The sequence below is a fragment of the Bombyx mandarina genome, chromosome 09, assembly GCF_030267445.1.
Source record: "Bombyx mandarina strain Sakado chromosome 09, ASM3026744v2".
Lineage (NCBI taxonomy): Eukaryota > Metazoa > Arthropoda > Insecta > Lepidoptera > Bombycidae > Bombyx > Bombyx mandarina.
The window spans coordinates 399983-472071 of NC_143216.1; the positions used below are offsets into that span (position 1 = coordinate 399983).

The 72089-nt window shown below is 39.8% G+C and overlaps 1 protein-coding gene across 1 annotated transcript; it reads right to left on the minus strand.

Moving 5' to 3' along the window:
- Positions 1–24049: 24049 nt before the first annotated feature.
- Positions 24050–48953, minus strand: LOC114253402 (sodium- and chloride-dependent glycine transporter 1). Its single transcript, XM_028188271.2, has 12 exons — positions 48800–48953; positions 42843–43005; positions 41944–42222; positions 39016–39232; positions 35188–35302; positions 33712–33891; positions 33150–33339; positions 28059–28258; positions 27469–27600; positions 27021–27155; positions 26474–26626; positions 24050–24701 (listed from the first exon to the last, which is right to left on the minus strand). Exons 1-12 carry the CDS (start codon positions 48827–48829, stop codon positions 24588–24590), a joined length of 1908 nt encoding a protein of 635 aa, XP_028044072.2. The 5' UTR covers positions 48830–48953; the 3' UTR covers positions 24050–24587.
- Between the last annotated feature and the right edge of the window lie 23136 nt (positions 48954–72089).

The window sequence follows — 72089 nt, forward strand, 5'->3', positions numbered from 1 at the left end:
ATTCGAGTGACCAGTAATCCCTTCATCCCAAAAAAATATGGTGCACGTGAAAGAAGTGAAACTTCTTTTGCGGTGTGTTTATAGTTTGCTTCATTTTTCATCCTTAAATCATTTTTTTCTTGTAATAGGGAATGCTATGTATAAGTGAAACGACCAAGCTTGCTTTGTCCTTTCCTACTCTCCACAGTCGAATGGTTCGCAAGACGGTCTGTCTATTTTCTCACTTTCGTTCTTCCTAAATTGTAGTTTTTCTCTCTAGCCGTAAGGAATCTGTTATTTTATTCCGTAATTTTACTCTCAACGGGCCTAAAGAAGTTTCTCTTTAAAACATATTTATAATTTAGGTCTCAAAATATAAGTTATAGAAATTAATTATTATACAGGACGATATATACTTCTAAGGTGTAGTAAAAACTATTTTTAAGCAGGACCTAAAGAAGAATCTAAAGAAAGCTTCAAACTCAAAGTTTCAATTATCAAAACTTAGTAGTTCTAGTTCTGCTGACAGTACTTTGATGCGGTATGATTAAGCTGATACCGAAACGGGGAAAGTAGACAGTGATACTCTTGGATGTGCTATCATGAAGCCGTTTGATATAGGCATTCAGTTTGATAATTGTGTGATTATCGTTATCAACGCTAAGTCAATTTCGATCTTCGGATAATTTTAAAGAAGACAAAAGGCTTATAGGATTATTAGGCTGATCCTTAAATTTCAAAATCCATTTTTTCCCCATTTATGTAATGCACGATAAGCCATTTTTAATTATGGTGCAATTTTTTAACAAGGAACATAAAATAATTTCAATAAATTCAAAATAGTCCTTTGTAATGTTTGGCAAAAAGTTGAAGATGTCTTGTTTCCAAATTAACACGTACGACCTTTCAGTTTCCAATCTTCTGAATTATTAATGATCTCTTTATCCTTTTGAGATGTGGAGTGTCAGATATAGTAATTCGGTTTTAGTCCGTATTGCTTGTTGTTGTTAACGAGTTCAAGATAATCGTGACTGAAGTAATTACGCCATAAAGTTCTTGTTTTGAAAAGACACTTTTATTCGATAAAATTTGAGGTTGATGCCAATTTTACTATATACTGTAGCGCGGCTGCCACTATTCACTTTTGAAATGAAGTTCTACCTATCAGAATATTGTAAAATCCAACCTTCAATTCATGACTATTTCACAGCGAAAATAGGAAGGATGCATCTGACCTACTCATGCGTATTAATAATTCGCCTTCCACTATTAAAAAATCATAAAGAAGAAAAAACAAATAATAAAATCTAGTTAAATCTGGGCTGTTTTATAAATAGGCAATGTGAGCTTGTCCAATATACAAATTGCGGCAATTCTGTACACCAGTGCACGAAAAATGTAAACGGGGATGGCTGACGGATCGTCGAGGACATACGAGGAGTAATAATGACTTGACACGCTGCGTTCAGTTCACGCCGGCTCAGATTACTGATACTAGTCTGTGCGCTTGTTGATCGAGGGGTACGAGAACACGACCCCGGCAACTGTCAGATACTGCTTGGATACTGTAAAATATAATAATTTAATTCATTCGGTTCGGTACCACCATTCTATCAATATAGCACATGTGGCATTAGTGGATGTCTATTTTTTTGAATGGAGAGTTTACTGGTGGCCCCGGCGATTCTCGATTGTGATATGCACGGAATAGATAACCTTAATTATCTATTCCGTGTATGGGTCTGGCGGCTCCATATCAGAAGTATCGTCAGCTGGTTCGTTCCAAATTTGAGCAATTCCAATAATCTCCAAACACATAGATATAACACATGGACTCCACATATTTAATAGGGTTCAATTTTCTGCTACAATCCGAATAGCCATACGGAACCATGAACATATGAAATCGTTGCCTGATGTCATACAGTTTTCTATGAAAAATGACTACGTATATTTCGGAAAAACAACGAAAAAGGCTTCACATCGTGGAACAAACGAATTACAATCAACTAATTTCGTACATTCGTGCAAATGAAATCCGTTCCTAAATCATTGTTAGAACTGAAGGGATATAGCCCTTGTTTTATTGCGCTGAGCTTTTCGGACCCAGAATTTTAATCTGTCGATAAGGTGACGAGTCCTGCTCGGCGAGAAATTTAATAAACGCTTGTTGTTTGTTTTGGAAATTTTCTTGCGGGCCGAGGGAACGTTTCTCGTTAATTAAAATTGTGATTGTCGTTTCAGAAAGAAGCGGGACTGCTTCTTGAAGCGCTTTCGGATTATTAAGGATTTTCTAGACCTAATTTTTTAAGCTTGTTTGGAAAAGAAATTCCATCGACCTTTGTATTATTTTGACCTTGATTTGACCATTAGTAAATATTCCTTCAAACATTTTTTCTGACAAGTTTCTTCTTTTCCTTCTTTTTTGTTGACTTTTTATTTTATACAATTAAGATCTAATTACATAATTTTTCGCGTCGCCAGACCGTGTGTGTTTTCCAACACTGTATTTTACGGTAGGCAAGTTTGTGACCAGACGTAGATAACCATGACCGACAGTGGCCACAAGCTGATCTGCCATTGAATGCGTAAATAGGCCAGTATGGTGATGGCTTCTCTATTAGTGTACTACTTGGTGAATCCCAAAAAGAATCTAGTTATTTTAAACACCTTACCATCCAATAACGTCATTATTATGGTAAAGACGTACATACAAGTTCAATGTAGAAAATCAGCGACAATCTCAGCATAGACGCAGCAGATTTAGAATTAGATGTGATAGTCGAGTCACGTCTGGAGTCGAAGAGTGTTGCTGATGGTTACAAAAACACAGCCCGCCATCAGCACTCACGTACTGTTGATACACTGCAGTTTGTTCAAAGATTTGTAGCACTGAATTCCTATCAAATAAAGAACGTTTAGACGAGATCTTTTGAGAAAATTTAAAATCCAATGCTCTTAAGTATATTAGATATCTTATACCAGATACGAGCGTTACGCCTATCAAGTCTATTGAGGGTGACGCAACGCGGATGGTAATGGGGGGGTAATCTTGATTATAAAAAGAGTCAGAAACTTTTGTGGTTACCATATCATTCACTTAATTTACGGGAACACTTCAACAACAATTAATGAAGTTTAATTCGAGTTCACATCACAGTTGGCCATATCATTGGCCCAGAGAAAACATTGTACATCGAAATTAGTTCAAAAATCTTACGACATCAGTACCGACACTCCATGCTGCGCTTATACATAGTTGGGCGGTGCATTCTAATAGAAGTCTTCTCAGATAATCAGACGCAGCCAGTTTTAGCTCAGACTCTTAGAAACTGGTGGTAGGACACTCTAGTGAGTCCGCGCGGGTAGGTACCACCACACTGCCTATTTCTGCCGTGAAGCAGTAATGCGTTTCGGTTTGAAGGGTGGGGCAGTCCGTTGTAACTATACTTGAGACCTTAAAACTTATATCTCAAGGGGTGGCGCATTTACGTTGTAGATGTCCATGGGCTCCACTAACCACTTAACACCAGGTGGGCTGTGAGCTCGTCCCATCTTCTAAGCAATAAAAAAAAAAGATTCTCTCATTAATGTCAGAAAGTATTGACTACAAATCGACCTCGGTAATTTAAAGCTCGTCAATATAAAAAAACTCATTTTCTTTTTAAAGTTTTTTTAAAGTTACAAACAATTCACACCCATAAATAATTTGATTTTAATAAAGTAATATCGTGAAAGCTCGTGCTGTAATGCATTATAGTTCATCAGATTATATTAATTTTAAAACAACCGACACGTCATTACACTGAACTGAAGCATTTAAAAATATTTATTGTTTTCATTGCAAAGTGGATTCGTGACCCACCAGTATCTGATGTGTTGTTACATGCCACATGAAGCATATTCACTACAGCTCACAGGCTCCTGGAAACCTCTAGAAAATCCATCAACAACAACATGGACTACAGTTCGGGAAACGTTTTTATTGAATTATGCGACCAATTCCCTGCAATAATTGTGACCTTGCGAAATGAGTTCGAACTCTCAGTACATAGTAGTAGTTTAGTATTTCCAACTGGAAAGGCAAAGGAATCATAATCATACCATACAGCCTAATCTTTTATGTATATTTTTTATATGAAAATGAAATGAAGCGAAATGAAATGAGATGATATGATATGGGATGAAATATAATCTCAATTCGTATTTTTTAACAACTATCATTGTCATTCAAAATCAAAGTATTGTTTACATAAAAAGGCCTTAGTAGGAAGGCTTAAAGCGTCGTGACTAGCGTCGATTCTGAATTCAGTTTCAGCAATTAGAAAAATCGGCAATATACTCAGCTTAATCTTCCAAATGTGTTAATCTATACATCACAGTAAATGAGGAAAACGTTATTTTTCTCCTACCTACGCCGAAAGTTCGGTTTTCCTCCTGCTGTACAGGGAAGAAAGTGTAACTTTTCCTTCCTGGGTACTGCCAAGTGCGCATGCGCGTTAGTGTCTACGTCTGCTCTCACGCACCTAAAATTCTCCGCCATTGTTGTGCTCGGGTAATTTGCAATATTGTGTTTAGTGTAAAAGTGAAATAAACAAAATGCAATAAAATTTAATAGTATTAAACAAAGATGAGTTCATCAGACAGTTCTTATTCAATTAGTAGTAGTTTATTTAAAAATTAAAAAACAATTAAATTGTTTTTTTATGAGTGACAAAACATTTATACAGATTGCTAATAACACATTAATAATAATAGATACTAATTAGAATTGATAATGTATAATATTGTGTATAATATTAGTCAGATCGCTTAAATTCATTAATTTTATTGTATATAAGATTTAAAAAAGGTTCTATTAATTTAGCGTGCAGGTATGCAAGCACCCTTCTTGTGTGAGGGTGAAAGCCTAATCCAGACTTTTTCCTTTATATTTGGCAATTTTACTGTCTTCCAGTTCTTACCAGCTTTTAAGTGAACATAACATCGTATTAAAAACAATACACGTAGAATCTAGGGTAGCACAAATATAGATGTTTCCTTAAATAAGAAATGTATTACAAACACGGCGTGTGGATATTAAAGAAAACATCCTGAAAACTGGTTGACGAGTACCGTGAAGGGAATAATTTGATGTGGGAAGGGAAAATATCTAAATTACGCAAAAGACAACGTTGTGTATTTCAAAGGAACGCGACGTTACGTGACTCGCACGGTGAATGTGCCAACGTAATGAAGAAACGACCAGAAATTTCATTGTCTTTACGAGAATTTTTTGTTGACTTAATTATTTTAATGTGTATCACGTTTTATTCTCTACGTTGATTGGTAAGGATCATATTCAGCCTATAGGTATTGTTGGGGCTTCATTTTCCTTATTCCTTACATAATTCACTATCCACGCTGTCTATTGACACCCAAAGTAAAACTAAGTGTACCCTGTGCACCAAGAAAAAAAAGAAGGAAGAAAAAATGGCGGCAAAAAACTAAAACACGGTGTTGATGCTAACAACGAAAATTTGTGAATATTATTAACCTGCTTATAAAACTTTTGAGATTGAGGATCAAACGTGCATCAAGGAGCTTCGGAGTTAGTTAATATCTTATCCTTCTCTCAGTTCCAATAATATTTAGCACAAATATATGCCCACCTTAAAACGTGGCTTCAAAGTCTCAATTGTGCGCACAGCTGTCAGGCTATATACATGTATGTAGATATGTATATGTTATATATACCTAATATATGTCCATACATATGTTTACGAACGATTTCCAGGATAAAGCAATAACAAGTGTAGTATATATCAAAAGTCGAAAAATGTATGGAATCCAATAGTGGTAGCGCGTTTAGTGAGATCGTGCGAGTAATGACTGCCATTTCTGCCACAAAATCAACTGTAAGTCCGACCTCACGCATCAACGTGCTCACGTTTATAAGCGATACTCACGAACGGCCAGGTTGTATGTTCATCACAGAAATGACCAAAAATCTTCTAAAATCATATAAAAAAAAGTTGAATCGTTCAGAAATAGATCATTCTGATTCTAATGATCTATTTCTGAACGATTAAACTAACTTAATAAGGATCATTACCAAGATATCAGATGCTACTCACTCTTCATGCTTACGTTTTACGGAAGCACAACAGTCGTTCAATCGACTTGCTCTGTGCTGTTTCTTCAGTAGCACACGACAGCCTGTGAGTGACTAATATAATTGCTGGTATTGTTATGCTGTAGTAGAGAGTTTTATGTTCACTGTGTAGAGCCATCCTGTTTTTTTGGATATACGGGTCGTCTTACGACAAGAACTTCAGAGATTTGAAAGTTATGAACAGACAACCCAATAAAATACAGCGTCAAGCTGCGCCTAACTTTTGTCATTACGGTTCCAAATTAAGAAGTCGACGCCCTATGTAAATCAAAAAATATACGCGATAAGTATCCAACTTACCAACCAACAGTCTTTTTTTTCTACTGCCCTTGTAGGAAGACGAACACACGGAAAACCTGATGTTGAGTGGTTGCTATCGTCCATGGACTTCGGCAATGTTAGGGGCAGAGCCAAGCCTACCGTTAAGTACTCTCCGCAAGCCTCGTTTGAAGAAAGACATGTCATAGCGCTCGGGTACGTGGCAAAGAAGACCTCTGGAAACGCACTGTGACCGCAGTATGACCGCAGTAACTCCAGGTAGTATGGATGAACTTTACTCCGGTGGCGGGCGGTGCGATGGTAAAAACGAGTCTAATTTCTTTCAAAAAGATCCTGACTGCCTCGTGCCCCTAGGGCTCCTAACCACAAGACCAATGTGACGATATTGTATGTAATCTAAAATTACTGATTCTAGAGTTTTTACTAAAAGCTATAATAACATAACGCTATTAAAAGTTGTATAGGTATAATGAAATAACGCTCTTTTATTGTACTTGCCTACCCAGATATAATTGTTTTTACTTAAACACTAGTTAGGTCGCTTCCACGTACCACATCTATGACGCAAGGCATAACAATTTTACATTATATTATTATAGTAGTAATTATAGTACTGAGAAAAATAAAATGCGTAAATTTAGTTGGCAGCACAATAGCTGTCTACTATCTACTAACATCTACAACGTAAATGCGCCACCCACCCTGAAATATAAGTTCTAAGGTCTCAGGTATAGTTACAACGGCTGCCCCACCCTTCAAACCGAAACGCATTACTGCTTCACGGCAGAAATAGGCAAGGTAATGGTACCTACCCGTGCGGACTTAAAGTGGTCCTACCACCAGTAATTACGCAAACTATAATCGTAAATCCTCCTCGTATATCCTTTTCTACGTAATTTTGACTGGAAGCTTTCATAAGTTTTTGGCTGGAGCTGGTAGACAAGAGAATATGGCTGCTAGTTAATGCTGCGGTCATTATCACCGCTGATACCATTAGTGATCGCTTTATTATACGGCTTCTTGATTTAACAGTTTAAAAAATGCAATTCCGACAACTTGATTCAATATCAACACGACTCACCAACGATCGCTTTAAGCAACATTGTGCTTTTACGGCGAGCGACAAAAACACGCAAGGCTTGCGTGATCTCATCGGAAAACAGCTATTTACATAATTGTAGTGCAGGGGTAGGTACAAAGCAAACAGAAATTCGCAAACTAAAGTTAATATGTAATAGCACGAACTGAGTTAGTCGGCTGGAGCCGCGGCGGGTTGTGGTGATAATAAGACACCTCAAGTGATTCAGGTTGGCTGGCCCGTAAAAAACAATCGAATGTAAAAATTTCCCATTTTTAATACTCTTTTATTAGCTTCAGACGCTTTTATGTAGCGTACGCTTTTTTTACAATATAATCATTTATCCTACACTATTTTTAAATTAAATGTATTCAAAAATTTTTTTTTAGTTGGGTTTTGTATAAAAGCGTTTTTGTTAGTTTTTTTAAACTATTATTTTTACAAAGACAAACGCGACCACCGGATAACAATGTTAATCTCGTAACGGTCCCACCGATCAGTAGAGGAAGTCTGAATTCTCAGAAATTCTCATATAACAACAATATTTGTAAGTAACGGTGACGTAATCTGATTACTCGTCTAACTCCAATCATTTTTAATTATTATTTGAAGTTGTCGTAGCTTAACTTATTGGGCGTCCAGTGAACTTAACTAAGCACGTGTTACAAACGTACTAGTGGTCCTCCAATTTTCGAAATTCGACTATAATTAATTGTAAATATACGTTTGTATATTGGGTACTTCTATAATCACAGATTTCGCCAAGACGACACTTTAAGTAAATATTAATGAAGACAAACAATATTTAATCTATTCTCAATTTGACTATAGACTATAATCAATAAGAAAAGTTTGACAATAAACAAATAGTAAGCATGCGTGTGTGTGTCAAATTTATGTTAGTGTGTGTAATGTTTTTATTTATTCATTTAATGTATGTTTTATGCATAATTTAAAAAAAATATTTAAATATCTCTATATTCTTCCCACCGCGCAATTTTCGTAAAAAGGGGTGCAAAGTTTTTGCTTCACGTATTAATACATAGATTCTTACCAGGTGTTCAGCAATGACTTCCCCGATGAAGGAATAACGTCGTGTAATAATAATCTATAATTTGCATAACTACTGGTGCCATTAATTAAGCCCGTACGGATAAGTACCACGAACCTACTTGTTTCTGCTGTGACACAGTCATACGTTTCCGTTTCAAAGGCATGACCGTTGAAGAATACAAGTGAACTTCATGTTTTACTCTTTTTTTCTTCCTTAAGTTGATGCTGTACCTATTCGTCTACCTACTATTTCTGAAGTCGTCGTGGCCTAACGGATAAAACGTCCGGTGCATTCGTGTTGAGCGATGCACCGGTGTTCGAATCTCGGGCGGGTGGGTACCTATTTTTCTAATGAAATACGTACTCAACAAATGTTCACGATTGACTTCCACGGTGAAGGAATAACATCGTGTAATAAAAATGAAACTCGCAAAATTATAATTTGCGTAATTACTGGTGGTAGGACCTCTTGTGAGTCCGCGCGGGTAGGTACCACAACCCTGCCTATTTTTGACGTGAAGCAGTAATGCGTTTCGGTTTTAAGAGTGGGGCAGCCGTTGTAACTATACTTGAGACTTTAGAACTTATATCTCAAGGTGGGTGGCGCATTTACGTTGTAGATGTCTATGGGCTCCAGTAATCACTTAGCACCAGATGGGCTGTGAGCTCGTCCACCCATCTAAGCAATAAAAAAAACCAAAAAAATATAAAATATATTGATATTTCAAGCTCATGTTTTAAGGTGAGTGTAAGCTATGCGTATTGCCAATGAGCTCATGTAACCACTTAACATCAGATGGTCCGATAACTGACAGCTTTACCTAAGAAACCACTAGTATTGTTGCTCTACAGACAACAATGAAGCGTTTGCTCACAAAGCACATCCCAACTGTGACCTGATAACATTAAAAATTAAATTAAAAAATATAAATAACCTCTCCTCGGTTTCCGTATCAAGAATTCACACGGCAACGCACCGCCTCTCTCCTGCGGCTTCAACGAAATGAAAGTTTAATATTAATTTTATAATGAGAGGGGCGTATCATTGTTTGTGGCTTCTCTGATTTTTGCCTTCTCATTCTAAATCTAAGATGTTTTAATAATAGCCTGATGAGCCAGATACTGCCCACTCGATGCTAAGCGTTTTTTTTTTTTTTGCTAACGTAATTTTGCCACCCACCTTGAGATATAAAGTATAGTTACAACAGCTGCCCCACCCTTCAAACCGAAACGCATTACTGCTTCACGGCAGAAATAGGCAGGGCGGTGGTACCTACCCGCGCGGACTCGCAAGAGGTCCTACCACCAGTAATTATGCATATTTAAGCCCACGGACTACGCAATGAAGTCAACGCTTCCATTGCTTTGTACTAACCGACTACAGTGACTTCAGAAGTGGCCAATACCGACACCGACTCGCGCGGTCCCAAAACACGCTCTACCCACAATGAAATTAACCCTTTGACTGCGATGTAGGTCACCGATGCCCTGCGTGGCGCGCTGAAGTAATTTTGTCGATTTCTCTCTTCGATCTTCTTGCTAAGCCGCCGGAATATCTAGTAGAGTCTGGAAAAGATGAATCTGAAGATACTGAGAATGAAGCTATCTCTAAGAAGCCTAAAAGACTAAAATATACATTATCAAACAAAATAAGGCAAAGTTAGGTTATCAAAGCGCCTTAGAACCAGAAATAGAAAAAAATTATTTCAGTCTAACATGTTAACGAATTTTGTAATTTTGGCAGACTTCGTAGTGCCTCAATCGATAAATAAAAGACCTAAACGTTTGTATAAAATAAACTTAAAACAAGGAAAGGAATCCGTCCTACGAGGGATACATGAAAGGAAAAACAAAATTATTATTTTTATTTAATTCCGAACATTTTCATATTAATCTACCTTTTAAATATTCTCTGGACTTCCACAAATCATTCAAGACCAAAATTAGCCAAATCGGTACAGCCGTTCTCGAGTTTTAGCGAGACTAACGAACGACAATTCATTTATATATACACTAGCTGACCCGGCAGACTTCGTAGGGCCTCAATTGATAAATAAAAGATAAATATAAGATTTGTCTACCTTTTAAACCTTCTCTGGACTTCCACAAAAAATTCAAGACCAAAATTAGCCAAATCAGTCCAGCCGTTCTCGAGTTTTAGCGAGACTAACGAACGACAATTCATTTATATATACACTAGCTGACCCGGCAGACTTCGTAGGACCTCAATTGATAAATAAAAGATAAATATAAGATTTGTCTACCTTTTAAACCTTCTCTGGACTTCCACAAAAAATTCAAGACCAAAATTAGCCAAATCAGTCCAGCCGTTCTCGAGTTTTAGCGAGACTAACGAACGACAATTCATTTATATATACACTAGCTGACCCGGCAGACTTCGTAGGGCCTCAATTGATAAATAAAAGATAAATATAAGATTTGTCTACCTTTTAAACCTTCTCTGGACTTCCACAAAAAATTCAAGACCAAAATTAGCCAAATCAGTCCAGCCGTTCTCGAGTTTTAGCGAGACTAACGAACGACAATTCATTTATATATACACTAGCTGACCCGGCAGACTTCGTAGGGCCTCAATTGATAAATAAAAGATAAATATAAGATTTGTCTACCTTTTAAACCTTCTCTGGACTTCCACAAAAAATTCAAGACCAAAATTAGCCAAATCAGTCCAGCCGTTCTCGAGTTTTAGCGAGACTAACGAACAGCAATTTATTTGTATATATATATATATATATATAGATTATAAGCTGTTACTTATTTCCTGAGCACGATTCACGGACATACAAAAGAGGTACAATTCATTGACAGGGATCTAGCCAGTTAGGTTGAATCCGGCATCTCATATTATCTTCCTTGCCTGTCTACTCACAGATATAAACGTAAGTGATATTCATAGCGACGCTTACAGTGATCCTGATACCCTGTTAATTGCTTTCATACAATTGATTGACACATTCCCTGTTGCCTCTACCATTACTCGTTAACAACTGACAGGTTGTTAGCCATGTCATTACTGTTTGATGCAAAAAGCAAAGCGCTTGACAGGTGACAGTTCATATAATTGGATTAATGGGTAGATTAATATAATATGATAAACAATTGTGTAGATCTGGCATGATGAATGTCTCCCCGGGAATGAACCAGCAGATATGACATTATGAGCTACTTACTACTTATCATGCCCCAATAATGTAATCCATATTCACTATTCACTATTCATGTTCTAAATTTATAATTCCAGTAATACATGACCTTTTGATGTGATACATCTATAGCCGCACGTAAAACCGATTTATATATGATGGTATATATATACAGTCTATATGCAGTAGTGTGTACGGTGTGGCGACGCGTCGCCATGCGCAATCGACTGTGCGATTCTCTCTGTGTTTTACTTGAAAACAAATTATTTTTTCGTAATATTTTATTTTATCATTATGACATATTTAGTTCCTATCACAATCTGTTCTTTTCTGCATATTACTTTTACAAAATAATGTCGATGTTTCACAAATGCCAGGCGTCCCGTGACGGCTCACATTTTTTTTTCATCAGGTAAACACTGTGGAGAACGGTAGATATCTCTGCTAGGCCTATTTCTGTTGCGAAGCAGTCATAAAAGGTGGACCATTAGTATATAATGATTACTCATAATGATGTTACACAAATCCTTTAATGGATGTCTATTAGCTTTATCGAAGTCGTCGTGGCCTAAAGGATAGACGCCCGGTGCATTCGTATCAAGAGATCCAATAATGTTCGAATCAATCAGGTATAAATTTTTTTAATGTGGTACGTACTTAAAAAATGTTCACGATTGACTTCCACGGTGAAGGAATAACATCGTGTAATATTTTTTTACTAGTGGTACGACATCTTGTGAGTTCCCACTGGTAAGTACCACCCCCCTTCCTATTTCTGCCGTGAAGCAGTAATGCGTTTCGGTTTGAAGGACGAGGCGGCCGTTGTACCGTTATTTTTTTTTTTTTTTTTTTATTGCTTAGATGGGTTAGATGGGTGGACGAGCTCACAGCCCACCTGATGTTAAGTGATTACTAGAGCCCATAGACATCTACAACGTAAATGCGCCACCCACCTTGAGATACAAGTTCTAAGGTCTCAAGTATAGTTACAACGGCTGCCCCACTCTTCAAACCGAAACGCATTACAGCTTCACGGCAGAAATAGGCAGGGCGGTGGTACCCACCCGCGCGGACTCACAAGAGGTCCTACCACCAAACTGAAAACTAAAACTAAAAACTGAGATCTTAGAACTCATATCTCGAAGTGGGTGGCGGTATTTACGCTGTAAATATCTATGGGCTTCGGTAACCACCTAACACCAGATGGGCTGTGAACTCGTCCACCCATCTAAACAATAAAAAATAAAATCTAATGTATTAGAAAAAAAAACAATAACAATAGGATGACAATTGCAAATAATATTGTATTTAAAAAAACCGTAAGGGTAATAAATAATATGAATAATGCTAAAATCTACGAAAAACTACTGCGAAGTGTAGCGCAGTTTCACTGTATAATATGAGATTTGACGGAGTCGTCTGAATGGTCTGAAATCGACCCGCGGCTCAGCGGGATCAGAGATTCATACCGAGATATTGTTTGAAATCAATCAATAGCTACGAGCGATACACGATACGAACAAGCCTTCTTGTTGTCACATCAATCACAACTTTCAATTTCGAAAGAGATCGAAGTTAAATATGAATTATTATGATAACTATAATAAAACCATAAAGAAAAAGAAAAAAAAGTTATTTAAATAGGCAAACGGAACCTCTGATAATGTGATGTGAAGTTTTTTTTATTGCTTAGATGAGTGGACGAGCTAGCAGCCCACCTAATGTTAAGTGGATACTGGAGCCCATAGACATCTACAACATAAATGCGCCACCCACCTTAAGATATAAGTTCTAAAGTCTCAAGTATAGTTAAAACGGCTGCCTCACCCTTCAAGCCAAAACGCATTACTGCTTCACGGCAAACAGACAATAGACAGGGTGTTGGTACCGACCCGCGCGGACTCACAAGAGGTCCTACCACCACTAAAAAAGAAGTTAAGTGTAGATAGATAGCTATAGCACGTATGCGGATGGTTCAAAATTATGCGATGCGATGCACATGCGTTAGGGATATTTTGCCGGTACGGTGAAGTTGGGAAAACACGTCGTTAATCAAAGAATACAAAACTTGTGATTCATCTGATGCTCTCCAAGTCCTCGTCCTCTCCAGCGGAAGGGTTCCTTGATGATTTTTCAGCAGCGAACAGGAGGTGAGCACTTAACAATATTAATTGTGATATGATTATATAGCAATGAAAAAAGGAAGTTTAATTTAGATTTCAATCATCTAAGTTAATGTTGCATTTTTCGTGTCGGGACTCCGAATGGGACGTGCGGGAGTACCAAAATTTTTTTTCTTTTGTAATCAAAGTACAAAATTTCTCTGCCTTTATGGAGGATTCGTTAGATCCCAAAGAGGCGGTGCATAAACTCTGTGTTTAAGATAAAAAGGCACTTATCCAAACCTCTATATGTAATTTACGAGCTTTCTCACTAACATATTTTTACTCTGCAGTAACGCCATTTATCGCCGAATAACCGAACGAATATCGAAGGATCTAGTAACATCTAGAACGCTCGAGGAGTACAACGCCATCTATTGTTAGATAGCGGAAACACACCGTACTCGACTTTTGTGGAATATTCTCGACGACTCTAGGGATTTCGTCTCGACTATTAAAGCGTTGCAGAAATGGCACGCAGTCAGTTAGTAATAGGAACTACTCGAAGCGAAACAGCGAACGAATCACCTGAAGCGAAGCGGAAAAAGCGAATTGGGAATTTTAAAGTGTTTGTGAAGTGTTTTAAGTGTTCTAAGTACTAATACAGTGTTAACTTGTAATTCGGTAGGATTTTTATTTATCCCGTACCCCAGCGCGTAACAATCTGAAGATTTTCTTTTAATTGTTACTATCTGGTACTAAGGCATTGTCACTCCAGCCCTGACTCGCAACAGGGGTCGGTGTAATAATATGAAGTTGTAATTCACTTCACACTGCTCGCTTTTATAAGCGTTCAAATAAACGACACATAAATATAGGTGTCAATGCAACAGTTACAACCGCACGTTATATTTTCCGCGTTTGACTTTGTACGCCTTTCTTACACTATCAATTTTGAATTGAATGTTGTTGGACATAAGGTTGAATACCTTCTGCACTTGTAGATTAGTTATGTCGTTTATTCAGTAGGCCACTTTTTACGTCTCTTTTGATGATATATGCGTGTGTTTGATACACATTACCAGTAAGAACGACAAGATAATTCAATGAATAATGAAACTTGTAATGTAAGTCTTTGAATAAAAATTAAAACTGTGTAATATTTGTCTGTTGGTAAGTGATCATCGTTTATAGACACACGTAAACGGTGATTTAAGATGCAAGTTTTTTTTTTTATTTATTGCCTTTGTAGGCAGACGAGCATACGGCCCACCTGATGGTGAGTGGTTACCGTCGCCCATGGACTTCAGCAATGCAAACGCAAGTAACAAAATATGAGTACTTAAGCATGTGTTTGTAACTTTCAACAAAAACACACACAAAAGCGCAAAGTAAATCTTTCTTTTGGATTTTTTTTTAAGTTAGATATATTTGTGTAAACGATTTATAGTTGATAGTTAACATTATGATTTACGTTCAGTGGATTTGCTTGCTTGAAAGTCATTTAAGTTGGTTTTTGTGTAAAATCAAGTAGCATATCGAGAAGTGAAAAGCTATTTAGTTTAAGCGCCACTTTTGCAACTTCACAGAAGAGCCATTTATATCATAACAAAAAAACTTCTTCAGATATTTAAACGGAGTAAACTTAATTGAAGTTCAATTAAGAACATCGAACTGTTGATGTAATACCGAATAAAACTCTTTTTTTATTGCTTATATGGTGGATGAGCTCACAGCCCGCCTGGTGTTAAGTGGTTACTGGAGCCCATGGACATCTACAACGTAAATGCGCCACCCACCTTAAGATATACGTTCTAAGGTCTCAGTATAGTTACAACGGCCGCCCCACCCTTCAAACCGAAACGCATTATTGCTTCACGACAGAAATAAGCTGGGTGGTGGTACCTACCCGCGCGGACCCACAAGAGGTCCTACCACCGGTAAGAAAAATTTAATTACAAAAATAAATGTCGCGTATTAGGCGAAGTGTCGCTCAAACCAAATTTTTATTTTTTATTTTTTTTATTTCCCTTGTATGCAGACGAGCGTACGGCCCACCTGATGGTGAGTGGTTACCGACGCCAGCAATGCCAGGGGCAGAGCCAAGCCGCTGCCTACTGCTTAATACTCTGCACAAGCCTCGTTTAAAGAAGGATATGTCATAGCATAGGACATGTCAATACCCTTTCACCCCTCGGTATGCATTTACGTAATACTATCGGCGACTAGTATGACGTGACGTGCCACCAGAAGCCGCAGAAGCTATGGTCGTGGCTCAAATTAACATCCGGATAGCACTAGGAACGTAAGCTGGTCTGGCGTTCTACGCCAATGTTTGAGAGACTTAACTAAACCAGTCGTATGTAACTATACTTGAGACCTTAGAACTTATATCTCAAGATGGGTGGCGCATTTACGTTGTAGATGTCTATGAGCTCCAGTAACCACTTAACACCAGGTGAGCTGTGAGCTCGTCCACCCATCTAAGCAATAAATAAAAAGGCGTATCGTCATGTTTATGATGATCGGAGATCAGACAAGTCCAGGCTATTCAAGACCTCGGATTCAACATAATTTAAGTCGAGTCTTTGTTCAAACGGTTGTCAATCCCCAAGAGTTTTATGTCGCGTAGCTTATCGCAATAACCTTAGCTTAATGTGCTTTGATATTAAAGCTCACCGCTTTAATAGCACTCGCAGATGCTGTTCTCTTTTTGATTAAATCCTTTCCAAGAAATGAGAATAATAATCGGGTTTAATCGTGACTCGGCTCATAAATTAATTGACTTAAAATAATATATATGTACCTACTAAAGGTCGTTCTCGTTAACTTATAGACATTCTGTCCAAAGAAAGTTGTTATCTTATCTGATTGCTTAACACTGTTTTGCGCAAACTAACCTTAAAATAAAGTATCAGGTTCCATGGGCTTCGGTCGTAATTCCCAATTTAATTGAAATTTTCTACATTTGTCTTAATATTACTTTCAACAGATGACCGTATTTTTCAAATTACGTGGCAGTTTTATTAGGTACCCGTGCGAACTCACAAGAGGTCCTACCACCAGTGATTACGCAAATTATAATTTTGCGGGTTTGATTTTTATTACACGATGTTATTCCTTCACCGTGGAAGTAAATCGTGGACATTTGTTAAGTACGTATTTCATTAGAAAAATTGGTACCCGCCTGCGAAATTCGAACACCGGTGCATAGCTACATACGAATGCACCGGACGTCTTATCCTTTAGACCACGACGACTCCGTTAGGCGACGACAAAAAATGTGTGGTGTCATGGGACACCGGATAGGAACGAAGTTCCTTAGTATAAAAATATTAATTTTAAATTCTATTTGAGGTATAAACAAAATAATTATTCGGGTATACATTTTTTATTGTGATTTTTTTTATTGATAAAAAAACTACTTTACAAAGTTATCAACTTTATTTTATTCACAATGATTTATAAAAAATATATAATAAAAAGATGTTATTTTCTGTACGTTATTACAAAGTTAAGTCGTACTCTGTGTGCATTACTAATAAAAACCTTACGTTACGGACGTTTTTTCCCGGTTAGGGTACCCCCCCGCTTCGTCCTGTAAGGAACTTCGTTCCAAAAAAAAAAAACAATAACGTTTGAATTATGAACTTGTCGTTCTCATATATTTAATCATTTTATTTCAATTTTTCAAACTCATCATTCGCCTGGTATTAATTGAATGTTTGTTATTTTGTGTTTGTATAAGAAATAATTAAGAATTGTATAAGATGGGAAAAATAAGAACAGTACAATACATACGAGTAAACTGGGCGTCATAACCATAAGACCAAGACGCCTTCATATTGCCGAACTGAAGTATCTCGTAAATATGTAGAAGGTTTTGTTTGGAAGAAAATAAATTCGATTCTACCAATGAGCCAAGTAAAACAGAAACACTTTGTTCGAAACACCATCTTTAATTAAACTTAAAGCCATCGGATCTTACAGGAGTCTATTGGCAGCATCGTTCATTGACTAACAAAATAATTGGACACGGCTTTTTTGGGATATAATTATTGAAAATTTTACTTAATTTATTTATGTCTCCTGAATTTATTTTCATATATTATATATCAAAATTCGTACAAGTGTGCAAAGTAAATAACTCGTTCGATTTCTAATATGAGTTTATTCACTTGTTTGTGTGAATAAAAAATATTGCTTAAAGTGATATGACCACCCGACCGACCTTGTGCTCTCAACGTGTTAAGTGTAGGTCACGGAACTATTAAAGTATCGTCACATTTAATTAATTCTTCGCCGTCTATCATAGACATCAGCTACGCCAGGAGTACAGGCGTGTACAGTCCGATGGTTGTATAAAGCTGAAAGACAGTGTCAAGCGGATCGAGAAACGCCAAATATATTATCAAATCGAATCAAAAAAAAAAATTCAACATAAATGAGTATTATAACGTAATAATTATTGCAATATTAAAATGCCCGGAGTGAGCAACTCATTCCCACTTAGTGCAATATTCACGAGTGGTTCATGCTGCTTAGCTTTGTATTCGCTATCTTAATTACATGAGCGAGGCTTGCGAGGCAAATACGTAAGCTAATTAAAGTTGTCAATACTAAAATGCCGTATCGAAATTTTCGACGTGGCAGACGTCATTTCCAGATAAAGTCAGCATCCCGGACTCATTTTAAGTTGCCACTGCCAGCGATTGACGGCATTCGTTTCATTTCCCGATTCATATCATTTCATTTCTCTTTGTTCTTTTTATCTTTATTCAATGAATGAATACTTCAACTTTATCTTTGCTTGCTCGAACGGAAATGTCGGAGAATAGCACTTCTTAATCTTGAGTGGCTAATTCGAGCTTGTATATGCATTAGGTGGTATTAAGGAGAGCACTCCTTAAAAATTTTAGCTTATTTTAGACGGATAAACTGGAATGTTTAGACAATGTAGACATTACAGCGTCAATGTCCTCAAGAGGTAATAACTTAACACTCAATAAGTATAGAACACTTTTGATCTATTTAAAGAACAAACAGTTCTACTCTAATTCTAACAGCAAACGTGGTCCAGCGGGATACTGACACCGACCATGGCACGACGGAGGCGGCCGAGGGTCGTACAAATGGTGGACTGGAACAGAACATAGGCCCTGTCACATAGCCAAGTCACTAGCAACTCGATCAAGGAAGCGATCACGGCTCAAATAGCAGAAATGCCTAGCAGCCTGGGTCATCAAATACAATCAATACTGTTGATCTCCAATAATGCTATAATTAATTGGTTTACCGTGTTAAATAAGTTGAGAAGCTCAAAAGTTTCGTTGAGTTTTATTGAGAAGTAATCTTAATAAAGCTTCGAAAAGTACATTATTCTATGATTGGTTGTCGATCTGTTCGAATGCAAACAGCTTGTCGTTTGTTTGGAAGACTTCTATTTGGTGTAGGGATATAGTAGGATTACAGTGCACTGAACTTTGATACTCGGGGGAATGACATAACCTGATGTTTCCAAAACAATCAACTTTTAAATTTGAGATGTGACAATTTGATTGCGATGTTATTTCAGCATTGAGTTGAAATTCTACAAATTACTATATAATAAAGTAATTTTCCAGAGAATGATGAATGAAATTACATCAAAGCTGCATTGAAAAGCTTACAGATATTTTTTCTACCTCCTCCTCGTAACTCCTTGACTCGGAAAGATGAAATCACGTATATTATTAATAATCATGTATCAATGCGTCTAATGTAAAGTACATATATAGTAATTTAACAAACATGTGAATATTAAACATTTTCCCGAATACACACCGTTTATATACATCATATATGTTTAACTGGTGGTAGGACCTCTTGTGAGTCCGCACGAGTAGGTACCACCGCCCCGCCTATTTCTGCCGTGAAGCAGTAATGCGTTTCGGTTTGAAGGGTGAGGCAGCCGTTGTAACTATACTTGAGACCTTAGAACTTATCTCCAGGTTGCAGATGTCTCCGGCTCCGGTAACCACTTAACACCAGGTGAGCTGTGAGCTCGTCCACCCATCCAATAAAAAATAAAATAAAAACATCGAGAGATGTCGATGAAACCCTAACAGAAGATAAGATTTATTTAATTTAACAAGATTTTAGTAACAATACCTAATAATTAATTTAAATTTATTAAGATGAAACCAATCAAGGCCATTTAAGCTTTTGAATAAGAGAATGAATATTATTGTTAAATCGAATTAAACACGTCTAGTGGACTGACTGATAATTAATTCTATCGCTAGGTTTCATCTGCTTTCTTCAGTTCAGTGAGGGTTCAACCACATTTTAAATAGTATTTTTGTTTTAAAGTGCCCGTCACTTAATTAACTCAATTCGAGTATACTAACATCAGATATTATATATTTTATAGTAATACAATTATAAGCAGATATAAATCTAAGAGCATAGTCAGTTAATTGATTGTGAATTGATTCAAACCTTTTTTTTTACGCTGGTAACAGACCGGGATATGTCAGACTCCGGCGCCTCAAAGAAGAAGAGGGAGAAGAGGAAGACCGGGTTCTCCTCTTCTTCCAATTCCTGCCGGGAGATTACGCCTTGAAAAAGGCGTGCGAGGCACTGCACGGCGTCAGCCACGCAAGAGCTACCCCGCAAAACCGACTACCGACTAAATCCCATCGAGCCCCACCACTCCGACTCCTCTCTCGCGGTTTCTCCTCTCTCGGAATTACTAGTGGTATTGTGACATATAATTCTTTCCCGCCGCCGGATGTTGTTATGGGGTATTGGGTACCGCACTATTCGCTGACCTTATCGAGTGTGGCTACGAATACTAACAGCCATGAAAAGTCAATTGCTCAAGCTCCGCCATGCTGTGCTATGCATGGCTACCTTGCGCTATATTTTTCTCTTCAACTCTCTTCTTTTTCTCCACCTTATTCCACTAGGTGGGGTCGGCACAAGTAATTTTTCTCTTCCATTCTCTTCTATCAGCCGTCATATCAACACTTCCTCCTCTCTCTCTCTCATATCGTCATTCACGCACTCCATCCATGTCTTCTTCGGTCGACTTCTTCCCCCCTCTACTCCTTCTCCCCCCCTCTCTATCCCCCTCTATTTTTCTCTTCAACTGTCATTAATAAACTACCAAAATTTACCTTTTGTGGCTAAACTACAAAATTAAATATCTTGTTCTTTGAATGCTTTTAAGCGAAATTAGCTATATTTTCATAGTATACTTAAAAAATATCTCTTGTAAAATATAAAATATAGAGCAAAACTTTTATTCAATTAACGAATATAATACTGTAGATGTCTGAAAAGCCCCTAATGGATAAAAGCTCAAACAGCTTTCGAGCTTCAAATCGAATCCAAAGTCTTTTAACTCTTTAATTATACATCGCTCAAGATGAATGCCTTAAAGTCTCATTTAGATGAAATGTTTGTATCAAGTACTATTTATGACGTTTACCTACACAAATTGGTTAAAAAATAGCCTACACGTGTAGACATTCATTTATGACGCGAAGCAGTAATGTGTCCCGGTTTGAAGACTGCATCCGACATGGTGCAACACAATCGACTCGACCTCACACCTCAAGCTGGGCTGTGCAAATATTATATGTGTCCATTCTGTGGTTGTGACAGCCACATAACACATGGGACTTCATAAACAAGTTAACATTTTAAAATAAAAATGCACCCACAGCAGCAGATATCAATTCATCCGGAGCAGAGTTCATCCATATTGTCTGGAACCGTTGCGTTCATCGACAGTGCTTTTCCAAAGATCTTTTCTGCCACGTACCATCCGGCTTAGTAATGAGATTTTTCCCGAGCACTATGACATGTCCTTCTTCAAAGCGAAGCTTACGGAGAGTATTCAATGATAGACAGCGACCTTGGCTCTGCCCCTGGCATTGCTGACGTCTATGAGCAACGGTAAGCACTTACCATCAGGTGGGCCGTACGATCATCTGCCCGCAAAGGTAATAAAAAGAATAACACAAACACACCAATGTAAGTTTATTTGATTACTATATAATATTAAATTAAATACTAGAAAATTTTACACAACGGAAATCGTCTTAAATGTATTATTAAATTATACCTTATTTAATTACTAACAATAAGCGTAAAAACTTAATAAATTAAATAATTAAGTAAATACAGTAACATGAACAACTTCATTAGGCCTGTAGACCACAGTAAGCTGCGTCCTTCAGTTCGACAATCATGAAACAAAAACACTAACCAATACAATAATATGTCATTAAAATAGTCTTCATTATTACAACCTAAGTATTATAATACATTACCGTTGTATCGTAGAACTAGAAATTAATAAGGTAAATTAATAAGATAACAAGTATTTTTACAAAACAAAAGCCTAAATTGCACGAAAACATTGGTAACAAAATAAACTGTCATTCAAATGAAAAAGTAGACATTTTGGACCCGCATGGATGTCTTAAATCAATATCTTGTTCCATACGGATCTGAACAGCAAGATCGCGATATTACAATACAACTGAGACTTCTATGTATATCTCAAGGCGAGTTCCGGTAGACCCTTTAACGTCAAATGAGCCGTAAGCTTCAGTCTCAGGCAAAACATGGCTATGGAAAGAGCTCCCCTCCAGGGTGTTTCCCGAGCGCTATATGTCCTTCTTCAAAAGAGGCTTGTGGAGAGTACTAAGCGGTAGGCAGCGGCTTGGCTCTGCCACAGGCATTGCTGAAGTCCACGGGCGACGGTAAACAATCACCATCAGGTGGGCCGTATGCACGTCCGTCTACAAGGGCAATAAAAAAAAACAAATCATCGTTTTTGTGCATGCGAGTGCGGATATCAAGTGTGACTATCCTGTGTGACTTTAGTTTAGCGCTATCGAGAGTAAAATTATTGCTAAAGCAATGTGATAGCAAAATGGTTGTGGACTGATGGTAAACTGTGACTGTGATTCTAACTGTTCTAAACGAGCGTCGCTACTGAAGCGCGAAGTCCATAACCCCGTACAGTTCACATTTAAACCTTTTTAAGAAGCTTTTATTAGCTTCAGACGTATGTATGTTAGTATGTAACGGAATCTTTGAACATGATTTTGACCCCCTTCAAAACGTCGTATTAACTCGAAATTTGGTATATTTATTAAAGACCGATGACAACTCAATATTTAAAAAAAAATTGAAAAAATTAAAATTCAACTAAAAAATGAAAAATAAATAATAGTTTAAAAAAACTAATAAAATACGCTTTTATAGAAAATCCAACTAAATAATAGAAAATAAACTTGAATTAAAAATAGTGTAAGATAAAATGCGTGGGGTGCTTTTCAGGATATTATCAAAATAACCCTTCTACTCATGTCTGTTCATAAAATATTTCTAACTACTTATATCATGCACCCCACGCTTTTTTACAATAAAATCATTTTTTCTTACACTATTTTTAATTCAAATTTATTAAAATTTATTTTCTATTTTTTGGTTGCATTTTCTATAAAAGCGTATTTTGTTAGTTTTTTTAAACTATTATTATTCATAGGTTGTAAATAAACACGCGCTTGCGATGTTAGCAGCAAAAAAAAAAAACTATTATTTATGTTTTGAAGTTGCTTAGAAATTTAATTGACGGATCAAAATCCAACACAAGTGTGTTACGTTATGCACATTGCCCGCTGGGTTTCTCGCCGGAACTTCCCACTGGAACGCGACTCCAATCCGGTTGAAGATTCAGCGAAGCATTCTTGCTGGGATCAGTGTTAGCAATTCTCTCAAATTGAGTCCGTGAGCTTACCTACCAGTCGGCGCGTAAGTAGAATTAGGCTACCTTAGGCTACCAACAATTAGGCAGAAAAAAAGGTCATGCACATTGACAACCAGACGTGCCTACTTCTGTTCATAATTAGTTTTAATTACTTTTTATTTCGTATTTGCTTTTATTCTCCCTGGGTATTTTTGATACAGTGGTAGCATTCAGAGTAGGAATGGGAAAAGATACGCGATCTCGATGCCGACTCTCTGTATGATATATAGCCAGGACAGGAAAAACGATACGGCAGTCGCATCAAAACGATAAAGGTAAATAGATAACTAACTATGCTACTGTATCATTTTTTCACACCAAAAAACATATTTAACAGAAAATAGTAGAAATTCATTTTATTTGCGAACCTTATTCATACATATCTTCCAAAACTGTGAAATAGAATCAGAGTTGAAAAGAAACAGAACAAAAGATTGTATTATGTGTTTTTTAGATAAAATAAATACAACAAATTTGCGAAACTATCCCGAAAATGAAGTCCACAGAATTAGCAGGATAACGGCTCTACGGCTATTTATAAGAAACCATTTGTGACTGGAGCCTCCTCGGTTACTGGTACTCTTTCACCGTCTTTCTTCTGTAGCGGCACAATGCTCACCCCTCATTTTTGCTTACGCACCAAATTTCTCAGTCCCCCACTCCTATCTTAAATAATGATGATAGGATATATTGGAAGTCCACGATTGCACTCTTATTCCGACCTTTCCTTGACGAAAACTTTATGAGCTTCGAAAATAATCAGCACATTTAATTTTCCAAATAGTTTGGATTCTTTAACTACAAAACAAATGATCACTGATTATCAAGTCGGGTGTGAACTATCAAATGAACCAATTCAAAATTTTACTTTATGAGCGGATGAGAAATGTAGTTTATAAATAATGACCACATAAACTCTGTGTTGAAACTAATAATTTTGACTAGATTAGCATCAGTGTTCTATAGTGGTTCACATTACGTAGCCCCCATTGTCGTGAGGCCCTCCAAACTGCGTTGATTCTACTGGAGCTGCTTTCACAGCCGGTCCCCACTCTGGAGTTGGAGTAAACAACTGCTTGCCTCTCTGGAAAAGGGAAAGAATTTTCTTTATCTGGTGGTAGGACGCCTCGTGAGCCCGCACGGGTAGGTACCACCATCCTGCCTATTTCTGCCGTGAAGCAATAATGCGCTTCGGTTTGAAGGGTAGGACAGCCGTCGTACTGTAAAACTTGAGACTTTAGAATTCATATCTCAAGGTATTTATGTTGTAGATGTTTATGGGCTCCGGTAACCACTTAACACCAAGTTAGCCGTGAGCTCGGTCACCTAACTAGCCAATAAAAATAAAATACTCTGCATCTTATGAGCTGCAGGATTTTATTCATATTTACTGCTGATTCATGCTGAGCATTCGGAATTCAGAATCATTGTACGTAATGTTTATATACAGTGTCGAACCAGAGGTTGAGATTACAAAAACCGTATGACATTGCTGAATGATTAGCTTGTTTACAATAAATAAGACGCAATTTAATGAAATGTACAATGTTCATAAAACACTTTCGTTTATTATGTTGATATTATAGCCTCTACTAGATAAAGCTTCTATCAAAATGTACCAAGATAAGATTGACATGATTTGACAAGCTATTAGGCAACAGCTACCGTGTTAATCACCAATATCAGCAAAACAAGTTAGTTCCTTTGAAATATACAATACCTTATGTTTCGATATTTTTGGCCAGGAAACTAAAATCCGATAAGAGACATCGGAGGACGGGCAATTATATAGTTTTCATCAAAAATGTACCGAAGTACCGTATCTTATTGTAGACCTATAGTAGAGTCCTCAGTCTATCTGGTACAAAGCACTATATTATTTTAAGTTCGCTATACCTCGGATGGCAACGCATACAGCAATTTGAAGTTTAACATTGCTCATTCTTTTTGAATTAGTTAAGTACAAAGCTCACACGCCATTTTCGGGTAATAATGATTTTGGTTTATGAACATGAGGTAGAGGGGCCCGATTAGACCGCTAGAAAACTCCGATCAGAATATAAGATAGGAGTAAATTAATAATATAAAATTTGTAATGAGCATATCGAGTGAGAATTAAATAATCGATTTTATCTTTAACTAACGACCCGCCCTCGCTTCGCTTCGGAAACATTAAAACACAATGAAAAAAAAAAAAAAAAAAAAAAAAAGAATAAGTAGCCTATGTTCATCAGGGACAATGTCGGCTTCTAATGGAAAAAGAATTTTTCAAATCGGTCCAGTAGTTTCAGAGCATATTCGAAACAAACAAACAAACAAATCTTTCCTCTTTATAATATTAGTATATATATTGCTCCTTCAACATTCAAATTGTAATTTGAGACATTCTTGCCAAAGAGTAATTGTTCCACCGTTTGCTTAATTTTATTCAAATTTGTTACCACTTTACGAAACACTATAAGCTTTGTGTTTCGTGAAAGAACCAGTTGAATTTCTCACTTTAAAGAAAAAAGTGGGAATTTCAACTTACTAGCTATTAACTAACTAGCATTATATTCTATATTATTTGTACCAGTAAAACAAACAGGATAAGATGACTGCACTTAGAGCCTGAATATGAAATGTCTTTAAAAAAAGATGCTAACTCTGACCAAACATCGAAATCAGATCCCGAGGTGCGGTAGTCAGAATCTCTAACTACAAAACCAGCATTACATTCAAATAAAAAAGCCAGTAACGATCACATAATTATACATAATATATTGTACCTATATTCTGTGAAGGTAACATATTTTTTATAAAATATGCCCCTTTGAAATTAATATTTATGTAGTATTAGGATATAACACTACTTACGTATCCATGGTAGATAGCCCAGGCAACTCCTACAGGGAATAATACCAGTGTGGACAGCCCAACCGCCCAGCCCAGCAAATCAGCGAATAACGGGAAAACATAGTCTTCGTAAGCTGGAGCTGTCCAGTCCGAAAATATGAAAGCTAGAATACCCTGAAAAACGTAGAAATACTTATTGGATTGATTTCAAACTGATAAAGTTATTAAACATTAGGTAGCAAATTTCTTTCAGGCCAAATTACCTCTAATTCTAATTATCTCCAATCCAAATAGTGATTGCCAAAAAACTTATCTTTGCTCACGAAAAGAGGATTGGAACCTCCAAATGCACATTTTTCGTACGTTAAGATCATTCAACCATGGGATATTTGTTGGGATTATTCTTTAATAACATTTATAATAAATGTTTTTTTTTTACTTAAAGGGAACTTATTCATAACCCGTTCATTCACACAAAGGCACAACCATCTTGCTTATAAATAATGCTCGGTCTTCTGTATTGAAGAGAGAGTAAGAGTAGCACAATAGTGTAGTAATAAATACTCACAATACTACCAAATGGTACGATGACAGTCCAAACGGCCCTCCAGTAGAATCGAAGAAACTTATTTAGGGTCATGCCCATCGTGGCCAAATCTTTAATTGCTCGATTGATGCCGTAACTCCAAGATACTGCCACACACTGAACAAAAAATACCCAAGTTTTAATAGACCGTCACTTTTTGCATTTTTATCCATTCAATTTAAATCTTTAAAATGAGTTCAAAATCATAACGAACTTAACAAACAAACAGATAGACTATGCTAAATATTTACAAAAACCGTGTTATGGAATCATTCCAACCTTTCGCCTAATTTATTTTACTCTGTATTCATTATTTTGCTATCCCAACACGCTAAAAGCGTGGGCTTACAATATATAAGACTAAGCGATGGCTTCGTTATTTGTATTCAGAAAGTTTGTAGCAAAAAGTGAAGTACATTTTGAACTTTACCTCGGCCATACCGATGAGAAGGATAGCCCAAGAGGCCGTGTTCCAATCGAGGAGAGTCAACAAGTAGACGCCTCCGCTGAAGCACATCGGGATCCCCAATATGAAGCACATCATACACGTAAACGCTGTTACCTGTTGATTTTGAATCATTGTAGGACGAATATTAAAAATATAGTATCTTAAATATCGCTCATCAATCTCGTCCAGCTGTGAGTGTCATTTATGAAGTTATTACAATCCATGAGCCTACGTAAACTAATGATGCAATTCAAAACGGAATAGTTGCTGCTAAGTGTAGTTAGAAACGGAAGCCCACAATTCATCCTATTACTTTAGCTATGTTATGTATACGACAGAATAGATAGGATGAAACTTGATAAACTAGCTAAAAAACTAGCTAAAGATAAACAAGTACTACAAGCTAAAGAAGAAGGCGCCAAAGGTGGAGACGATACTTCAACCATCTTCAGGTAGAAGCTTGTCCCTATCCCTGTCATTGCCGAAGTGAGCACAAAAGTTACATGGAGTAAGCTATCAACTCATCTGTTGAACTATAGCCATAACAAAGCTGTTTTATTTCAAAGACTTACCCTCCAGTAGTTCTTCCTAAGATGCGGCCACTGGTCTACTATAGCAGTGTTGATCGCTTCAATACCAGCGAACTGACTGCCAAGACCCAAAATGAACAGCATGAAGAAGAATAATATTGACCACAGCTGAGGTACTGGCATCTGCAGTATAGCTTCTGGATATGCCACGAATGCCAGGCCAGGACCCTGTTCTGCTACGTCTATCGATAAAATGCCATAGTAAATTCTTTTTTTAATTTTTTATCTATTAATTGCTTCCGTTTAATGAGCACAGTTGAGTAAACGAGCTTGCAGGCCAGTTCGTAATAAATGGTTCCTGTCATACTTACATACATGTTATATCATTTAGTTTGGATTATCAAGTTATTAAAGAAGTTAACTGTACGTCTAAGCTGTCCAGTGACTTCTATCTTAATATGTCCGGCTGCTTATAAGAAGTGTAGTGATAAACACATGATCATCTATATCTATATCTATATCTATACTAATATTATAAAGAGGAAAGATTTGTTTGTTTGTTTGTTTCGAGTAGGCTCCGAAACTACTGGACCGATTTGAAAAATTATTTTTCCATTAGAAGCCGACATTGTCCCTGATGAACATAGGCTACTTTTTTTTTTTTTTTTTTTATTTTTTTTTTTTGGTTTCATGTGTGTTTTAATGTTTCCGAAGCGAAGCGAGGGCGGGTCGCTAGTAAGCTATAAAGAGATGATCACATTTTTAGTGTTGCATTATTAAAAACAGGATTATACTGAGCGTTATCCAATTTTCTCGAGCTGTGGACAAGATTAACAATATTAAACATCACCAACCCCTGCCCGACCGATATAAGTTAGTAAAGGAGACGTTTAGTTTGGTTTCTGTATAAGATATGTGACAAATAATATTAAAGACAAAAAATATTAATATATTCTCAATTTGACCACAGATTTTATACAATAACCAAAGTTTGACAATAAACAAAGAGTATATAGTAAGTTTTGTATCAAATACATGGTAATGTGTGTACATAATGTTTTTTTTTAATTGGTTTAATGTATTTTTTATCCATAATTTTAAAAAAATATTAAAGTTCTGCCCTCCTTCTCTATATTATCTATAAGTGTGGCAAATTTCCTACTCCTCCGTCCGCGCAATTTTCGTAAATAGAGTGTACAAAGTTTTTTCTTCACGTATTAATTAATATATTATAGATGTTACTGCCCATGCCTACAAACTTAGTTCCGCGTGCACATAGCAGACATGTGTAAACATATCCTCGATGCCTATATTTGACGTGAAATACGTTAATAATTCGGACATTTCAAGAGCTCTGTCAATACAAATTTATCAAGAGATAAACATAATAATAAAGTTTTCGCTGATGGCGTTGTTATCAAGTCGAGTAATTATTTGATAGGTGAATATAACGATGTCTGGTGAGCCGATTCGGAAGGCCGGTGGACTTTTGGTTCTGTTTATGGCACGTGTTTTATATTAATGTCGACGTTTTATCTGTGTCTGTTCAAAGATTTACGCAATGCCAATAAAATATTTTCAATTGCGTGGAGTGACGTTTACAGGCATTTTCAGACCTCATCGAGGCAGTGACGCCAATGAACCCAATCTCCTCAAAACAGCTCTGACAATAAACTATGTCACTCCAGTTGCGCTTTGATGAAAGAACACACTTTTTTTAGTATTATATTATTCTTTTAGAGTATACAGCTATATGGTCAGAAACAGTGCGCGGATAATTTCGTCCTGTGTACCCATATATCTCAATCGTGTTATACGGAGATTATCTGCACTAGATAAATGAAATTTGTCATCCATCAACCACATTAGAGAAGTGTATCGAAATCATGCCAATATTATCTTTGATCAAAAGTTAGTAAGCAATAATATAAAGTATCAGTTACGAAACAAGATTAAAATATACCTATTGAGTGCAACTCAAATTGTGAAGAAAGAAGAAACTTTTGAAAGAAACGTAAGCGGTTTCGACATTAGTTCCTTTTTATTAAAGTTAATAATTAGAAACAGGTGCGCTTCGATGCCCTTACAAACCCTGTGTTTGCCTTAATTTCAACAAATGTGTGGGAAATTCCGAAAAATGTTGATGCTGAAGTACTGAAAATAGTTTTAGAGCCAGATGCTTTATAAAGTTTTTGCGCTATAGGATATTTTTAGTTAGAACCATTCATTTATTTAACTTTTTTTGCCTATCTAGTGTAAGTAACCTCAAGGAGTTATTCTAGCTTCACCAATCATGCAGGTGAGCTCATGGGGCTTAGCTTAGGACATTTTACTGGCAACTGTCCCGACAAGAGCAGTGCTTCGCTGAATCTACCACCGGATTATTTAGCAGTGCGACAACGCAGTTTTCATGCGATTCCCTAACAATCGCGTATCTATTTGAAAATCACATAAAGGAATGATCAAATCTAATATTCAGTATTTAATCAAAGAGTTACCTCGTGAATGGAACTCTAATATTTATGAAGCGGTGTAGCGCAGTAAAGAACTCTCTTTTCAATAATCAAGAACTGATCAAGTCAAAAGAATTGTTATTTCCATCGGAACACTCATTACATGTTTAACAAGAACGGTGTCGACACTAGTAGGTGAAGGGTATTCTCTAACGGATCTGCTTCGCGTTCCAACATTGCTTATCATTAAGGGATCAACAAATATGAACCTGAGAAAACGATAAGTACTTGTGCTTCGCTTGTACTTGAATACAGTTGTCCGTGACATTAACGTTGTTATCGAGCTACCGAGATTTCTGGTACATGTTGTAAAATCATCGTAATCGCGGACGATCGATTATATAAGTCGTTGTGGCCTAAAAGGAAGGCGTCGTGGCCTAAAAGGATAAGACGTCCGATGCATTCGTATGTACCGATGCACTAGTGTTCGAATCCCGCAGGCGGGTACCAATTTTTCTAATGAAATACGTACTTAACAAATGTTCACGATTGACTTCCACGGTGAAGGAATAACATCGTGCAATAAAAATCAAACCCGCAAAATTATAATCTGCGTAATTACTGGTGGTATTTTTTTTTTTGTCAGGAGGAAATCGCCGTACTTCCGCCCTTCACTGGGGATGGAGGGCGGGGCATGTCGGAGTCGAAACGACTAAAACCTCCTGTTTCTCAACAACCAACTTATTACTATTATTTAATTACTGGTGGTAGGACCTCTTGTGAGTCCGCACGGGTAGGTACCACCGCCCCGCCTATTTCTGCCGTGAAGCAGCAATGCGTTTTGGTTTGAAGGGTGGGGTAGCCGTTGTGCTATACTGAGACCTTACAACTATATCTCAAGGTGTGTGGCGCATTTACGTTGTAGATGTCTATGGGCTCCAGTAACCACTTAACACCAGGTAGGCTGTGAGCTCGTCGACACATCTAAGCAATAAAAAAAATAAAAAAAAAATTCTTCCGGGGTAGCATTTTAATTACACACACGTTACACATCTCTGAGTTGAATTTCTGCTGCTGCGTTCAACTGTGAGTGTCATGGGAATGTGGTGATTTCGTATGAATCGAACACTTGATTCGGGAAAATCACAATCCTATAGAGGTAAGGAATTTATTTGCCATTCGTCGGTTTATTTTTCCGCATAGAAATATATCTCGTTTACTTGTAGCCGGATGGTATTTGGTCCGTTAGTGATAAGAAACGCTTTACCGTGGTTTTTGTATTCAAAAATCATGGATCAATTGGTTTCTGTCATTGTAAATACATTTAGAATATAAGGGTTGCTGTTCATCCGGTTGAATATTCGCCACCCACTTCCACCAGTATCTGGTGGAACGGGTTTACCACAGGATGGAAATCACAACTCTTTAAGAAGATCTAAAGATAAATTCATTTATTGAAAATTGGTGCAGTACGTACTTAGCACGTATTCATGATCAACTTTCACGGTGAAACAATAATCACAAGAATAACAACTCAATCCCAAAATAATCAATCACGTTATAACCGGTGGTTAATTAATGTGTCTATATGTGGCCATTCTGACAATTTCACGCATGGAACAGTAATACGTTCCAATCTGAAGGGTGAGACAGCCGTAATACTATTAATTAGAGACTTTGATTTCACGTCTCAGGATAAGTGGCACTGATTCTGTTATGTCGTGGGTATCCACTCAACACCAGGTGGGCCGTGAGATTATTGACCTTAAGTGGTAAAAATTATAACAATTACATACATAAATCTTGATCGAATAAAATTTAATCACATTTTTGTGACATGTTTAATATTTATATTATTCATAAGTTATTCTACTTGGAATCGCTAAACAAAATCTTATAATTCAAGTATTTTTGTACATTAGCTATTCAAGAGCTATGTTTGGTGGGTGCATGGTTAGATGAAATGGCAATTTAAGATTATTCCCGTTTTTTTTTATTGCTTAGATGGGTGGACGACCTCACAGCCCACCTGGTCTTAAGTGGTTACTGGAGCCCATAGACATCCACAACGTAAATGCGCCACCCACCTTGAGATAAAAGTTCTAAGGTCTCAAGTATAGTTACAACGGCTGCCCCACCCTTCAAACCGAAACGCATTACTGCTTCACGGCAGAAATAGGCAGGGTGGTGGTACCCACCCGCGCGGACTCACAGGGGTCCTACCACCAGTAATAAAGTTTTGACAGATTTAAGGTACCGACTTCCTATAGATGCGTAACGACCATCCTGTGGTTCAAATGTAGACGGATGATAACTTCGTAATTGAAACATTACTTAAAATAATTATATTTATATAACCGTGTGAAATAATAACATGCACTATGATTTTTTATGATTTTTTCCAAGAGAGTATCAAAGACACGATAGTGTCTTACTAAAAGGCAATCTAACAGCCGTTTGGGCTTTTAAAATACTTTAAATTAAGTACTTATAAATGATTGTGTAAAAGTTCTAGGTAGTCGATCTAAGTTTTATCGTTTCCGGTCTTCCTCATTTTAGAGTTTTTTGCCGCCTGACAAACCACATTGTGTTTGAAAAGTTCGATTAATCATCACTTACCTACGATGTTTCATTAATATATTTATCGCTAATATCGCTAAATGCCTAAAAAATGCCTTACCATCAACACTGACTCCCATGAGCTGAGCTTGAAATCCAAGGACAGAGAAGATGGCAAAACCAGCATAAATGGAAGTCAAGAAGTTGGCAAATGCGACGAAGACGGCATCGAAGTGGCAGTTGTTATAGAAGTTGTTGTAAGAAGCCAGAGTGACCAGGGAGCCGCAGGCCACACCAAAAGAGTAGAATATCTGTTGGAGCATAAAGTAATTAGGCTACAATTTACGGCCATTGAAGTGTTTGGGCTTGGCGTACATTGGACACTAACGAAAAGAAAAGAGAGATTTTTTTATTTTTTTATCTAAACAAAACAATGATAATACCTTTCAAACTGGAACACGTGATTACTTCGTAATAGAAATATGAGGTGGGGGCAGCGAACACATAATATAGGCTTTTAACATCTTGCAATACTTAGAGATAAATTAGTAAAAAAAGGTATGTTGGTTGTGATAATTTACCACATTTGAGAGAGTCATATTGCATATCTCTGCATCTTTCCGTTCGGTAATGCTAGAAGCTATTATCAAGTAATATTTTAAGGTATAATTTTTAAGACTTACTTGGGATGCAGCGTCACCCCAGACCTTGGCTTCCAGCAAGGTTGACCAAGTCGGCGTCAAGTAAAATAGAACTCCGTCCACAGCTCCTTCTAAAGTCACTCCCCGAATGAGCAGAGCCGTCAACATCACGTAGGGGAACAGTGCGGTAAAGTAGACAACCTTTCCTGCTGACTGGACACCCTTCGAAATACACGTGCTTCTTTGTGTAAAGGCAACTTGAGTATCAGACTGTGGCTGAACTATGCAATCTCAACAAAGTAATGTCCTTATACTAATGATATTTTAAACATAAACATGATGTTTAGAAATTTATTGAACGAGCGCTGACGAAGAAAATAGGGTAAAGAATAACAGATACTTGAGTTTTCATCGATTGGCAATTACATTAGTATTCATGATAAGTAGTTACATTTTTAATAACTACTAATTATCTCATCAAATCCCTTTTTTTTAAATAATTTGTTTTTAATTATAAAATAATAGACAAAATCCTGAATTTCACACATAGCAACAAAATACTTTCAATTCGATTATTTCATAAAAACACAATTCATTTCAATATGACAATTATGAAGTCGTCGTGGCCTAAAGGATAAGTCGTCCGGTGCATTCGTATGTAGCGATGCACCGGTTGTCGAATCCCGCAGACGGGTACCAATTTTTCTAATGAACTACGTACTCAACAAATGTTCACGATTTACTTCCACGGTGAAGGAATAACATCGTGTAATAAAAATCAAACCCGCAAAATTATAATTTGCGTAATCACTCTTGGGAGTCCGCACGGGTAGGTACCACCACCCCGCCTATTTCCGCCGTGAAGCAGTAATGCGTTTCGGTTCGAAGGGTGGGGTAGCCGTTGTAACTATACTGAGACCTTAGAACTTATATCTCGAGGTGGGTGGCGCATTTACGTTGTAGATGTATATGGGCTCCAGTAACCACTTAACACCAGGTGACCTGTGAGCTCGTCCATCCATCTAAGCAATAAAAAAATATATACATATATATATTTTTTAGATGAATGTATAATTACTTTTTGTCGTAATGCATGAAAAGTGTAATGTTCCATAGATATACATAAAAATACAGACAACACAAATTAACTTTAAAATTTTAAATTGCATTCAAATATCCTATCCTTTAAAATATAATTGGATTGCTTCACTGCCAAATTCGACAGGACGCGTTGTTCTAACTTTCACAAAATTTCCAACCGATACTTAAAACCGTCTAAGCTGTGCCTGTTTCATTGGATTATGCTGGACCAAGCCTCCTGTATTACTACAACGAACAAGTATCCGTTGGTCTTGTAGTAGAAGTTCTTTGTAAACACAAAGTAATGATCAAATTTAGTATCAGTCACAGGATCGATACACACAATCACTCAACAGCACCAGATAGCTCCTATTTCGAGATGAATGCTTCAAAAGGTATTCAAACGTTCATAGATTTGTTCAATTAAATAAGGCTCACTTTTATGACGCACAAAAATGCGATGACCCAGGAGAGAAATAGGCATCCCACGAGGTGCCACTGTATAGTGCCCCAATTAGTCCAGGACGCATCGCCGCGACCCAACACACGCTCGCTGCAAAAATAAATAAATGATAGTTAAATAAGTAGCAAATAAATAAAGAGAGAGAAAGAGAGATTTAAACCGCTAAATAAAATTTTAATCAAATACAACATGTGCAATTTAAAAAAAGCTCCGATGGAACTTACGCCTCTAGCCTCTAGGGATCGCCCACATACAAGGGCCGTGCCGAAAGCTTATGCTAGTCCTTGGTATTACCGATACAAATACTAAATATCCTTTGATATAACAAGGTTAGTGCTTCATGTTACAATAAATACGTAGGCTTCAAAAATGAAATTAATTTGTCTATTATACGTAATGAGCTAATTAATTGAGAGTCCTGGTGGCCTTGACTGTAACTGGAATTTTTAGTCTTTTAGTCTACTGTAGGCCCTGATTACTGCCCTTAACGCTTAGATAAACGACTGCCAAATTCCCCCTAATAAAAAAATCCCAGTCAGTTGTTTTTCTTGACTATGAAACCACAAACAAAAAGACCATGAAACAATAATAACATCTTAAAAACCATTGTTATTTTAAATCAAATTAACAACGAAAAACTTTGCTAATCAGTTGATCGTTATGCTAAAACTTATCAAATCAATATGTAAACCTGTATTTATTACTTCTTCAGCAATAACAATATTCGCGCTATCACAGATATAGAGTCACTCGCCGTAACGCTGATAGAGCTTAGTTTCCTACCCTGATTTTTCTTTGGCTCATATGTGGCTATATTATTTGATTTCGATAGATATTTTAACATTTTTAATATTAAACATATTTCTTGATATCTTCATATATAACAGTGTTAACTACGGGTGCCTCGCTCTGTGGTGTCTGTAGCCTCAAAATGACCTAGACCATTCATTTGATTAAGAAAGCACAACGGAGGCCAAACGTTTCTAGCTACTGCCAACAAAAACCATGAAAACCTCATAATCTTTGTCGAAACGTTCTAAGTGATGATGTATTTATTAATTATATTCATTCGTAACGGCCAACCATAATGGTTCGAAATATCCGACTTTAATTATTTGCACAACTTGAGGTTCAATCCTAGAAACTATACAAATAAGTATAAATTAAGTGACGTTAATTAATACGTGCTCCGTGACAAACGCGCTTTTAAATTAACTATCACAATACGAAAAGAAGCATTTCATAAAAACAAAATATGATAATCAATTCTCAAAAACCCTGAATTGATTACGTAATTTTAATCGAAACTTTCGTTTTTAATTTTTTTTAAGAAATTGATATGTTTTATCTAAGCTCGTCACATTCTTCAATGATAAGCGTATGATATACTTAGAGGAGAAACGTAGGTGATACGTGTAAGCTTACGGATTAACAAGAGACTAACGGACTTGGCAACGTCTGAAGTACGTTCGCAGTTTTATGTTTAATGACAATCGTAAACTAATAAAGAAGAAAATATTATTCTTCAGTTTTCGCGAGACGCCGACATATATTATTTAAAATCATTTTTACTGTTTAATCTCGCTTTTATTGTTTCTATAATATTTAATTACTCCGACATTTCGAAGAAATTACAGTTTTGGTGATCGCGGACGACGATGCTATTCGTTGCCTTTTAAATGTTTTTTTTTTTTATGATTGAAGGATCACTGGTGGCCCTGAAGCCTTTCCAGTTTCACTATCATAGGTGGGCGTACAAGGGCTCAACCAAAAGGGGTGGGATTAGCTAGCAGACGCCCGAGCGCCTCCGAAGGAGACCTAGCAACTCGAGGGCAGCTGCTTCGCGGACGAATCTACTACCGGATCGGTATCGCGACCCGCTCAAAAGATCCGGCGAGAAACTCAGCGGGCTGATGCATGGGTTAGGTTATAGCACGAACCCCTTGCCGAGTTCGACGAGTATGGTTAACGGGGTCCCTAAGCCTGCTCCAAGTGTTAGAGCTGAAGGCGTCTAATTCAAGAGCTATTGGATCTGACGGATCCGTAAGGACGTGTCTAGGACGTCAACGGTGACTGGCTCCTGCGTGATCAGGATTCGGGGAGGAGTCAGCGGCAGCAACGATAAGGCGATTATCATAACGCATAGCCTTATCGAAGTACCGTTCCGACGCTGACTTCATGTATTTCCGAATTGATTCGAGGCCCAGGTCGTCATGTAGGTTAACGTTCCTCACGAACCACGGTGCTCCGACGGCTAACCTGCAAAAGCGGGATTGTAGGGATTGGAGGGTGTCTATGTGTGTGCGGGCCGCGTGAGCAAGCACTACACTCGCGTAAGTCATGACGGGTCTTATGCAAGTTTTGTAAAATGTCACCTTGTTCCGAAGGGACATTTTACTTCGCTTACAGATCATGGGGTAGAGTCTGCCGAGAATAAGCGCGGCGCGGTCGCGGACTGATTTTATATGCAGGCAGAATGTCATCGATGCATCCAGGGTGACTCCCAGGTAATTGACCTTCCTGGCCCAGGGTATGGGTTGACCGAAGAGGGTAATCAGCGATGTGAAATCCCTCCTCCTAATCCGGGAGTTAATCCGTGTGGAGTTTCCTCTTTGAAATAGCACCGCAGTTCTTTTCGCTGGATTGACGTTTATGCGCCATTTTCGGAACTACTGTCCTAGCTGCGCTCTGGAGTTTCCTCACGATTAGGGAATTGAAAATAGCTTAAGGATATTATCTGTAGAAATAGTTTGGTAAGTGTTGACAAGTAAGACATAATTGCATTCATGATTCACTTCCATAAATTAAGAATAACATAAAATTAAAATTGATTTTCCATTCATTACGAGATAGCATAGCATAAATAGAAATCAAAAGCATAGCATAAATAGAAATATGAACTGTCATTACGTTTAATATTGAATGAAGGTGTTGCAAACGATCGCCACTCACAGAAATTATTCACGATATTAATACGATTATAAATCAGATTACAGTTCCGATAAGAATTTTTGATAACGAAGCGTCGACCTCAAGACGAAATCCTGAACGTTCACGCCTCCTCACATCAATTCACTATGCAATCTATATCTATGCAATCTTTATGGAGCAATAAACATATCATTGAAATTAATTAAATAATAAATATTGACGAAAATAATATAGTATCGGCATCCATATTTTTTTGTGTTAGTCCGAAGTTGCCAAAGTACATCACGTTACGTTGCATAAGTAAAAATAAACCGAGCATTATTGCTAAATAACTCAGCTATAATGCTAACTTAACAAATCACTAATTTCATAAGTGGTAAATTCCATGTCAATTATCTAGTTATCGAAATCAGGCTACCTTTATCGAATATGCCACTTCATTATTATGTCGAATCGATTTTAAAGCAATGACTCTCCTGTCCGTACTATCAGGAAAATTACCATTTGTTTTACCATTGTTTATATACATATTTATAATCTTGGATTAACTACATACCTACATGACAGTGGGGAATTTACAAAAAAATATTGAAATTCAAAAAAAAAGATAGCAATTTGTAAGATATGAATTATTTTATTGGGCATACTTTGACCAAACATGTAGATACTTGTTTGATTTCTACTGCAAAATAGTATTACTGGTGAGAATAAAATACCCACAAACATTACCACAAACATTGTGACTTTATGTCAAAATTGCCTTCAAATTAGTAAATTGGGAAAATCTATCATCATCTCATGCGTGTGGAGTCGGAGTCCAGAGGAGTCATTCGGTTTTATAATAAGAAAGGGTAAAAAGAGATGAAACTCACTTATAATATTCCTCTGAAGCCAATACTCTTGTGATATTAGAATACCATGGCACTTGATCGATTCCATCTAAGCAATATTTGTCATCAAGAGGCTCAAACCCAGACCTCTCACAAATTTCACCGATGCTCATGCACTGTCTCATAAAAAATGTCAGGTCCGTGTATATCCCTGTGTTGTTCTCACGACAAACCCTATCGTATTCTCCGCTGTAACAAACTAAAACAAAAGAAAATACATTAATGATTTGTATTTACATTCGTCCTAGTACACTAAATTTTCGGAAACTTCATAATCCAGCGTTCGTTAGAAGTTACCGCCCTCATTAGCATTTGAAATTTCAGGAGCACGCCAAGCGCTGAGAACCGACAATGAATCTTTTGAAATTTTAGATGAAAACGAAATATGTCAACGTACTGAGGTAGTTCCGAGGAGAACATGCTGCTACGTTAATTTTATTGTGGCTTCCAAACAGTCAAACGCAACTGATTACTTTTAACAAGCTCATTTTTAAGTATCGTGTTAATGCTAAGCTACGGCGTTATTTATTTTTTTGTACAGGACAAAATCACCGAATCCCCACTTCCCCGGCGGATGGGTATGTGGGATTTGAGCCTCAAAAACTCCTGCCGCTCACAGCCGGCGCCCGACCCCGAACTGAGCCGGAGTCCAGTCGGAGTCCTTGAGACGGCGGAAGCTACGGCCTGTGGCGGGTTTCCTGACCTACCCTGACTTAGACACATTTGACTTTCACAAGAGTCCATCTCAACTATTGTTGGACCATATCTTAAAAGCGCCTCTTAATATCCTCACTATCATTGACCTAATTTGAAATCACTGTGATCAAAAAGTGTTTTTTATTTAATTTGAAAAAATAATTCACTAGCATAGCCTTAAATTTATACACTAGCCCTTCTGTGAACATATTTACATCTGAATCTTTCCTAATTTTCGTATTTCAAACATCATTTGAGCTGTATTTATGATTTGTTCAATAACAAAATTTATAACTGTCCAATAAGTGTTTAAGTAACAAATTTTTGTAGATGTACATAAATGAATCATCGAGCTGTGTGTGCCTCTGTTATACACTCCGCTACTAATCCATACGCACAACATTCATTAACATGATCGATACGCAGATACGTGAGTCGAAACACGTCATAGCTTACAATGATTTAGGAATTCTGATACCTAAATTGTTTTTGCTGCCATTAATATTACAGAAGGTTTTTCTTACCGCACACTCGCATACAACTTACTTGGTGGGTTCGGCAAAATTAGTTATGCCACGACTTTCTTACGTAGCGATAATTATCTTTAGTGAATAAAAGTACAATATTTTTAAGAAAAATGGGTTAAATACTAATAATACATAATTATTATAATGCGATTTTTCTCCTCCAATACTTACACAGCATTTAACATCAACAATGCAAGGACACCCAAACGATATTTATTCCTACATTTTCGTCGGTACCCTAAGGGGATATTCTAGCTACGCGCGGACGGGTAGGTGAAATCACGGACTCAACCTGAGAGAATTTGCTAACACTAGCCTCAACAAGTCCAGTGCTTCGCAGAATCTACCACCGGATAGGAAGATTCGACGAGAAACTCAGTAGGCTGTGTTTATGGGTTAGGAAGCCAAACAACAAAAATATTAATTTGTTAGTTCATTCATTTCATTACATTATTCACAAGCAAGTGACCTGTATAAATTGCCTAAATATCTAAGTCACTTACAATATTTATTTTAAAATAAATATACCTAACCTAATTTTGTATTTGTATATAAGAACGTTTCTCAACACTACCTTCATATTTATACATATTTATTATTTTAAGTTTCAATTTATAAATATACTAGCCGTACTCGCCCGCTTCGCTGCACATTTAAAATTTACATTATTATTTATTGTCATTATTATTAGGGAGTCCAACACTCATATAAATATTATCCTATCTATTAAGTACAATATGTATTTTCTACATGGATACCAAGTTTCAAGTCAATCGGATGCATGATTCAGTAGTTATAACGGAACATCCGCAAAAACCACTGTAGATTTATATATTAGCATATATTATATAAGTCTACACTCGAATGCTAAGTGGCTCTCAAACTTTGTACAACTCGACCAGTCCAGTACTGTATTCAAGAATTTACAGCCTATTAACTGTAACAAGATTCTACGCAGTTCTCAAACATTTCTACTCTTGTTCGTTGTTGTTTTGGCAACTATCTTTGGACGATACAATAACTTAAGGACTTATCTGATAGCTTTAATTCCATAACTCGGGAAATCTTTGTTTTCAATATCGACCTCTTCTCTAAAATTGAAGGTATTAAGCAATTATCGGAAACGATTGACGTTAAAACATAAGCTTTTTTTTATTGCCTTTGTAGGCAGACGAGCATACGGCCCACCTGATGGTGGTGGTTACCGTCGCCCATGGACTTCAACAATGCCAGGGGCAGAGCCAAGCCGCTGCCTACCGTTTTAAGAAATGAAGTCTCAACTCTCCCTTCTAACAGTAACTTGTTTCAAAAATAAACAGACAGAATCTGGTCAGGGTCACTATATGATCAAACACCGTTAATTTAGCTAATTTATTAAGTTTCTGGAATTGGGTTTTCAATACATGGGCTCTGTAGAATTTAATAGATGTACTGTATGCTCGTCACCCGCTCTACTTAGGATAGGTAAGTCTCAGCAATCAGACACGCTTGATACAGCTGGTTTATAATACGAAAATCATATAAATGAAATTATCTTCCTCTACCGGAGGTTTGTGACCATTAGGTTTGTATCCTAAGCCCTGTTTGCTGCTGAGCAGAATCATTCTGAAGCCAGGTCTCCCGTGATCTTGTTAAAAACTGAAGTAGATCTTATTTTACTAATAGAATATTCAATTGGAAAACTTACAATCAGTATTGTAGTCATTATCACAAGATCCCCAGCCCAAGTTTCCTCCAATAGAAACAATCGTGTAAAACAGCGTCCAGGCCACAATGATCATATAGTAAATTGAAATGATGCTGATTACGACCAAGGTACAGTAGCCGAGCCCACTGAAGAATGGAGAGATCGCACTGAATGCCTTTAGAGGACCCAACCCCGTGTACTGCCCTATGTACAGCTCCAAGTAGAAGATTGGCAGACCGATGAAAATCAACATCAAGAAAAATGGAAGTAGGAAAGCACCTGTAACAAACAGACTATTTGTAGCTATCTCTGTAATAGAGGAACCTCATGGAATCTTATAAATTTTAATGTTAAGTCAATATCGCGCCCCGGATCGAATTATAGTACAGTCGTGTGATCAAAGGTCTCATCGTAAATCCTCAAGGTGGACAGTGATATTCAATTATACTGTACAATAGCCACAGCTATTTCTTACACAGTCTCGGCTTTTAGTGGTAGTCGTAGTCTAACAGTAAATCAAAACTTTGGGTGTATTTCAAGAAAAACATCCTCCTACGCACATGTTGAGTATAATCTTATTTAATGGACAAGTCTTACCAGAAAGTAACATAGAAAGAGGTAAACCTTTAAATAGATATATAGCTGAATTTATTAATTTAGCACATTGCGCTCCGAGACATTGCACAATTGGGATTGTTTGCAGTGCATATATAATATGTTACATTTTTTTTTATAAAATCAATCAACGATACTTGCAATTATACCGGGACATATAAATATGAAAGCTTCCAATGTAACTGAGCTTATTAAAAATCGTAAAACGGGATGTGACCACTGTAACCCTATGACCACTAACAGTACACTGTATTACAGTAAGCTAAGAATGTTAATCAACCTACCTCCGCCGTTTTTGTACGACAAGTATGGGAATCTCCAAACGTTTCCGAGGCCAACGGCGTAGCCCAGGCAAGCGAGAATGAACTCCAGAGGTCGGCCCCACTTCGCCCTGTCTGGCGTCACATCTTGGGTTGTTTTTTGTGTTGCCCTGCCATTTGCGTCTCCCTAAACCAAATCAAAGCTTTCATTTTAGATTTTTGAAGTGAAACTTCTATAGGCGCGTTGGGATTAAAATTGAACTCTTTTTTTATTATTGCTTATATGGATGCACAAGCTCACAGCCCACCTGGTGTTAAGTTGTTACTGAAGCCCATAGGAATCTACAACGTAAATGCGCCACCCACCTTGAGATATAAGTTCTAAGGTCTCAAGTATAGTAACAACGGCTGCCTCACCTTTCAAACCGAAACGCATTACTGCTTCACGGCAGAAATAGGCAGGGTGGTGGTACCTACCCGGGCGGACTCATAAGAGGTCCTACCATCAGTATTTACGCAAATTATAATTTTGTGGGTTTGATTTTTATCACACGATGTTATTCCTTCACCGTGGAAGTCAATCATGAACATTTGTTGAGTACGTATTTCATTAGAAAAATGGGTACCCGCCTGGGATTCGAACACCGGTGCATCGCTCAACACGAATGCACCGGACGTCTTATTTTTTTCACTTCTTTCACGCGCATCAAATTACACGCGCACCATTTTTTTTACTGTTTATATAAACAATAAATTTTAAAAAAAAATAAAAAATGGTGCGCGTATACCATATGGGTCGGTAAGATCATGGCCCCCCTAGTGTTGAGTCGTTACCGAAACCCATGGACATCAACAACTTCAATGCCGCGTCCCATCTTGAGACATGAATCCTAAGTATCAGTTTTATAGCATAACGGCTGCCATTGTTGTTTTAATCTCTCTACAGGTGCCTATAAAATAACACAATGCAGCTGCTCGCGATTACCGTATCGCAATATAAAAATCAACTTAATTCATGTTGTAAATGTGAACAATATCGGGATGCCATTATTAAAGTATAATTAGAATTTTGATTACATCACTATGAGTAATCAACGGTATTTGCAAACAATACATTGCTTTGCAACATAGCCTGGGACATTTATATATATACTTTATTTATTTATTGCCTAGTTGGATGGACGAGCTCACAGTACACCTAGTGTTAAGTGGTTACTGGAGCCCATAGACCTCTACAATAACAATGTATCCCACCTCGAGATATACGTTCTAAGGTCTCAGTATAGTTACAACGGATACCCCACCCTTTAAACCGAAACGCAATACTACTTCACGGCAGAAATTGGTGGGGTGGTGGTACCTACCCGTGCGGACTCACAAGAGGTCCTACCATCAGTAATTTTATATAATATATATACTATATAATTTATATACTAGAGACAGGACTTGTTGCCAGCCCGCACTAGTCCTGCATTTTATTACAGGTAAAAATCATGGATTTTGATTTGAAGGGTGAGACGGCCGTTCCTTTTGTTATCGAATACAAATGAAACTTTAATTTATCGCTCAAGGTGGATATTTAGATGACGGTGAGGACTCCAACAGCCGTTGAACGTAGGCCGTGAGCTGATTTGCTCATCGAAGAATATAAGCCAATCAAAAAATTCATTATCATTATGACATCATATTATATATATGATTATGATCTATATGTCGCCTTCCGCTGCCGTCTCCTAACCAAAAAAAAAAACTAATTAATTGAAACTGTAATATGCGATACCATTTTTCGAACGAAATATGCTTCAAAATCTTTTGTCCGCAGATCTTGTAGGTTGTATGATACTAAGTTCCCTAATGCTGACATCTTTTGTTTATAGCTTCTAGCATATTTGTAAGGTGATTAGTCCGATGAGTATTATTAAGTATTATAGTGTAAGTGTTTTTGTTTTTTTATGTAAACTTAAATTTCAAAATTTATCTTTTTTCCCTTGTTCACTCTCTACATACCTAGTCAGGTCATAAATTCTGTCACATGTTTAAAGTAAAATAATTGAAACAAGTTTATTCATTATGTAACCATTCATATACCAAAGTGAACTTAACAAAACATAGATTCTTATGACACTAAAGTTTATTCAAAATGACCTCCGTGATTTTGAATACAGGCCTTCAATCTGCGCGGCCAGTCGTCTATCGCAGCACGAACGAGGTCCATGTCAATATCGGCGGCTGCCTTAATCAAGGATGTCTTGAGTGACTCCAAATTGGGATGAGGCTTTGAGCACGCCTTTTCCTCCAAGTGTTGCCATATCTTGTAATCTAACGGATTCAAATCTGGACTGAAGGAGGGTCAGTCTTCGTGCCGGATGAAGTCGATTTCACGCGCTGCCAGCCAGTCTTGTGTGCTCTTCGCTCTATGAGCTGGCGCCGAATCTTGTTGAAATACCCAATGTCTGTTATTCAACATGGTATGAGAAACAGGTTCCACAAGGTTCGTCAGGACTGTATTTTGATACACAACTGCATTCGTTTTTACACCTTTCTCACAAAAATGTACCTCTGTTAAGCCGCAATAAGAAACTCCCAACCATACCATGAGCGAGTATGAAAAATAACCTGGTTGGACACGGCGGAATACGGTTGCTCGCTTCTTCACTGCTGTGTGCGTACACCTTATCATTTTGTTTGTTGTAGCTCTCTTCTACGGTAAAAATTTTTTCATCCGAAAAAAGAATTTCCCGATATTTTTTTCCCTGGTACCTCTTCAACAAAGCGCGGCATCTCTTCAGTCTCAGGTCCATTAGACGAGCATTCAAACGATGTCCTGTTTTTCTTCGATATGCCCGAAGCCCTAAGTCTTCATTTAACACCCTTTTCACCGTGGTTCTGCTTAACCCCATCTGAAGGGCCAACAGTTTCTGCTTACATTTGGGATTTCTTTGAATTCGCGCCTTCACAGCTTTTATCACTGCTGGAGTCCTAACAGACCGAAGGCGACCACTTCTTGACCTGTCATCTACACTAGAGTCTTCATTGTATCGTTTGATGGTACGATAAACGAATCTTTTGGTTATATTCAAATTTTTCAGTATGTTAAAAATTTGAATTGGCGCGTAACCGCAACGATGCAACGCAATAACGGTCTTCTTTAAGCGTCCACTCCATATTTAAAAATGAGTAAAATTCTAAAAGTATACCTTTTTATTTTCATGAACAATTCGGAATTCGAATTCAATAAACTTTTTTGTGGCCAGCATTCTAAAAGAAAAGTTTTTACTGTGTGACAATACTTATGACCTGACTAGTTATATGTGATTTTTATAGTAGAAATATGTTTGGTTATTGTTTTAGTCATTTTTTTAATATTATATGTTTATTTGGTACCGTTGGTTTCCCATATAAATTTATAAATAAATAACTAAATAATGACTAAAAAGATTTAAATGTATTATAGCAGATTTCTAAGAATGTTTTTGGTAGAATTAATACAGAAGTTTATAGTTCTCTGGTGCGGTTTGACACAGCTCAAGAACGAGGTTGGTTCTCGGATATTTGCTCTGTGACTCAGTCTTGTTTTGAAGAATGACTTCAACATATTTCTTAAGGCAGTCACGTTGGCTCTCTGCGATGGTTACAATTACAGTTAGTTACATACTTTTTAACATTACATATGTAAATTAAATTTCGATGTTGTACAATTACATTTTAATATACGAACCATCCCACTGTGAAATTATGTGAAAATTAGAAATCAATTAACTAAATCCCTGCACATCATTATACTATCTTTAATATTAAAGTATGAATTCACTGGAAAAAAACACATTCATTCAATTAACATAGAATATGTTATGCTCGTAATATCATAGATAAAGTGCAAAACACATTTTTATCTAACATAGTGCCTGATTTGATTTACAAAATGTATTAATTGCCACACAATCTAAAGATATTGTGACGAAATGTGATAACAACTGGTCCTTAAAACACCCAAATCAATTGAGTACATTACATGTAGCGTTTAGTATTAACAAGTGCTATTGTGAAACTAAAAGACTTATGCACTAGACAGAAAGTTAGATAGGAAATATGTAATATTATTGCAAAAGATCAATTTGTGCTTAATCAAGTGATATAGAGAAAGGCTGATCTACCATATATAACACTGGGTAGCAATGGGGCTAAATGAAGGCAGGCAGACTTAGGCATTTTGGTATGATCCGATGATGCCCAAGAGCATATTATGCCAAAAAAAGATACAAACTGTATCGGAAATTTTCGGAATAGCATATTCATCAAGTACAAACCAAATCCTATATAAAATATAAAATTTTTGAAGTCGTCGCGGCCTAAAGGATAAGACGTCCGGTGCATTGGTATCTAACGATGCACCGGTGTTCGAATTCCGCAGGCGGGTACCAATTTTTCTAATGAAATACGTATATAACAATAAATGTTCGCGATTGACTTTCACAGTGAAGGAATAACATCGTGTAATAAAAATCAAACCCGCAAAATTATTATTTGCGTAATCACTGGACCTCTTGTGAGTCCGCGCGGGTGGGTACCACCGCCCTGCCTATTTCTACCGTGAAGCAATAATGCGTTTCGATTTGAAGGATGGGGCAGCCGTTGTAACTTACTTGAGATCTTAGAACTTATATCTCAAGGTGGGTGGCGCATTTACGTTGTGGATGTCTATGGGCTCCAGTAACCACTTAACACCAGGTGGGCTGTGAGATCGTCCACCCATCTGAGCAATAAAAAAAATATAAAAAAATGATAAATTATTTTCACAAACATATAACGTTGATCCGAAACTACTAAAGAATCTTAAGTCCAGAACATTAATTGCGTTTCTAACTTGATTGCATAAGCCCTTTAAAATGCGACAACTTTAAAATGGTTTTAAATTTTGACCTCAGTAAAATCAAGAAAAATTAAACGATAAAAAGATGTTTGTTGGAATTTATCTCAGTACGATTACGATTGAGATGTATTAGCTTCCGCCCGTCTGTACTTAAAGCTTCAATCGAGTGATGTCTGTACTCAAAGCTTCAATCGAGTGATGTTGCTCTATAAGCTGGTATTTCCCACTACCCTACTTGTAGATATGTATGTATTATTTTACAATCGACCAAACAATTCGAAATGTTGAATGATTTAAATGGATTAAACTGTATTAGGTTCTGCGTCTAGATAAATGTGGTATAAATCTTTTTTTTCATTTTATCATTTCTTACAAAGCCGTAGAAAGTCGATAATATTTTAATATGTTATTTTAGTAACACACGCAATATCACCGTTGACAATTCACTTGGTTTGGTTGTATTGTTATTGATAAGCAAACCAGCCCTAAATTCGACTGTGAGTTTAATTACAATAATTCAGTGAATAATTTTTAATAGTAAATTTTAGATCTCATTCATGTATAAGTACAAACAGCATCCTCCAAATATGAGCGCTGAATACTTTACGATAATAATATAATACATAAGAATAGGAGAGTGGTAGCTAAATATTTGTGACCCCAAGAGGCTCGGATTTGGGAGGAGAACACTTAACAGGTCTTCTACCGTAGTAAGTTATTAATAATACGAAGAAAATCTTCCCCAATTTTTACATGAACTTAACGAAAATGGCATTTATATTTATTAAAATTGAAAAATATTTAGAACGTCCACAACGAAGTTAATACGTTTACTTCGTAACTTATCATTTAAAAAATGATAAAATTTTACATTTTTACACCTGCAGCTAATGAAATAACCGTTTCATTAACAACAAATTAGCTTACACAGGAATTTCAACTCTGTGAAAAGAGCAAAAAACTAAAATTTCAATAATTATACAAATTAAAATATCCTCAATAGCAAACAAATATTATGAAATCACCCATAGAATGCATCCATTCTAAAAACAACCGTGAATTATTTAACAAAGGCACAGAAAAGTTTCCTTAATTTAAAAAGAACACCTACCTTATTCATAGTGTAATCTCCACTAGCCATTGCAAGTATAAAACCAACGAATTACGGCGACTCAATAAACTGTTAGGAAACATGTGAACGATACACGTATGTTCGGAAAACGCGGCAAACACCACACGCTCAATATACGTATGCAATGCAACACGCGACTACCGAAGAATGTACGAAAATTATACCTGTTATCAACAGGTTCATATCTCCATTGATAACGCGATCAGCCGATATTAATGTCGATGTGTCTGTTTTATTGGAGTAGTCAGGCCAGTGGTCTATTAGCAGGTTGGTAACAATGTATCGGTCAGATGTTGTATGCTGCTAGGGCCTGTTGCCAGTGAAAAATACAATCTTACTCTTAGTCGTATTGGGAAGGTATTACAGGTATAAATATTTTCCGTTTCGCTCTCGCTTCGATCTCGTTGATCTAAAGGACTGTCCAGACAGAGCATGCGACCCGCGACACATGTTTTAATCAGAAAATAGTTTTGGAGATATGTAATATAAGTTATAATATAAAAAATTATATAGTTTGAATAACAGAATTTTTTGTCAAAACATATAATAAATATTGGGTATAATTTATCTTTATTTTTGTTACATTCCATTCCCATGAGATAATTTAAAAGTGAAGCTATCTTTTATTATTATTTTTGTCTATAAACAACTTTGTTTTTGAATATATATTTTTCTGCCACCCTCCCGCTTTTATAGTAAATTTAATCAGCTCGCAAAGATAATATATAGTTTGGACAGCCCTGATCTAAAGCAATAACCAATTAACACTTTCCAAAAATAAATACCGGCGTAGCCAAATACATAGTGATTTACAATTTATGAACAAATTACTTGGTAGGTCTTGGCAGTTCACGATAAAACAAAAAATATTGCAGATAATAGACGATAAGTATAGAATCCACGTTATAATGAATCAATATTACATTGATAACTTATCTCGGTGAGCATTGAGAGCGATACATTTTACGTATTGAATTAGAATTGAGTTTAATAATCTGTAAATGATTATTCGTAATCCAGCATCATGATTCTGAAAGCTGCACGCGAAAAGTGTGTAATAAAATCCAAATTCGGGAATTCGAACGATGACCTTTTCAAAATCGCAGTCCACATTCCGGAGTCAACCGAACTTTAAGATGGAGCCACTTCGTTCATCGACAGTGCGTTTCCAGAGATCTTTTTTACCACGTACCATCCAGCTATGGAATGAGCTCCCCTCCACGGTGTTTCCCGAGCGCTATGACATGTTCTTCTTCAAACGAGGCTTGTGGAGAGTATTAAACGGTAGGCAGCAGCTTGGCTCTGCCCCTGGCATTGCTGACGTCCATGAGCGACGGTAACCACTCACCATCAGGTGGCCGTATGCTCGTCTGCCTATACGGCAAGAAGAAGAAAAAAAGCTCGTGCACAAAAAACATTTTTGGATACAGTCTAGTTGAACTATACCAGCGCCACTTCGTTCTCCAACTTCAACGAAACCATTATAAAGTCACAGATTTTCCCTACACATAGTCTATACTACGCTAACGGTTTGTTTTATTTTAGTATTACGTTTCTTTGTCCCTTCTAAGATCCTTTAACAAATCTCTCGTTTCAAAACTCTACAAGGATAAAAAAGTTATAAATCTTTTTCTTCTCTGATTTGTGAGAGCCCACATTTTTTTTTATTTCAAGTGAAGCATTAGCTTTCTCGACCTTAATATTTAATAGGTAATATTTTTATTGCCTACTAAAGTAAGCTACTATACATTGAATCTGACGGTGAGTGGTCGTGATTGCTCATGGACATAAGTAATGTAAAAGGCAAAACCGGGCTCACGGTGACCCAAATCGTATCTATGAGTATTCTGTGAAAATTACAATTATTCTTTACGTTGGACAAAATTTATGGTGATCTTTTTCACGAGAAATCTATCTAACAGATCTACATATTAAACACATATCTTTAGTTTGATACCGTTATGGAGAGAGTTACAATATAATGGATCCGTGTTCCTTCGACTAGTACACTTTCTCAGTTTTAAACTATAACTCCAAGACTAGCCTAAGAGCCTCGCAACACAAATTATCGGACACATATAACAAAGACCTAGTTTCCATCGGCAAAATTTGTGACTCTGATGTCTGTGAAAGTCTCTCGTGACTAAATAAAGGACCGAAAAGAAACGTACTGGACTAGGCTTTTGATTTTTTCACTCGCCCACGTTCATTTATGTGATCGAATGTCTTTTTCATAAACCTTTAGTCACTATATTTATTAAAATAATATTATTTGCTAAGAAATTTTCCTGGAGTCTAATTCAGCCGGTAATATAATATTAAATATTATGTACTTAACATATTATATTGAATACTGGCAAGTATTCAATTATCATTATTTCACCTTAAAATATATAAACAAACACAGCTTACTGTTTATTTTAAGGGTTTATACATGTTTAAGTAATTTTTATATCTTTTTGTCAACAGGGGCAAGCCACACTGTATTCGAAGGAAGAAACATATTCTTATTACCAAAAAACAAAGTAATCCTGCAGTAACCCGAAGCGTGATGGCGATTTATCAACTCATATTAGTACACAGTAATGCAGGCAGGATGACCTATTGATGTGACTATCAGTGATACTTCCGACTTATTCCGTGGGTTTTCCCAAAAATAATATTTTAACCAAACCTTGCCCTGACCTCATGTGTCATACCTATCTTTATGTAACATAATTAATATATAAACTGGTTTTATAATCTTTGATTTAATTTATCATCCTGACAGCACTGGAATATGTATATAATGTGAAAGAAGATGTCATGGTGATGTCCAAAAAGAAAGTTGTCAAATGAAGTTTTAAGAATAAAGATTGCAGGTATGTACGAGTACCTGTGCTGAATGAAAAAATACTAAAAGGTGACTGTTATGTTGTAATGTGATTATGTTGTAGTGTCCCGATACTTATTCAAATTTACTACTATTAATTTACTACTACTACTACTACTACTATTACTACTATTAGTGTCTTCAAATTTCTGTTCTGAAAGTTATGAAATTAAAATTTTACTAGAGTTCGTAGTTACCTTTGCGGGTTTTGACGACTGCCTGCCTTTTTTTTTTATTGCTTATATGGGTGGAGCTGATAGCCCACCTGGTGTTAAGTGGTTACCGGAGCTTATAGACATCGAAACGTAAATACGCCACCCACATTGAGATATAAAGTTCTCATTCCGATTTGAGCAACCGACGCGCGTGGACGTGCTCATTGTTCGTTCGATTGCCCGACCTCGGTTCGTGGCACATCTGGCGTCCAAGTGTTTTGTCGGAAGTGACTATCGGTGATAATAGATTATTGTTCGTGGCACATCTGTGGCCCAAGTGTTTCTCGGAATTTGTACCTGCGCCTAATTGCAAGGCATTGCCGCCCGGGAACTGTGCAGTGGTTCTATTCACTCTAATTCTATTCTATTTATTCTATTCACTAAAATTTCTAAAATTCCTAGAATCGCTTCGGCCAATTTAGTGTTACCGACGCAGGGGCCTCGCCGCAAGGCGAGCGCGTGTTTAAGTCCCGGGGCAGCCCCCCCTGGGCAGTGCGAAGAAATTGAGTTTTCTCCAACCAACACACTGCTCGCGGAATTCTTAAGCGAGAAATACCCGGCCCTCGAATCAGAATTTTTAGCTTACAAAGCTAAACGCGCCGTGAACTGTTCTGCCGTGCCCGCCGCGCCCGCCGTTTCCGCCACGCCTGCCATTCCCGCGTCCCCTGCAAGCGCGCGCAAAACTCCCGCGCCGTACACCGCAGCCTCCGTCGCGCCCAGCACACCCGTGTCCCCCATACTGTCGCGAAAAACTCCCGCGTCTACCGCGGCAGCTTCCGTTCTACCTCAGCGATCGTCTGCGGCCTCCGTCGCGTCCGCCGCTCCCGCGCCTTCCTCCTCGTCCTCCGACTCTGACTCGGATATGGAGGTTGACCTCGTTCCCGCCTCATTAACAGATGGATTCACTCTTGTGCAAAAGGGTAAGAAGCACGCCGCGGAGTCCCGAGCTTCCGCGGCCGCTAAAATAAGCAAAGCCGCGAACGCGTCGCGCCCCCGCCCTCCGACCCCCGTCGCTCCCTGTCCCCGTGCCACGCCGTCGCCGCGCCCGGTGGCACAAACGAGAAATCAGGCCCCTCCTCCGTTGATTCTTCAAGAGAAGGCTGCTTGGGACCGTGTCTCCCTGGCCCTTAAGGCCAAGAACATAAATTTTGTCAGTGCCCGTAACCTCGCGAACGGGATACAGATAAAAGTAGCAACACCCGACGACCATAGGGCCCTCTCAAGCTACCTCCGAAAGGAGCGTATAAGTTATCATACGTATACGCTCCAGGAGGAGCGTGAGCTCCGTGCAGTCATACGTGGCATCCCCAAGGAGTTAGATGCCGAGCTCGTAAAGGCCGACCTACTCGAACAAGGCCTACCCGTAAACTCCGTGCACCGCATGCACACAGGACGCGGGAGGGAGCCATACAATATGGTTCTCGTCGCCCTCCAGTTTACCTCCGAGGGTAAGCAAATCTTTAACGTCCGAACGGTCTGTAGGCTTTCCGGGATCACCGTGGAAACCCCTCATAAAAAGGCACTCCGAGCCAGTGCCACAATTGTCAGTTGTACGGGCATTCTTCCCGTAATTGTCACGCGCGCCCTCGATGCGTCAAGTGTTTGGACAATCACGCCACGACTCTTTGCACTCGCGATCAAAAAACCTAGCTGCGTCCTGTGCCGAACACAGGGTCACCCCGCGAATTACCGTTGATGCCCCCGAGCCCCTAAAATAAATCGCCGCGTCGCGCGCCAAAACCGCCTCCGAGCTTCCGGCCCTGACATCAAAGCCACGGCACCCTCTGTGCCGAAGGCTAAGCCTGCCTTCGTGCCGGCGCCGGTGCCCAGCGGCTCGGCCTGGGCTAAACCGTTGCCGTACACGAACACGGCTGTAGCTCCCTCCCCCGCGATTCGTCCCGCCCCCGCGATACGTCCCTCCCCCGTGATTCGTTCCTCCCCCGTGATTCGTTCCTCCCCGCGACCAGCACTCCGACCGCGTCCGACAATCTCGCTCTAGCGATCGACTTTTTCAGTCGATCAACTTTGAGCGTGTTAATGCTTTGGGTGACGCCATTCGCGCCGCCTCCACTGCACAACACTTCATCGCCGTTGTGCAAGAATACGCTGACGTATACGCGTCGTTAAATACGTACGTCCTCCCTCGCTCCGCCGGTAATCAATGGCGTACATAAGTAGAATAAGCCCTATCCGTAACGATAGGATTTTTTAACGCTTACGGTCTCGCAAATCAACGTGATCAGGTTTGTGATTTTTTGCGTGACCATCAAATTGACATCTTTTTGGTGCAGGAGACCCTGCTTAAGCCCGCGCGCCGCGACCCTAAAATAGCGAACTATAACATGGTTAGGAACGACAGGCTCACTGCTCGTGGTGGTGGTACCGTCATTTACTATAGACGAGCCCTGCACTGCGTCCCACTCGACCCCCCCGCGCTTTCTAACATCGAAGCATCAGTATGCCGAATCTCACTGACTGGACACGCGCCGATCGTTATCGCGTCCGTTTATCTTCCACCGGATAAGATCGTTCTAAGCAGTGATATCGAGGCGCTGCTCGGCATGGGAAGCTCTGTCATTCTGGCGGGCGACCTTAATTGTAAACACGTCAGGTGGAACTCGCACACCACAACCCCGAATGGCAGGCGACTTGACGCGTTAGTCGATGATCTCGCCTTCGATATCGTCGCTCCGCTAACCCCGACTCACTACCCGCTAAATATCGCGCATCGCCCGGATATACTCGACATAGCGTTATTAAAAACGTAACTCTGCGCTTACACTCGATCGAAGTAATTTCAGAGTTAGATTCAGACCATCGTCCCGTCGTTATGAAGCTCGGTCGCGCTCCCGATTCCGTTCCCGTCACGAGGACTGTGGTAGATTGGCACACGCTGGGCATCAGCCTGGCTGAATCTGATCCACCATCGCTCCCGTTTAGCTCGGACTCTACCCCGTCTCCTCAGGATACCGCTGAAGCCATAGACATCTTAACGTCACACATCACCTCGACATTAGATAGGTCATCGAAGCAAGTTGTAGCGGAGGACTTCCTTCACCGCTTCAAATTGCCCGACGATATTAGGGAACTCCTTAGAGCTAAGAACGCCTCGATCCGCGCCTACGATAGGTATCCTACCGTGGATAATCGTACTCGAATGCGTGCCCTACAACGCGACGTAAAGTCTCGCATCGCCGAAGTCCGAGATGCCAGATGGTCTGATTTCTTAGAAAGACTCGCGCCCTCCCAAAAGTCTTACTACCGCTTAGCTCGTACTCTCAAATCGGATACGGTAGTAACTATGCCCCCCTCGTAGGCCCCTCAGGCCAACTCGCGGCGTTCGATGATGATGAAAAAGCAGAGCTGCTGGCCGATACACTGCAAACCCAGTGCACGCCCAGCACTCAATCCATGGACCCTGTTCATGTAGAATTAGTAGACAGTGAGGTAGAACGCAGAGCCTCCTTGCCACCCTCGGATGCGTTACCACCCGTCACCCCGATGGAAGTTAAAGACTTAATCAAAGACCTACGTCCTCGCAAGGCTCCCGGTTCCGACGGTATATCTAACCGCGTTATTAAACTTCTACCCGTCCAACTCATCGTGATGTTGGCATCTATTTCAATGCCGCTATGGCGAACTGTATCTTTCCCGCGGTGTGGAAAGAAGCGGACGTTATCGGCATACATAAACCCGGTAAACCAAAAATCATCCGACGAGCTACCGCCCGATTAGCCTCCTCATGTCTCTAGGCAAACTGTATGAGCGTCTGCTCTACAAACGCCTCAGAGACTTCGTCTCATCCAAGGGCATTCTCATCGATGAACAATTCGGATTCCGTACAAATCACTCATGCGTTCAACAGGTGCACCGCCTCACGGAGCACATTCTTGTGGGGCTTAATCGACCAAAACCGTTATACACGGGAGCTCTCTTCTTCGACGTCGCAAAAGCGTTCGACAAAGTCTGGCACAATGGTTTGATTTTCAAACTATTCAACATGGGCGTGCCGGATAGTCTCGTGCTCATCATTCGGGACTTCTTGTCGAACCGCTCTTTTCGATATCGAGTCGAGGGAACCCGCTCCTCCCCACGACCTCTCACAGCTGGAGTCCCGCAAGGCTCTGTCCTCTCACCCCTCCTATTTAGCTTATTCGTCAACGATATTCCCCGGTCGCCGCCGACCCATTTAGCTTTATTCGCCGACGACACGACTGTTTACTATTCTAGTAGAAATAAGTCCCTAATCGCGAAGAAGCTTCAGAGCGCAGCCCTAGCCCTAGGACAGTGGTTCCGAAAATGGCGTATAGACATCAACCCATCGAAAAGTACTGCGGTGCTATATCAGAGGGGAAGCTCCACACGGATTTCCTCCCGGATTAGGAGGAGGAATCTCACACCCCGATTACTCTCTTTAGACAACCCATACCCTGGGCTAGGAAGGTCAAGTACCTGGGCGTTACCCTGGATGCATCGATGACATTCCGCCCGCATATAAAATCAGTCCGTGACCGTGCCGCGTTTATTCTCGGTAGACTCTACCCCATGATCTCTAAGCGGAGTAAAATGTCCCTTCGGAACAAGGTGACACTTTACAAAACTTGCATAAGGCCCGTCATGACTTACGCGAGTATGGTGTTCGCTCACGCGGCCCGCACACACATAGACACCCTCCAATCCCTACAATCCCGCTTTTGTAGGTTAGCTGTCGGGGCTCCGTGGTTCGTGAGGAACGTTGACCTACACGACGACCTGGCCCTCGAATCAATTCGGAAATACATGAAGTCAGCGTCGGAACGATACTTCGATAAGGCTATGCGTCATGATAATCGCCTTATCGTTGCCGCCGCTGACTACTCCCCGAATCCTGATCATGCAGGAGCCAGTCACCGTCGACGCCCTAGACACGTCCTTACGGATCCATCAGATCCAATAACCGTTGCATTAGATGCCTTCAGCTCTAATACTAGGGGCAGGCTTAGGGACCCCGGTAACCGTACTCGTCGAACTCGACAAAGAGGTCGACGTGCAACCTAACCCATGCATCAGCCCGCTGAGTTTCTCGCCGGATCTTCTCAGCGGGTCGCGATTCCGATCCGGTAGTAGATTCATTCGCGAAACAATTGCACTTGAGTTGTTAGGTCTCCTTCGGAGGCGCTCGGGCAGTTGTTAGCAAATCCCGCCCCTCTTGGCTGAGCCTTTGCTCGCCCACCTGTCCTGGTGAAACTGGAAAGGCCTTCGGGCCACCAGTAAACTTTCAATCATACAAAAAAAAAAAAAAAAAATAATAAAAAAAAAAAAAAAAAAAAAAAAAAAAAAAAAAAAAAAAAAAAATTATATATATATATAAAGTTCTAAGCTCTCAAGTATAGTTACAACGGCTGCCCCACCCTTCAAACCGAAACGCATTACTGCTTTACGGCAGAAATAGGCGGGGCGGTGGTACCTACTCGTGCGGACTCGAAAGAGGTCCTACCACCAGTAATTATGCAAATTATAATTTTACGGGTTTGATTTTTATTGCACGATGTTATTCCTTCATCGTGAACATTTGTTGAGTACGTATTTCATTAGAAAAATTGGTACCCGCCTGAGATTCGAACACCGGTGCATCGCTCAACACGAATACACCGAACGTCTTATCCTTTAGGCCACGACGACTTCAAAGTCACACGGATTGTAATTAGATTAGTTTCCAGATGAAGGCTAATTGAGCGATCATATTATTATCACACTGAAATTGAAATCAAATCCTTAAGAATCGTGTCAACTCCGCTTTAAAAATACAAATCAAGAATTGAGAATATTGATAAGATTGAGAATTTGTTTTGTCTTCCAATTGTTTTTTATTGAGTAGCTATTGACGATTTACGACGATTTACGACGTTTGAGTGTCGTGAGCAAAAAAAATAGAAATAGTTTTCCCTGCTTTTACAAGAAAAATTGGAAAAACAAAAGATAAAATGTAATTCATAAACTTGAGATTTTTATCTTTAGTACCTATTGACGAGCTTTAGTGTTGTTAATAAATAAATTGGAAACAGTGTTTTTCCCACTTATAAAAAAAATATATATTCAAAAACAAAACAAAAAAACAAAAGAGAAGCGAAGTTCTTTACATAAATTGAATCTAAGTCTTGAGGTGATTAGGGTTAATTTCGCTTACTTGACAAACTCTAGTTCTTTTAAATAGGCTTCCGTTGGTTCTTTGTTAAGCGAAGAAGCTAACAGTTATTTATAGCTATAGAAGGTTTTGTAGATGTCATTTTATCTTTTCTATACTTACATTAATTATAGCACGAATTTGGAATTTATGAAAATTCAGTGTCGAAATTTACAAAAAAGTCAGCAATACAGCAACTAATATTTTCAGTTTCAATACTTCAACTTATTATGAACGAGTACCTTTTTAGAATTCCTTTAAACATTCAACCTTGAAGACAAAAAGTTCCACGTCTGGTGTTGAACAAGCGAAATATTCATGCGAAGTAAGAAGCTACTTATGCCAATGGACCTAATTAATCTAAATAGAACCAGTAAGAAAATTTAATAAGTACACGTTTTTATCAACATTTTTTACTTTTTGCTACGAACGAAATAAATAATAGTTTCAAGAATAATAGTCACGTAATTTTTATTTACAATTTTACTTAAATTCCGTATACCGTTCTGAAGTTTTTTTTTTTTGCAAATAGATTATAGAATCTATGTACTATCGGCCAAAATTGAATTTTCAATGTTATCATGACAATAGAGAAGAAGAAGAAGAAGGGTCGTCGTACCCCTTTCGGGGGCACGGAACGGGCCTCGGGGCAAACCCCACTGCCCGGGACGAAGCTCCCTGCCACATAGGGCAGGGGTGAAATGGATGCAAGACTGGGTTAGTGGGAGGGGGCTGTTCGCTGCGTGTTCGGCGGCAATTTACATCTATATATACTTATATATAATACGATGGGCAGTCTGGTGACGGCTCGATGCCCGCGGCGGTGACACCCCGGCGCCGGCTGCTGTCCTCTGCTTCCTTACAGCTTAAATTTTTTTTTTTTTTTTCTCTCTTACTGTTTAACTACAACTAACTACAACTAAACTAAAGCTAACTAAACTACTATATACATACAGGGACAACAGTCAGCAACCGTGGGGCCCGCCACCGGCCCCATGCCGCGGCCCCACCTCTACAAACCAGCGGAGGAGCCGCGGCACTAGTTGGCGCTCACCTATTCTGGGCTCCCCAAAAGGGGAAGACCATCGCGGGGAGGGACCGATTTAAACACTCCCCAGACGGGGAGTGGTCCACCCAACGGGGTGGGAAATGGGTCCCCATAAGGGGCACCCCAACGATGTGGGGGAATTGACGAGTGTGGACAGCTCAGTCCCATGGGGGCACTCATTATGAGCACTCCCATATCACTCCGATTAAGCCGACTATCTTACCATAGCCGGGGGTTCCAGTAGCTCCCTTGGTAGCACCAGACCATCAGGTGGTCTAGCGTGCAAGGGAGCTAAGTTGTGGAGATGCTCGTGGGGTCCACCGTCAGCCCGCTCGTAAAGATTACGAGCTAGCCTCCGGATGAACTCCTCGAGCGACTCCACATCCAGATCCCGGGCGATTACGGCATTACTGACGTAACGCCCTGCTCCGACTATCGTGCGAAGAGCCAGATTCTGCTGGGCCTGTAACTTCACCCGCGTGACCTGCGGGATGAGGTGATACCAGGCCGCAGCTGCGTACGTGATACGGGAACGGACATACGTCTTATAAATGCCGAGCTTAGTCCTGACCGGCAACCTGGAGGCCAACACCGGAAGGAGGAGGAATCTCGCGTAGCGAGCGGCCGCCAACGCCGACATGGCGTGGGCGGTCATCCTCAAACTCCGGTCGATATCGACCCCCAAGTACCGGACGCTGGATCTAAACTCGACATTAGCGCCACGGAGACTGAGCTGTCCCGGGACGACTCTTGTGCGGACCGGACCGAAGAGAATAGCCGCGGTCTTCCCCACGTTGACCGCGACCCTCCATCGGTCCAGCCACTGGGGCAGTAAGTCCAATAACCTCTGCATCCTCGAAATGGCCGCAGAGGGGAAGTTGGATGACGCGAAGTAGGCGCTGTCGTCGGCAAACAGCGCCAACTTCACGTCGGCTTCGTGACATAATATCGTTAGTATAGAGAGCGTAAAGGAATGGTGCCAGGACGCTCCCCTGCGGAACTCCGGCCGTGACTGGGCGCACCGACGACTTGGCGCCCTCGACCGCGACAAGGAAGGATCTTCCCTCCAGGTACGACCCCAGCAGTCGCACGTAGGCGTGCTGGAGGTCCGTGTTCTGCAACAGCTTCATGACAATAACGACATGCACCTTCTAGATTTGTTACCATCATCCGGCATTTCTGCTGTGCAAGAGTCGTGCGTTTCTTTCTATTTGATACCTGAACTCCAATCAATTATGGCATGCAGTGTCTGTATCATAAATATGTGCCATGCCAGACAATTCTATATATATCGTCTGCCCATACTACAAGGTAACGAAAATGTATTCAATTAATTTTATTCAATATGAGATATTTTACGCAAGTGTGAGCACACGTAACTATACTTAAGAGATTCCTTTTCTCAAAAAAAAACCCTAGATACGGCGCCATTTGTAAACAAAATATTTCGCTGTAATAAAGAATAATTGTTATTTCAAATATACTTTTAAGGAGCTTTCAAATTTTATTTCTTATATCAAGGAGGAAGTTATTTCGCGAAAATTACTGATGCATGACCGTCCTAACATGCGTTCAGCTTTAAGCGGTTGGCAGGGTAGTTATACACTACGATGTCATCCCTCGGGGTGGGTATTCGCGTTGTGTCGTCTAGAAACTGAGTAGCCCCTTTACGTGTGGTAGGTGGTCAGCATATTCACTAATCTAAGCCAAAAAAAGAATAAAAACAACTCGCAACGCGTGGCGGCCGTACATAAAGATAATGAAAACTAAAAATGTGGATTCCTCACACTCAATCGCAAACTTTTAACTTTAACAATGATACGAGTACACTTGAACACAAAAAGATTTGAATATTTCAATTAACATATTTTAACTGGATCCCTTTTTCATACCAACGCTCAATGAATGCGGCCTCGTAAAATTTGTTTTGAACAAATCCACAGGTTGTCTGAATCCTTAACAAAGAAGACTATAAAAGAGAACTTTCGTAGTGTGTAGACATGGTATGGTGTATAATAAGTCCAGATAGGTAGGTACCAGCATCCTGCCTGTTTTTGCCACGAAGTAATATGCGTTTGAATAGTGGAACAGCCGTTATACAATATAATGAGACGTCGACCTCAAGCCTCAAAGCGGGTGCCAACATTTACGTTATTATTTCAATGGACATAAATAAAAATTTACGCTTTTTAAACACATCCATTCGTCATAGATAATAAAATAAAAATTCAAATGCTGCTTGCAACATAATTGATTCTCCTTTGATATTAGACTAACAGGACAGAGGCGCGATAAGTGAATTAGGACGACTGTATCATAGGGGTTTATGAGTTTCATGCATCATTAACTTATGTATTAAACAAAATAATATCGCTCTTGTGGCTCGGTGTTATAGTGCGTGCTTTTTGGGCAAGAGATGAGATAACGTTGGAGCTTTTCTTTTCACTTTTACATCACGACGGTGTAGTATTAAAACGAAGACCTTGCAACTCATGTCTCGAGATGGATGGCAGCATTTACGTTGTAGATGTCTATGGGCTCTGGTCACCACTTAACACTGGGTGGGCCGTGATCTCGTCCAACCTTCAGGCTAAAAAAAACGTGAATGGGACTCACGCGCACACACTGTTTGCAACGCATTTACATTATCAATCATATGATCTAATAAAAATAATATTTCGATCAGAATTTTCAAAGTACTGCCTCGTTACCATAATCAACAGGCATTTGGTTCTAACCCAGCGTTGTCGGAACGAAAGCTCAGTTTTTATTATTTTTATTATTGCTTAGATAGGTTGACTAGCTCACAGCCGACCTGGTGTTAAGTGGTTACTGGAGCCCATAGACATCTACAACGTAAATGCGCCACCCACCTTGAGATATAAGTTTTAAGGTCTCAAGTATAGTTACAACGGCTATCCCACACTTGAAACCGAAACGCTTCTCAGCAGAAATAGGCAGGGTGGTGGTACCTACCCGCGAACCTACCTTAAAGCGAAGTTTGAGCCGCATCGGCTGACTGCCCCATCCTCCCTCCCTGCAATACCCCACAGTCGCAACTAATTATATCTCAAATATAATTCAGGTTAAAGGCCAATTTGTAACAATAAATAGGGTGTATTATTGTTACAACAAACTACTTACGTTCAATACATATACATGGGACTCACAAATCTTTGGATTATTGGAAGACAGTGGTAGAGCGTTAAGCCGATGACATCTGGGCCCTTATCGTCGCTGTCCCCGACTGTTTGTTCGATCACACGAGGTATCCGTGAGTGTTTGTTCTGCTGGCGTTAATTAATGAAGCCGCGCGACGGGCGCCGGGCGGCAGTACAAGTCAACGAAAACAGCGGGATGGAACTTTATTTTGCAACCGGAAAATTGAATGCTGAAACATACCATTGGGCCTACATTTTTTTTTTTTTCGGAACGAGGCTCCTTATGCCACGATGCGGAGGGGTACTCTAACCGGGAAAAAAACGTCCGTAACGTAAGATTTTTATTAGTAATGCACACAGTGTACGACTTAACTTTGTAATAATGTACAAATTAGTAATGCACACAGTGTACGACCTAACTTTGTAATAACGTACAAAAAATAACATATGTTTTATTATTTATTGACCACGATCTCAGAGCATTCGTTTGCGCAATACATTAACTCTTATGCGAACAACCGTGAATGAAGTGTACCACAATAAGTTCGCACGTTACCGAATGACCGTGGGTTGTTGCGAAACCCCCAGTTTTATTTTCTTTACACCTCCAATAGAACTTAAGATTTATATTTTTATAATAAGGAACTTCGTTCCTTTTTTTTTTTTTTTTTCCTACCTATGCTGATAGCCTTGAGAGGCTATTTCAGCTTCACCCTAACGTGTGTAGGTGAGCTCACGGGGCTCAAACCGGAGAGTTGCTAACACTGACCCTAGCAAGAGCAGTGCTTCGCAGAATCTACCACCGGATCGGAAACGCGACCCACTGAGAAGATCCGGCGAGAAACTCAGTGGGCTGTGTCTAGAGGTTAATTCGCTCGTCGAGCCCTTCGTCGCAAGCGACGGGTTCGACGAGGACGGTGACCGGTGCTTGTGGTGCCTAAAAGCACCGTTAATGGATCGGGAGGATCCGTAATGACGTGCTTTGGGCGACGTCGACTGTTTACCATTCGGTCTACAGGATCGGGTATGTAGTTTCCAGCGGCCACGACAAGAGGGTTCTCATGTCGTGCCGCCTTCTCGAAATGGCGCAATGATGCCGACTGTAGATACTTACTGACACAGTCGAGCTCCAGGTCATCGTGGAGATCCACGTTCCTCAGGAACCATGGTGCTCCGACGGCTATCCTGCAGAATCGGGATTGAATAACCTGAAGGGGCTTCAAGTTGGTGCGGGCTGCGTGAGCGAACACTACGCTTGCATACGTCATAACGGGGCGTATGCAAGTTTTGTAGAGAGTTACCTTATTACGGAGGGACAGTTTGCTTCGCTTGCAAAGCATAGGGTAGAGACGTCCTAATATGAAGGCGGCACGGTCGCGTACCGTTTTAATATGGGGACGGAATGTCATCCCTCTGTCGAGGGTGACGCCTAGGTATTTGACCTGCGAGGCCCACGGTATGGGCTGGCCAAAGAGAGTGACGGGGCTAACGGCGGAGGTGTTTGCGCGCCTATTAGGGAGTGGGATGCTCGAAGTGGTATTCGGAGGGCGACCCCTTTTGAAGAGCACCGCTGTGCTTTTCGTGGGGTTGATGTCGATGCGCCACTTCCGGAACCACTGTCCCATGGTGGCTACTGCGATCTGGAGTCGCCGATGCAGCAACGACATCTTCCTACACAAGTAGTAGATAGCCGTGTCATCGGCGAAGAGCGCTAGATGGGTCTCCGGAGACCGGGGTATATCATTGATATACAAACTAAATAATAACGGGGAGAGCGCGGAGCCTTGCGGGACTCCGGCAGTCAGATGACGGGGGCGAGAGCGAGTTCCCTCTACTCGATATCGAAACAAACGGTTCGACAAGAAGTCTCGTATGATGAGCACGAGTCTGTCTGGCACTCCCATGTTGTACAGTTTGTAGATCAAACCGTTGTGCCAGACTTTGTCGAACGCCTTCGCGATATCGAAGAAGAGGGCGCCGGTCGGGATTTGTTTACGCCTATTTAGCCCTATCAGGATGTGCTCCGTGAGGCGGTGCACTTGTTGTACGCACGAGTGTTTAGAGCGGAATCCGAACTGTTCGTCTATGAGAATTTTGTTCGCGGTAACGAAGTCCCAGAGGCGTTTCCGAAGGAGCCGTTCGTAAATTTTGCCTATCGTCGGGAGGAGACTAATCGGACGGTAACTAGAGGTTTCGTTTTTCGGTTTACCCGACTTATGTATACCGATAACGTCCGCTTCTTTCCACACCGCGGGAAAGATGCAGTGCGTCATAGCGGCATTTAAAATTGTAGCCAACATTGCTATCAGTTGGACTGGTAAGGGTTTAAGCGCGCGGTTACGGATGCCGTCGGAGCCGGGTGCCTTCTTAGGTTGGAGGTTGTGGATCGCTTCTCTAACTTCGTCAGTGGTAATGGGGGGTAACGCGTCCGAGGGCGGTAGGGAAGCTCTGCGCTCGACCTCCCTGTCGACTAACTCGGTGTGTTCGGGGTCCGCGTATTGAGTGCTGGTGGTGCACTGCTCTTGCAGTGCATCGGCCAGCAGCTCAGCCTTGTCATCGTCATCGAATGCCGGTGGTTGGCCTGAAGGGCGTACGAGGGGAAGCATAGTAGCGGTAGTTTCGGATTTGAAAGTCCTAGCTAGTCGCCAGTATGCTTGGTGGGAGGGCGCGAGTTGTTCTAAATAACTATGCCAATTTTCGTTACGGGCGTCGCTTAGGCGGGAGTGGACTTCGCGTTGTAGACGACGCATCCGAATCCGGTTTGAATGCGTGGGAAGACGATCGTGGGCCCGGATTGCCGCGTTCCTAACTCTTAAGAGGTTCCTAAGTTCGGGGGACAGTCTGATGCGGTGGAAGCTATCCTCCACATCGACTTCTTTAGAAGATCTAATGATCGCGGAAGAGATGTGATCAGTAATGATGTTTATGGATTCGACGGTGTCCTCGGGGGATAGATTCGAATCCGGGCCGTAAGGGAGGATTGGCGGAGCGGCTTCGGCTAAGCACGTGCCCAGCTTATTCCAATCCACCATGGTCCTCGTAACAGTGACTGGGTTGTGAGGGCGACCGAGCTGCATAACGACAGGTCGGTGGTCTGAGTCGAGCTCTGACAGTGCTTCGATGGAATGCAAGCGCAGAGTTACGTTCCTAAGCAATGCCAGGTCTATAGTGCTCGGACGGAGCGCGATGTTATACGGATAACATGTTGGAGTTGGGGGGCCGACTACTTCGAAGGTGAGGTCGTCTATAAACGCGTCGAGACGCCTACCGTTAACGTTCGTACGATGGCAGTTCCACCTAGTGTGGTGGCAATTTAAATCGCCTGCCAGGATGACAGAGTCTCCCATGCCGAACAGTGACTCGATGTCACTGCTCAGGAGGGGCTTGTCCGGGGGGAGATAAACGGATGCGATGACGATCGGCTGGTGTCCCATCAGCGAGATACGGCACACTGACGCCTCGATATGTGAGAGCGAGGGAGTATCGGGAGGGACAATGTGCAGGGCCCGCCTATAGTAAATGGCAGTCCCGCCTTTGGAGGCGGTGAGTCTGTCATTACTAACCATGACGTAGTTCGCGACTTTCGGGTCACGACGCGAGGGCTTCAGGCAGGTCTCCTGCACTAACAGAATATCTATTAGGTTATCGCGGAGGAATTCGTATATTTGATCGCGTTGCCGCGCGAGTCCGTTAGCATTGTAGAATGCCAACTTAAGGGAATAAAGTTTTTCTCTACCGTTTCGCGCCATTGATAACCGGTAAAGATTTAAAGCGTACGGGATACGGACTCATAGACGTCCATGTGATCGAAAGCGGCCGCAAGCCGCTGTTCGGGGGTTACCGACCTACGGATAGCATCTGCGAACGATCGCAGACGGTCAAAGTTTACCGCGGTGACGAAGTCACGCACGAGCGCGAAGTCGTTGACGGCTGAGGGTTGCGGGGGGCGGTACGCGGGCGCGGGGCGAGGTGCGAGCAGGGGCTGAGGCGCGGGACGTGTCGCAGGTGGGGGCTGGGGTACGTTTTGTGTTCCCTCCTTCGTATACGGCAGCGGTTTTTTCCACGCCGAGACGGTGGGAACCGCAGCCGGTACGAAGGCTGGTTTCGGCCCTGAAGACGCCGAAGTCTTTGGGTCGACGGTTCGGGGGGCTGGGTGGTTCGGGCGTTTACGCGGAGCCCTAGGACATCCGCGGTAGTTTGCCGGGTGCCCTTGCTTAAGGCATAGGACACAGCTTGGGGGTTCCGTCGCGGTTTCCCTAACACGCGAACATTCTGTGGTTGCGTGATCGCCGAGGCATTTCACGCAGCGGGGGCGCGCGTGGCAATTACGCGCTGAGTGGCCATAGAGCTGGCACCTGTGGCACTGCCCGGGAGTACCACGTTTATGGGGGGCTTCGATGGTGACCCCGGAGAGGCCGCATATCGTTTTGAGACATGAGATTCTTTTCTTTGGCTCCGGGGTTGATTCTAGCGCGACGAGAATCATATTGTACGGCTGTCTGCCGCGTCCGCTGTGCATCCGGTGCACACTAACTATTGGGAGGGACTGACCGATCAGATCCTCCTTTACGTAGTCTATGTCGAGTTCCTTGGGGACTCCGCGTATCACTACGCGGAGTTCGCGGTCCTCCTGAAGAGCATAGGTGTGATAACCTATGTTCTCCTTTCGGAGGTAAGCAGAGAGGGCCCTATGGTCGCCCGGCGTTGCGACCTTAATCTGAATCCCATGCGCGACGTTACGCGCATGGGTATAATTAATTTTGTTGGTCTGAAGGGCCTGGGATACGCGATTCCACGCTGACTTCTCCTGGAGTATCAGCGGGGGCGGGACAACTGTTTTAGGCGCGGGCGCGGTTTTTGGGCGCGGCGGTGGGATTACGCGGCGGGCGGAGTCCGACTCCGGCGTTACGACTACCTGCGGTCGGGAGGCGGTCGCGGACTTGGTTTGCTTCGTCATGGAGCTCCGGGACTCCACGACGCGAGTACGCTTTTTACCGCGCGTTACAGTTTGGAACCCATCCGAGGTTCCGGGTTGAGGGCTAGTCGCGGACTCGAAGTCCATCTCCGATTCGGTATCGGAGCCTGAACTAGACGCTATTGAGGTCGCGACGGACGAAACTGACGTGTTTGACGCGGGCGCGGGGGTAGCGGGGGCGGGGGCGTTAGACGCTACGGCGGCGGCGTGCGTACGTGCGCTTGAACACGGACCGGCGGCGGGGCACGCGAGGCATGCCTGCGAGGCATGTTTGGCGACGGCGGCGAGAGATGCGGGGGGAGAATATTTACCAAATGAGGCCCTATAGGCTTCGAATTCGGGCGCGATTGACGGATATTTTTCCCGAATGAAGTCGATGAAAAGTTTTTCCTCCATCTTCACGTGATTTTCGCCCGGGGGGGGCGGCCCCGGGACTTAAACACGCGCTCGCCTTGCGGCGAGGCCCCTGCGTCGGTAACACTAAATTGGCCGAAGCGATTCTAGGAATTTTAGAAATTTTAGTGAATAGAATAAATAGAATAGAATTAGAGTGAATAGAACCACTGCACAGTTCCCGGGCGGCAATGCCTTGCAATTAGGCGCAGGTACAAATTCCGAGAAACACTTGGGCCACAGATGTGCCACGAACAATGATCTATTATCACCGGTAGTCACTTCCGACAAAACAATGAGCACGTCCACGCGCGTCGGTTGCTCAAATCGGAATGTTCGTTCCTATCCGGTGTCCCACGACACCACACATCTTTTTTTTTATTGCTTGGATAGGTGGACGTGCTCAAGGCCACCTAGTTACTGGAGTGGTTACTGGTTACTAGTAGATACTGGAGCCCATAGATATCTACAGCGCCACCCACCTTGAGATATAAGTTCTAAGGTCTCAGTATATTTACAACGGCTGCTCGACACTTCAAACCGAAAAGCATTACTGCTTCACGGCAGAAATAGGCGGGGTGGTGGTACCTACCCGTGCGGACTCACAAGAGGTCCTACCATCAGTAAAGTTGTTCCATTTGTTTCTTCTAAAGGAAATTAAAATTTTAATAAGACTAAAGCTACATCCGACGACACCGATGGACCATGTGGTATTAGTCAGCTAGCTCTACAGTTTGTTATCTATATATATAAAAATGAAACCCGTTTTCCGTTGTCACGACATAACATGAAAACGGCTTGACCGATTTGGCTTTTTTTTTTTTGTAGTTTTCTAATACTCTGTACAAGGTTCTTACGGAAACAAATATTAAGAAAATCTCTCACAAATATTGAAAAATATACATTTAATTTTGCATATTTATTTGTGAACTATTCCACGCGGACGAAGTCGTGGGCAAAAGCTAGTTAGATATAATAATCAACTTAATTACGGAAGTTCCGTCCTTATCTTGCACCATATCATGTTTTTTTTTTATTGTTTAGGTCAATGGACGAGCTCACGCCCCACCTGATGTTAAGTGGTTACCCACCTTGAGGTATAAGTTCTAAGGTCTCAGTTTTAACAGTATAACGGCTGCCTCGCCCTTCTCACCGAATCGCATTACTGCTTCACGGCAGAAATAGGCAGGGTGGTGGTTCATTTTTATAAGTATTACAAAAGACGCACCTGTATAAGTTTTATCTAAGATATACTACATTCTACTACTACATACAATGATTGATTTTATTTAAATTCGAAGTTTTTATACCAGTCGTACCACAGAACCGAAGTTATAGCCTACCACTCCGATAGCATCGTTGGTGGTTGAGTGTAAGACAGTGAGCGCAGACACAATGTGAACCCACACAGTACTCTGCTACATACAGCGTCCAATATTATATTTTACAATTTAGATTTCATTATATTCGGGATAGTTTTTGAGAGCCACCATCTTGAGACACAAAAATGAAAATCTCTATTGCTTTGGTACAACCGGTTTGGTTGAACCGTAAAATGTACTTTTAGAGTATTTTTAATACGTACATCATGACAAAAATTACTGGTCTAGTCACTTACTGGTGGTAGGACCTCTTGTGACTCCGCGCGGGTAGGTACCACCACCCTGCCTATTTCTGCCGTGAAGCAGTAATGCGTTTCGGTTTGAAGGGTGGGGCAGCTGTCGTAACTATACTTGAGACCTTAGAACTTGTATCTCAAGTTGGTTGGCGCATTTACGTTGTAGATGTCTATGGGCTCCAGTAACCACTTAACACCAGGTGGGCTGTGAGCTCGTTCACACATCTAAGCAATAAAAAAATTAACAACAGCGACAGGTAAATTTAGGACACCGTTATGAAGTACCGCTACGTTTGATTATAATTTTTATAGGCAAATTTATTGTCATCTGTACCATACTCTAATCGAGCTGAAGGTATAAATCTTGGGCAGAACGCAGTCGCACCCCACACCGAGTGATTTCTCACCCCCCGTCTTAATTTAATACTTCCCCCTTTTAATTAATATACTATTATTATGGAAACCTCTTGGGTAATACACCGAATATTATCTAACGTAGTATTTAATGATTGAATTAATTTTGTGAGGTGGGAAGCGTACGAGATAGCGGTGTAGGGTTTGAGATAATGCTCAATGATTCCCCGTTTTTCAGAAAGTATCAGATCACTTTTAAACTAACCATTTCATTCTGTTTGCACTTTGACTACCGTATATCGACTTGTATAATCGCTGCAGGGCAATGAATAGGAAATGATACTCCTCCTCCTTGCGTCGGTTTCCTCATTACTGAGGGTCGAGGTCATGGCCTTGAAACAGTTTGTTTTTTATAATGCACCGCCATCTGTTCCTATCTGCAGCTGAGTGCAGAGCATCGTGCACTGTGGTATCAAAGGCTGAGCGAATCTGGTTCGTCCTACGGGTCGGGTTCCTGCCACTTGATACAATAAAAACGAGCGATCTTAAAACACCGAGAGCTTGGAACCTCTGAACTTGGCAAATTATCGTAAACTCTGTTTAAATGTATAATTACACAAATGTTTTTTTTTTACCAAATTACATTACATTCCATTTTTTACCGATTGAGTTTGAAGTCGAAACTGCATTGTCATAACGACAATCGCCACAGAAATAGGCGACGTGGACAACCTAGCCATGCAGACTCTCCATAGACCTCACCTGATATTTACACGAACCTTAAAATTTTGAATTTGTTGTTTTTTAGAAAGTCGTTGAATTTAGAATCCACCCAATGGATGAAGAATCCGTGTCGATCCTCCGGCTTTCACAATAATCAATGCTTACTTAAATAAATAGGACTTTTTAATATCATAAGATTACATTTTGCATTGCCATGAAAGAAACACAACTTATATCCTACGATACCTACTATTACAGTGTGGCCACTATGGCTTCAAAACATAGAGAATATGAGGTACTTTTCAGAGGCGAGGCACAAAACGGAAAACTTAATGAATTGTGTGCACCTGGAGCTTTCAATTCGAAGCTTGCATAAGACTCACAACGTCGAACTTAACTGGACGGAAATTAACCGAAAAAGCTTCAAGAGTTGAGTGTACCTTACATGATTGTTTTCCTATTTCGTATCTACAAATTTTTTTTCATTTCATAAATTAACCATTGACGGACAAATTTCTGCTGAATCATTTTCTTGGAACACAATGACAGATTTGGATCATTTTCTGATAACATTCATGTTACAACTACCCGCCAAAGTACCTATAAGGGCTATGCAATATCGCCCCATAGGATCTATGAAGACCGTAAACATTGGAATAACCTCATGGTCGGACCACTTACTTCTACTATGATTTCACAATAGAAATAAGTGAACCTAACAAACAGTTTATTTGCAAAATTTACTACACATAGCTCTCATTCAACACAAATATGTATTAATTAACAGAATACTGAAATTTATTAGTTTATCCGCGTTGTGGCTTTACGGCTTTATTTGATTATGAATCGGCATGACACTCGGGGATAAAAACAAGATATTAGTTAATCATTTGATAAGGATACGTCGAACTAGAAGACACAGGTGTGCGGGCACTAATTAAATCATAAGCTTTTAAGCGAGCATTAAAAGTATAGTGTTTGTGTGTTAGTAATGATGTTAATATGTTAAGTCCTAGTGTAGTTTTACTCAAGAAAATTGCATTTTTCAAAAGGTAACCTTAGTACTCGTTGTGGTTTTTTATGTTTTATTGATAAATGTTTTTAAACCAAAATCAAATCATTATCTAATATGCGGCGGAACTAAATATCTATATATTAATACGTGAAGCAAAAACTTTGTATCCCTTTTTCGAAAATTACGCGGACGGAGGAGTATGAAATTTTCCACACTTATAGAGAATATAGAGAAGAAGTGCACAATGCTAATTTTTTTTTTCAAAATAGTGCATAAAAGATACATTAAAGCAATAAAGAAAACATTACACACACTACATACCATGTATTTGACGCACACACGCATGCATACTATTAATTATCAAACTTTTGTTCTGGACGTCTGTGGTCAAATTGAGATTCAATATTGTTTGTCTTCATTAATATTTTTTTATAGTGTAGTCTTGGCGAAATTTGTGATTATAGAAGTATAAATTACAATCATAATAGTGTACAAACTTACAATTCCAATTAATTATAGACGAATTTCGACTACTGCGGGACCTCTAGTATTTTTTATTACAATAGAAATCAAAATATGAAGATGAAGATATAAACAAGTCAAAGAGACAGGGATCTTATTTCAAATGTTCTTCTAATTTTTTTTTCGGAAAAATAAAACACGTTGCTCAAATACCGCCAATAAGCTCTGTCGATTACAAAACAATATCAATTATTGTACATTAAAAAGCTA

What these genes read in the sequence shown, in the direction of transcription:
- LOC114253402 (XM_028188271.2), bottom strand. Translation starts at nt 48,829, where the DNA reads ATGGCTAGTGGAGATTACACTATGAATAAG. An exon ending in CATTTTTGTGCGTCATAAAA is followed by an intron (nt 33,892 to 35,187) that starts GTGAGCCTTATT and finishes TGTATTTCGAAG; the next exon opens with GGTGTCCAGTCAGCAGGAAA. An exon ending in GGGGTGACGCTGCATCCCAA is followed by an intron (nt 33,340 to 33,711) that starts GTAAGTCTTAAA and finishes ATGCTCCAACAG; the next exon opens with ATATTCTACTCTTTTGGTGT.